This window comes from Pipistrellus hanaki (assembly GCF_964339955.1).
Source record: "Pipistrellus hanaki genome assembly, chromosome: Y".
In the NCBI taxonomy this organism is placed as follows: Eukaryota; Metazoa; Chordata; class Mammalia; order Chiroptera; family Vespertilionidae; genus Pipistrellus; species Pipistrellus hanaki.
Window position 1 is genome coordinate 4,479,236 of NC_140525.1, and position 72,089 is coordinate 4,551,324.

Sequence of the window (72,089 nt, forward strand, 5' to 3'; positions counted from 1 at the left end):
AGATAACAGATCAACCGAAGGATTTGTATACATGCATATAAATACAACCAATGGACATAAAACTCTGGGGAGGGTGGGTATGTATGCGAGGGAGGGAGGGGGGCAAAAAAAATCAATAAAATATATTAAAAATAAAAATAAAAATAAATAAATAAAAATAAAAAATTATCACATTGTATCAGGCTCTGCACTGCACTTTGGGCATAACTACAACTTCAGGAAAGCAACTGCGAAAAAAGAACCCAGAAGAAAACTGCTGTCAAATGACCAGAAGGTATCTTTAGTCCATCATGCCTCTATGATTCTGTCCTTCTGAGAAACTAACCTTGGAACAGAAACAGGTCTGGAGCTTTTTTTTTTTTTTTTTTTTCTTTTTAAATATTTTATTGATATTTTACAGAGAGGAAGGGAGAGAGATAGAAAGCTAGAAATGTCGATGAGAGAAACATTGACCAGCTGCCTCTTGCACACCCCCTACCGGAGCTGAGCCCACAACTAAGGTACATGCCCTTGACCAGAATCGAACTTGGGACCTTACAGTCTGCAGACCGATGCTCTACCACTGAGCCAAACCAGTTTCTGCATGTCTGGAGCTTTGACTGGCAAAGGATGTGCTTGATTTTTGTCCAAAAAATACTTCCAGTGTCACAGCTTGGGTCTAAGGATGAGATCTCCAACCAAAGAAACAGAGGCCAGGACTAGATTCCAGAATGTGCTCTGAAGCCGGAAAGCTGATTACTTGAAGGCCCTCTCACTTCCAGTCTCCATCTCTGCATGTTTTCTGTTATTGGCTCTTAGTCCTCAGGAAACTCATGCCTGTGAAAAGAATCTTTCTTTTATCTATCCCACTCCCCTTAAGCATGAATGACTTATCTATCTCTGTTAGAGATACCTCTTCTGGATACCAAAAAGGTGTTACTTGATAGGACAGCTTTCCTGAGTTAGTGGGAAAGGCTAACTCCCACCTCCTTTCTTGTCTTCTCATATAAATGAATTTACATGAGACCTTAACTGCATTGTAAAGTCAATCTTAGCACTTAAAGCATGCACTTTTATTGAAAAAGCAAAGCAAGTATGCAAACCTGTATGACTAGCTCATGAGGCACAGATGGGTTCTCAGGTAATCTCAAGAGTAGGGTCTGATGCATTATAGACTCTCCTGATTATAGGCTTCAAAATACCTCTGTTAAATATTTTGATACAGATAAATTCTCAAGGTCCCTTTTTTCATTTTGTTGTGATCTTCCCAGAAATTATGAGGAGTACCTGGCAACTTATCTTGCCAAGCATTGAGACTTCTGGCTTCTCTGCTTAGGGAACTGCCCTTTTTTTCCTCTCCCTTTCCCTCCTCTCTTTCTATATCCTCTCATTGGGGAGGTTTTTTTTAAACCATTTTCTCTGGTGTCCTTGGCTGGTGAAGAAAATGGTTTGTTAGTTTCAAACTGGCTGCAGATTGCCAACACTGTTTGCACTTATTTTAACTTTCCTGTCTCAGTTTTCCTATTCCTTCTGCTCTGGAATCCTGAAACATATCCCACCCACCCACCCATTCATCCCTTCACCTCTCCTCCCACTTCCTACTTCCCTGCCCAAGACTTTGAGGGGTTGATGAGTGAGGTTAATTCATTTTAGAGGCTTTAGTTTAAAAGCCCCTTCTGTTTACAAGGAGAGGTGTACCACCCTATTTAGACTAGGCTAAGTGTCTTCCCTGATAAGGGATTGGGGCACCTAGGATTTATGAGAAAGTATGACATAGAGTGAAATTCCAAGGCAAAGTGAAATAGTAAAGTTAAGGATGCCCATTCCCTTCAGTAATCAAACATGTTTTAAAAGAAAGAAGCCCCAGTGAGTGTCAGCAAACAGACCCCATGCAGTGGAACACCCTTGGCTCCATCCTTAATAAAGGGTATGCTCAGTGGGAGCAGATTGGAGCATTGGATCCTATTAGTTCAAGGCCATTGTGTAATAGGTTCTGGTCCTGAGGCCCTCCAGCCCCAGGGGCAGTTTGTCTTCCAGTGGTGAAACCTTTTAGGAAGTTCCTTCCCAGGGCACTACCTTTTCCAGTCCCTCTTGGCCATAGAAATAACATTGACCCTTTTATGTTCTTTGTATTCCAGGAATTGGGTGCTTTAGTCTGTGACTCATGGCTTAAAGCTGAGTCACTTGTTTCTATAGGATGGCTTTCTTGCTCTTTCTCTGTCCCATCTCAGTTGTTAAAAAACACTGAAAGTTATTTCTACCAGTTGTTCTGTGGGGTCTGGGGTCCCAAGGGATTTTGGTAACTTTTTCCAAATGCCTGAGGCTCTCTGATGGAGAAAATGTGTTCTCAAGTGTTGGGCCCTGAACAACTTAACAGTCTCCCTATTTATAATTTTCCTTAGAGATAACATGTTAAGGTTTGGATGATAATGAGCTCTGTTCCTGGTAGTTCAGATCTGTTTGGCAAGTTAGTGCTTACAGTTCTGCAAACCAGTGTCTATAGTTTTGAAAAGAAAGGATTTACAGGCAGCTGCTCTATGGAAGAGGATGAGCTGAGAAAGCTGCTGTTCTGCCTTTGTGAGAGGCAGGCAGTTTGAGAGGACTATGAAGAAGTGTCTCTGGGAATTTACCCATTCAAAGGTAAATAAAAATGGATACTCTATGTGATACAAAAGAAGGCATCTTTCAGATCTAAGACTGAAAACTATTGAGTTTGAGAAGATATTTCCCCTAAAAAATTGCATATGGATTTCATACAATAATAGGATGTATAGAAGGTACAACCTTGTTGATGGCTCATAAATATTGGAATAATCTATATGTTCCATCTTTTTTTATGATGGGTAAGATAGGAGAGTTACAGGGGGGAATCTCAAGGAACATGTCTGTGGCCAAGAATGTAGGCCTTCCCTTGCTTTAGATTTCTAACATATTACCACTTATTTGAAATTTATTTAGGTCCTGTAAGAAATAAGGCAAGCCCCCAAAATCAGGGATCCTGGTAGAACACAAAGCACTTGGGAGCCAGGCAGTAAGGTGATTATCTTTTCTCCTGCAGAAGGCTGTGCACACATGGTCTGGGAGCACCCATACATTGAGTATGCGGTCAGCCTGGCTTTTTCATCCTGATGCACGTTTTGATTGGAGCTCAGATGCACAGTTTTTTAAGATTGGCTAATTCAAGGGGAGGAATTGGCCTTTTCAGTTCAAGTTGATGGCCCCCAAGGGGCTGCAAGTCATGCAGCTAACATGGTGGTGTTATGCCCAGATTTGTGATCCCCAAAGACCACCAGGGAGTCAAGTCCGATGCAAAAGCAAAAGAGTCCTTTATTCAGGCTAGCCCGAGCTCACCCCCCACATACCAATGCAGTGGCAAGGTGGAGAAAGAGAGCAGGTTTCTCTAGAACAAAGGATTTATAGGGGTGGTGAGGTCACTGCTTTGGCTGACTCCGATTGGTTGGGTGAGGGCTAGGGTCCAGTTACATAGTGACATCGTTATACAAAATGGAGGGTGTAGCACAAGATGGAGTCAGGAGTTGGCCCTGCTCTGCCCCACAGTACAAATTGGAGTCAGGAGTTAGCCCTGTCCTGCCCTCTCATTCCCCCCTTGTCTTGGAACTTACTGGCCCAATCATGGGACCATCTGTATTTCTATTTTATTGCCTTCTGCTAGAGGCTTGTGCTGGGTAATTAGAACCATTATCTGGATACTCTTTATTCATTCTTTGATAAACTGAACCAGCCTGTTGATGATGCAGGGACCAAGCTCAGCAGTAGCAGCAGGATTGCAAGGGGCCCAATGAGGGCTGAGATAAGGGTAGTTAACCATGGGGACCAGTTGAATAAGGATTTATACCAGGATTGGGATCACTCCTTCTCTAACTTCCATTTCTTAGCCTTTTTCTTATAAGGGCCATAGATTCCTTTACTACTCCTGAATGGTCAATATAGAAATAGCATTCCCCTTCTAGTGTCATACATAGGCCCCCTTGGTAAGTCTAATCCTCTTTTGTTCTGGAGTATTACTTCAGATAAGGAAGTAAAGGGTTCTTGCAGATGAGTAATGGATTTCTCAATTCGTTCTCTAAGTCAATAGCTGCCTTTATTAGCCCATAATTTTTATCCTGTAATATAAGCAAGGATATGCCTGTTCCTGCTTTCTAGCCTCCTTGCACATCTAGCCTTACTTAGTTCTGGACTTTGTCACTGGCTAGCAAAAGTGTTCTTATAGTTACCAAGACCCTCAGTCCCACAGTTCCCATCAGTACTGTCCTCTCTGAAGTCCAGTTCCCCTCGTGCAGGCATCAAGTCTCCTCCTGGCCTGCTTGGAGCCCAGGCTGGGAATCTCACAGTGAGGCCATTGGTTGCCAGGATCCAGGTTGTTTTCTGTGCAGGAGCTGGGAGTGGTGTAGTCAGGTCTGGGTGCCATCTACTTCAACAGCCGTGGGCGTGCTCAGGATAATAGTGTAGTATCCCTTTCAGGTTGGGGTGAGTCCTTGGGCAGTGTACTTCTTTACCCACACAGAGTCTCCGGGCTGGAAGGGGTATACAGAGTCCACGGTGGGCATTAGCAGCGCATCTGGAACAAGCTTATGGGTGGCTCTCTGGGTAAACTGCAGAGCCTGTAAGGACTTGAGCAAGGGAATGGTTATGAATTCCAGCTTTCAGTTTCTCCCTGACCCTGGGAAGGATGGAGGGAGGTCTGCCATGCATGATCTCAAAAGTGGGGGGGGGAGGGAGAGACCCTTCTCAGTAGGAGGTACACCTGGCCCATAAAAGAGCAGAAGAGCAGGAGGTTGGTCCAGTTTTCACCATTTTTTAAGACATATTTAGTTAAACTTTTTAGAGTCCTGCTTGTGTTTGTCCTAAGGTTTGAGCTATATTCTTTGAGATAGCTTGGCTACAAAGATGGGGCTGCTATCTGCTCCTATGACTACTGGCAACCTGAATCTAGGTATAATCTCCTGGAGTAATTTTTTGATTACTATAGAGGCAGTTTCTGTCCTATGCTTCAATCTAATCTGAGAAGGTGTCTACAAAAACTAGTATGTACTTGTACCCTGATGCTGGTGGCTTAATCTCTGAAATCCACCTCCCAATACTCTCCTGGGGAATTCCCCTGGGACCTGAATTCCCAGGGGGGACCTTCTTACCTTGCTTAGCACTTACCTGTGCACAGACAGTACTTTTAGTGACTAGGCTTTTATCTTATCTAAGCTTGGTAGTATCTGCCTCACAGAAGTTCAGAAGTCTTGGTGACACCTAAGTGGGTAACCTGGTGTAACTGGGCAACTAACATTCGACCGAGAGCCTCTGGGACCAACAGTCTATCATTTGGTAGGGTCCACCAACCATCTGGTCCTTTGATGGCTTGCTTCTGTTCTGCCAATTCCTCCTCTTGTTTGGTGTAGGTCGGGGTCCATCATAGGTTAGGGTCCAGTAGAGTTACTAAGACTTGTAAAGGCCCCACTGGTTTTGGGGGCATTTTCTTAGCAATTTGGTCTGTGGCTCTATTTTCTCTGGCTTCAATTGTCTTCCCTTTCTGTTGTCCTTTGCAGTGCACTATTGCAACTGCCTTTGGGAGCCAGATGACCTCTGATAAGGCTAACATATCTTCCTTATTTTTAGTGTCCTTTCTGGCTGCAATTGGTGAGCCTCTATCCAGGGGGATGGCACAGTGTCCCCATCAAAGGGCCTCGATTAAGGCCAAACTTTCAGCTTTTTGTGCCATGGTTCCTCTATTCAGGAACCGTGCTCAAATGGTGAGGTCCAGGGTGACTGCTGCTGCCTCTATATATCAGATCCCATCCTGAACGTAACTACTCCCATCAGTGAACAGTACCTTATCTGGTGATGAAAGCGGGACATCTGTCAGGTCTGGGTGAGCTGTTTGTACTGCGTTAGTTACCTCTATGCAGTCATGAATGGGTTCCTCTGGATCATCTGGAAGCAGGCTGGCAGGGTTGATGGCCAGTGTCTTATGGAACCTGATGCAGGGCTGGTCCAGGAGAAGAGCTTGGCACTGGGTGATTTTGATATTTGACATCCATCTCTCTGGAGCACCTTGAAGGGAGGTCTCCATACCATGGGGGTGTTGTCAGGGCTAGCTCCTGGCCCAGAGTCTGCTTATCTGCCTCCTTCACCAGCAATGCTGTGGTGGCCACTGCCCAGAGGCATGCTGGCTACCCTGCTACCACAGGGTCCAGTCTCTTAGACAACAGGACTCTTCCAGGGACCTAGAGTCTGAGTGAGAACCCCTTTGGCAATACCCCTTACCTCACTCATGTAGAGGTGGAAGGGCTTCGTGACATCTGGCAAGGCTAGTGCAGGTGCTGAGACAAGAGCCTTCTTTAGCTCCTCAAAGTCCCATTGTTCCACTCTGGTCCAGTTCAGCGGCTGCGTTCCCCCAGTACGTGTTTTTTCCTAGGTCCACAGTCCTTCTTGATGTCCAAGGAAAACAGGCAGTTTGTCCGGTGGCTCCCTGCACTGATGTCTTCCTAGAGGTTACGGGTCCCATCAGCTCTGTCAAGACTGAATAGGCTGCCCCAGTGACCACAGGAAACTAACAGGTTTGCCCCCCACTTGTAAGGTTACTCTGGGGGCTTAATGGAAAGGAGCCTCAGTCCTGTCAGTCTTCTTTCTCTAAGTTAAAGACCTTTGAAGTCTGAGTCTCTCTTTTTGCTTCTCTAGCTAACCTGCCAGGACATTCTCTCTTTCAGTGCTCCTGCTTCCTATAATAGGCAAACTAATTACTTCCTTTTTGTTGCTGGCTTTTTCTTCCTTTCAACCTTTTCTCTGTTCCCTTTCTCATCACATGCACAATCTTCATAAAAACCTTTACTATTTCAAATTAGCCTTCAAACCTTTTTTCTATGTCCTTCAAAAATGTATAACCATGCCTCACACCTCCCATTATTTTAAAATATTTAGAAAAGGCAGAGGGAAGAGGGAGCAGACCCAGCACCCTATACCTAGGCCTCCAGCTGCTTGAAATTTAAATTGCCATATTCTTCCTACATATAAATATCTCAGTTTCTAATAAGCCTGAAAAGGGTAATGGGGGAATTTCTAGCTGTGCCTTTAAGCCCCCTAACAGAATATGATGAAAGTGTCCAAGGAGTCACTGGGGGTTCTTGGGTCTCATTGGGGGGTGGGGGGGTCACAAGGGAATTCCCTTCCTTGTTCCTACCACTGCTACTCAAAGCAACCCCTGGAGGGGATGGACACCAGGTGGGCGGAAGCAGGGAGCGTGGCACGGGTCCCAGGTGGCGAAGGAGGTGCTCCCACTAGGGCATTTTTATCTGACTGTCCTCTGGGAAACTCGCTTGCCTCCTGCCGACAAAGGTGGTATTGAGGGGGGGAGGGGGGTCCACCGGTGACCTCTATACTGTAATCAGACACCTTGACCTTTCTGAAAAGCTCCACTGCTTGAGTGTGTTTCTATTAATATTACTGATTTTAAAATTATAACTTGAGTTGACATACATACACACAACCAGGTGGCTCACAAAATATTTTCCTTTCCTTCTAAAGATTTTACAATAAACTGTAATCATTAATCACATCAAATTTAAATGGCCAATTGAGACACAGTTCTGAGACTGTTCCTCTACCACTGATCAAGACACCTGGGTGGCAGCAGGTGTCAGAAATAAGATTCATTTAGTTTTTGAGTTTGCTGGGCAGACTTGGTGACTTTGCAGACTCAAGCTTCCTTCTTGTAAATAGTTAACTTTAAAATTTGGTCTCTGCTTTTAACCTTCCTACACAAAGCAAAATTGTACTTGTCTTTCTGGAATCATGTCCATGAAGACACAGGCATCATCTACATTTATTATACAGTTTTCTGCAGGCCACTGTCAGGGCTGTGCATGGTGGCCAGTTTTTCTTTCTAGCCCAAGAACAGCCTAATTTCGTTGAAATTTATTTGTGTACAGGAGCAAGTTGTTTCACTGTAAACAGGCAGCTTAACCCTATATAACTGGGCTGAACATCTGCCTAAAAAGCCTTAATTTGTAAGTTTAACATGTGGCTTTAGGTCCTTCTAACCCAATAGGGTCTCTGCCATTCCTCAGTCAGACTCCTCCTCTCTTGGAGATACTCAGAGTCCTGAAGGCTCCCCAGTCCAGGGAAAGTGCCTTTCCTTTGCTGTTTGACTTTAAGCTGCCATTCTACAATAACCAGAGCTGTAGTTAGTGTTGTGCCCAAGTGTCATGAACCCCAAAGACTACCAGGAAGCTGAATCCAACGCAATTGCAGAAAGCCTGTATTTATTTCGGACTAGTCCAAGCTGGGTCCCACTTACACTGGCGAGGGCATGGCAGGAGAGAGAAAGAATTTAACATATCAATGGGTTTTATGGGGGAAGGGGGTGCCACTACCTTGGCTGACCTGATTGGTTGGGGCTAGAGTCCAGTTACCAGGAGCTAGCCCCGCCCTGCCCTGCCCTCTCATTCCCCCCTTGTCTTGAGACTTAACAGGTCCAATCATGGGACCATTTGCATTTCTGAAGGCTGCATAAAGTTCCTCCTTCCCGGCGCCCTGATCTGACATTTAGGGGGAGTCCACGAGATGTGTCCAGTGGAGACTCAAGACTACACAGCGGGGTCGGGAGTGTCCAGGGCACAAGTGAGTCTTTCCCCCCGAACTAGTGTATGGGGTGTGGGGACTCCTGCAGCCAGAGCGGCCACAAACAGAATTTCCAGTATCAGGCAGGTTGTAACTTGCACTTGAGGGGGTTGTCGTTGTCTTGGTCCCGGTCATGCTCTATTGGTGGGCGAAGTCCTGTGTGGTGGACCCAGGTCGCAATGCTGTCCACTTTGAGGGCGGTGGGCATCCTCAGCACCACGATGTATGGTCCTTTCCAACGAGGTTCAAGCTTCTCCCGGCTGTGTATTTTGACAAAGACCCAGTCTCCTGGCAGGTACTGGTGGGGCTTCTGGATCAGGCCAGCCTCGTAGATGGCCTGTAGGTGTGGCCAAATGTCTTCATGAGCCCTCTGGAGCCCTCTTTAAAAATGAAAAAAAGAAAAAAAAAAGATATTTCTTGGTTTTCAAATTCGGTTAGCAATTCTGCCTTAAAATTGGGGATGATAGGCGGGGGCTACCAAATATAATTTCATAGGGAGTGAAGCCTAGTGTATAGGGTGAATTTCTCACCCAGTAAAGAGCATAGGGAAGGAGAGCCACCCAGTCCCCGCCAGTCTCCATGGTTAGTTTAGAAAGGGTCTATTTTAATGTTCTGTTCATTCTTTCTACCTGTCCTGAGCTCTGGGGCCTATACGCACAATGTAATTTCCAATTTGCCCCATAGCCTTGGCTACTGCCTGTGAGATGAAAGCCAGGCCATTGTCCGATCCTATCATAGCTGGGAAACCGTACCTGGGTAGACTGTCCTCCAGTAGCTTCTTGGCGACCGTCTGGGCTGTTTCCTGCTTAGTTGGGTATGCTTCTGCCCATCCAGAAAAGGTATCTATAAAAACTAGAAGGTATTTATAGCCATACTTTCCCGGCCTTACCTCAGTGAAGTCAATCTCCCAGTGCACCCCGGGCTTTGTTCCTCTGAGCCGGGTTCCTTTTCCACTGGACCCGGCCCTTGCATTTATAAGCTGGCAAGTTTTACAGGCTGATACAATTTGATCTATTCTGGCGTCCAGCTGGTGAATTTTGATCTTAGCATGCCAGACCAAATCCCTTAGTTTCCAGGACCCTAGGTGAGTTGATTGGTGTATGTGTTTCAACATCGGGATCCCAAGCTGGTCTGGTAGCAGGAGCTTCCCGTCTGGAGCATCCATACCACCAGCCTCTGACTTCTTTGTTCGTGGGTTGGCTTTTGATTCACTCTAATTCTTCCTGGGAGTATCCGGGCTGATCTGGCAGGACTGGGTTCCCTGGGACTGGCAATTGCAGGGCCAGTGCAGGGACTGCAGTGAGGGCTACTTCCTTGGCCACCTGATCAGCCTTCTGGTCGCCCCTGGCTCCAGGATTGTTGGCTTTCTGGTGTTCTGGGCAGTGGATGATGGCTAAGCTGACTGAGAGCCATAAGGCAGCTAGCAAGTTGAGTATTTCTTGTTTATTTTTTATAGTCTTTCCTTCTGCAGTCAACAGCCCTCTCTCCTGATAGATTGCCCCATGGATGTGAGCTGTGGCAAACGCGTAGCTGCTATCTGTAAAGACATTGAGTCGTTTCTCGGCCCCTAGTGTCAATGCTTTTGTCAGAGCGATGAGTTCTGCCCACTGGGCTGACGTTCCAGATGGCAGAGCCTCTGCCCATAAGGTGTCAGTCTCAGTTACTACTGCCGCGCCCGCGTACCTGTGCCCATTTTTCAAGAAGCTGCTTCCATCGGCAAACCACGTGGTCTCTGCATCTGAGAGGGACTGGCCGTGCAGGCCCTTCCAGAGTCCATGCACCTGTTCCAAGATCTCGGCACAATCATGTAGCAAGGCATCTAGGTCGGGGTCAGGCAGGAGAGTTGCGGGGTTGAGGGCTGCACTGGGGCGGAACCGCACTCTGGGAGGATTTAGGAGAAGGCACTGGTAGTGAGTCATGCGTGCATTACTCATCCATCTATCAGGTGGCAGTTTTAGAATTCCCTCAACCGCATGGGGGGTTGTAATACAGATTTCTTGCCCTAGAGTTAGCTTGTCAGCATCCTTCACTAGGAGTGCTGTTGCCGCAATAATCCTCAAGCAGGGTGGCCAGCCGGCAGCCACTGGGTCTAGTTTCTTAGACAAGTAAGCTACTGGACGGCTCCAGGAGCCCAAGGCTTGAGTTAAAACCCCCTTCGCTACCCCTTTGCACTCATCTACAAAGAGGTAAAAGGGCTTTGTAATGTCTGGCAGTCCCAGAGCCGGGGCATCTAGGAGGGCCCTTTTCAGCTGATTAAAGGCAGCCTCCTCTTTCTCCATCCATTTAAATGTCTTCCCCTCTCTGGTAGCTTCGTACAGGGCCCTGGCAATCTCAGCAAAACCCGGAATCCAGAGATGGCAGTAGCCGGCCGACTCTAAGAATTCTGGCATCTGACAACCGCCACTGTCCGCCCTCCAAGATGTACCCCAGATAACTTACCCTCTCTCTGCATATCTGTGCCTTCTTCATTGATGCCCGATACCCCAAGGCCCCCAGGGTGACCAGCAAATCCTGGGTTCCTCATTCACAGTCCTCCGCCATGTCGGCAGCAATCAGGATGTCATCTACGTACTGTAGGAGAGTGAAGCCAGGGTGCTCCCTTCTGTACTCACCCAGGTCTTCGTGTAGTGCCTCATTAAAGATGGAGGGCGAATTCTTAAACCCCTGAGGCAGTCGTGTCCAGGTGAGTTGTCCGCTGTAGCCCTCCTCTGGATCATGCCACCCGAAGGCAAACAAGGGTTGGCTCCTGGGTGCTAGCGGCAGACTGAAGGAGGCGTCCTTTAAATCTAACACAGTATACCAGACTCTGGAGGGCACCAGGGAGCTCAAGAGAGTGTATGGATTGGGGACAATTGGGTGTATGTCCATGACTCTTTTATTACTTCCCGGAGGTCTTGCACTGGTTGGTAGTCATTTGTGTGAGGCTTCTTGACCGGCAGTAGGGGGTGTTCCAGGCAGATTGGCAGGGAACCAGCACCCCTAGACTCCGCAGACTCTGGATGTGTAGCTGAATTCCCTCCCGGGCCTCCTGAGACATGGGGTACTGTTTGATCCTTACCGGACCTTCTCCTGGCTTTAGCTCCACTAGGACTGGGGTCCTGTAAGCAGCTAGTCCTACCCCTCCTGTCTCTGCCCAGGCTGTGGGGAATTCTCGTAGCCATCTATCCATGTTACCCCCCGCTTGGGAGCGCCTCCTGGTGGAGACGGTACTCATCCTCTAGCCTCAGAGTCAGAACGTGGATGGGGTGGCCCTCGCCATCGGTGACCTGAGGACCCCCTTGTCTGAAAGTTATCTGAGCTCCAATCTTGGTCAGTAAGTCCCGTCCTAACAGTGGGTAGGGGCATTCTGGTATTACCATGAAGGAGTGGGTTACCCGGCCCATCCCTAAATCCACTGTTCTTCGGGTAGTCCATGAATACTGGTTCATACCAGTTGCCCCTTGCACCCAGGACCTTTTGCTAGTTAGTTTTCCTTGTGGAGTGCAGAGGACCGAATGCTGCGCTCCAGTGTCAACAAGGAAGTCCACAGGGGTCCCCTCCACTCCAAGAGTTACCCTGGGCTCGGGGAGGGGGTCCGAATCCTGACTCCCCTAATTACTTAGTTCATCAAGCCCCAAGACCTTTACTCGGTCTGTCTTGCTCCTCTTCCCACTGCCTCTCTTAGGACATTCTTGAGCCCAATGCCCTATCTTCTTGCAGTATGCACATTGATCCTTCTGCAGTTTCCCCTTCCCTTCCCAGGAGGTCTCCTTACCCTTCTTTCGATCGTTTGCAAGCTGTCAGAGGCGGAGGTCCCGTTTCTCAGGGGAGTCCATAGTGGTGGCCCACAGGATCCTAGCCAGGTCTCGGGTCTGCCTGCGAGCCTGTTTATCTTCAGGGGGCTCCCGGTTATTGTACACCTTTTCAGCCACCACCAACAAGTCCTGCAGACTCCTCTCTCCCAGTCTATCTATTCTTTGCAATTTTCTCCTAATTCTGCAGCAGACTGGTTTACAAAGGCTACAATAACAGTTGCCTTACTCTCAGGAGCCTCTGGATCCATGGGGGTATAGGTGCAGCATGCCTCCATAATCCACACTAAAAAAGCTGCTAGAGATTCATCTTTCTCCTGCTGTACGCTCCCTTCCTTAGCCAGATCAGTCAGCTTTCTAGCAGCTGTCTGGAGATTCCCCATTAGAGCCTGGCGGTAGACCCGGAGCCTCTCCTTACCTTCTGCTGTGCTGACATCCCATTCAGGCCTAGAGGGAGGAAAAGAGGTATCTATCTGAGCCTGGTTGGTTGTAGGATTCCCATCCACACCCAGAACCAGCTCCCGGGTCTCATTAAGGATCCTCTTCCTCTCCTCGGTGGTGAACAGGACCTGCAAGAGCTGCTGGCAGTTGTACCAGGTTGGCTGATGGGTAAAAATGATAGAATCCAACAGATTAATAAGCCCCGCTGACTTCTCAGAAAACTTAGGATTTGAGCTTTCCAATTATAGAGGTCGCTAGTGGCGAAAGGCTAGTAATGATGGGGCTGATCACCCCTCTCATTTGGGGGACCAGTGGCTCGCAGGGGTAAAGTCTTACCCTGTTTCCCCGAAAATAAGACAGTGTCTTATATTAATTTTTGCTCCCAAAGATGCACTAGGTCTTATTTTCAGGAGATGTTTTATTTTTCCATGAAGAAGAATACGGTACACATTTATTGTTAAATGAAAATAAAGGAAATTTATTACCTGTATACGGTACGGTAGTACGGTAGTTGTCAACACAAACCAGACAAACTGTGAATCCTCCAGCATCAAGAATTTACTCATTTATTCAATGACAATCATGTCATCATCTTCTGGAACATCATCATAACAATCCAATTCCTGAATTTCCTGGTGAATTTCTTGTGACTCCATTTCTTTCAGAATCAGTGGACCAAATCTCTCATGTTTAGCAATAGCACTGTCCTTTTTTAAATGAGTACTTCTTGTCAAGGTAGCCTACTCGCAGTGCATTTGCAATGCAACTGTCAGTGTTTTCTCCCATGAATTCTTCACCCAAGTAACAACTTCTTGCAGTTTAGGTTTCACAAAGTTTCTGAGTCAGAGCCCAGGGGGGCCTTATTTTCGGTAGGAGATGCCTTATATTTCACTCAGAAGGAAACCTGTAAGTAGTCTTATTTTCGGAGGATGTCTTATTTTCAGGGAAACACAGTAACAGTGGAGTCGGCAACGAAGACGAATTGTTCCCTCTGGGCTCTTTGTCTGGTATACAGCGGGCTTCCTGCTCTTCTCATGGTGTCTGCTTCCCTGTAAGGCAAAAATAGGTTCACGAAGGGCTTAAGCCAAAAGGGTGGGTTCTCCACAAGGTCCTGCCACATTATAATGTATGGGAGCTGATCGGGGTAACCCGTCTTGGGTTGAGAGACGACACTCCGAACCCAGCAAATGGTATGGAGATCGAATGTTCCCTCTGGTGGCCATCCAACATTGAAAGCTGGCCACTCACTTGAACAACAAGTCTGCCATTTCATCCTTCCAGACCCCCATACCAAAATTGTTAGCTCTTTCCTATACTTCCTGAAAATGATTAATCACAATGCTCAAAGGAGTAATCTGAGTGTGTCCCATAACATCCACATAGTGAGTCCACAGAGTAACACAGAAAATCATAACAGCCACCAAAAGAAGAACTCCCCACATCAACATTTTCAGTATTATAACAATTCAATACATTCAGATTTAAGTTTTTATTAAAAACTTAATTTACAAACAAGAGCAAACTTACAAAGAAGAGCAAACTGAAACCCTTACTTATACAAACATACAAACAAACAAAGAACACAGGAACAGACGGGGGGCCCCCAAGAACACCTTCCAACTCCGTGGAAGCGGCGCCTAAAACTAAACGACGGCCTCACACCGACTACCTCGTCCTGAAAGGGAATTCTATGTCCCCCCTAAAGGAGGATCAAAGCATCTTTTGATCTCTCAGGCCCGTGGCCTTCAATAGCGTGCCCACTAGATCTTTCAGGCACTTCCCACAGGGATCCCTTCACACAGTCCTACCTCGGCCAGACAGGCTTTCCGGATTTGGTGTTCCTCAGAGTCTTGAAGATTCCGAAAAGTCCCAGATGAGCCCCCAAATGTTGTGCCCAAGTGTCATGAACCCCAAAGACTACCAGGGAGCCGAATCCGATGCAATTGCAGAAAGCCTATATTTATTTCGGACTAGTTCAAACTCAGTCCCACTTACACCAGGGACATTGTGGCGGGAGAGAGAAAGAATTTAACATATCAATGGGTTTTATAGGGGGGTGGTGCCTCTACCTTGGCTGACCTGATTAGTTGGGTTAGGGCTAGGGTTCACTACACAAAATGGAGTTGGGAGCTGGCCCCACCCTTCCCTGCCCTCTCAGTTAGAAACAGCTCTGCATATTGCAAAGCACTCCTGTGGCAGTGGCTTGGGTATTAGGCCCCATGTTTTTCTGCCAGTTCCCTTTGTGGCATAGCAGCTATCAGGCCTCTCCCAAAGGAATGCACTAGAAGGGGATATCAGCCCCTCCTCTGCCAGCAGCAACAGGTACTGAACCCTTGGCAGCTCAGGCAATCTGCTTCCTCACCCCCTTCTTTTATCTTCACATGTGTCAAACACAAGGCCCGCGGGCCAAATCCAGCCCGCCAGACCTTGCAATGTGGCCCGCACCGCGCTGTCATCACTGCACTCCGCTGTCAGTTTATGACATTGTCAGTTTATGACTGTTCAGTAAACCATTCGGCCCGCGATTTAGGCTGGATTTTAGATTTCGGCCCCTTCTCTGATTGAGTTCGACACCCCTAATTCTAGTTCTTGGGGGATGAGTCTGCCTAGCAACCAGTTATTAATCACCAGGGCAGCTAGAAGTTGTGATTAGACACCAAATCCAGCAGAGCGGTCTGCAGCCAGTAAAAATAAACAAAACCCCATCTCTTCCAGCTTCACAATTAACTGCTGATATCCTCCTCCCCTTCTCTGCATTAACCATTTACTGCGTCTTTAGCAGGGGAAATAAGGCAAGTGGCCTGAGATCCTGTATAACCAGGCTTTTTACATTTAAGGATACTTTTTTTCTCATTCAAATCTGTAACCATTGGTTTCCCTCATAGACTTTTACTCTAAGCACCTAGACTCTCAAAGGATCTTAAATCCTCCTTTACCACTCTTGATTTCTCCAACCACCCTGTCCCATCCCCTAATCCAGTTGCTTGTCTCTGTTTTCAATTTTGAATCAGAGGAAGACAATTTCTACAGAAGGGGAAATAGAAACAGTGGGAGTTTCAGAGAAGACTACAGACTGCCGCTGTAGCAGTCCTCCCTTTTGAAGGCTGAGTGCTGACCTGTGGAAAAATGACTGTTAGTCAACCTGGAAAGATAGAGAGGAGGAAGATAAGGGTGTGTAGGGAGATTTCTTGCGAGCTGAAAGCCTGTATAGCCTCCTGAAAGAAAAGATCTTTAATCCAGTTATAGATGCTGTTAGAATTGAGGATCAATAGATGGTTAATAATAACTTACGCATTGGACTATGATGTCACAGGCAGGGACAGGGCCTGTAAATCTCTCTGCCCTGTCCTTGAAAGTTTCCAATTACCAAAAGAAATAACAAAGCCATAAATAAAAGTTCTTTGTTCCTTGAAATGTCACAAATTTATACATTTAAATTAACCTTAGGACTTTAAAATTTTAATTTAATGTAGCAAATTTATAAATCAGAGCAAATGAAACCCTTACTTATACAAACAGAGAGAGAAATATTTATTAGCTAAATGGGCTGATTTCCTCCACTGAGATAGAGAGCAAACATCTCTGAGAAAAATAACTCATCAGCGCTGCTTAAGACATTTGCAGACCATCACAAAAGATCTTCCCTATCTTCAACAATTTAAACAACAGAAAGATAACAAATACTCCCATACATCCATAGAATAAAACATAGAAATACAAACATAGACAAACAAAGGGACCCTAAGAACAGCCTTCCAACCCCATGGAAGCAAATCCGAAAGCTAGACGATGGCCTCACACCGACCCAGTGGGAGTGACCCGCCTTGTCTTAGATCATGGAGGGGATTCCACATCCCTCCCAGGAGGATCGGAACATCTTCCGAATCCTCCAGTCCATGATCTTTCAGCAATGCGTCCATCTAGACCGCACCGGGCACTACCAGTATGAGGGGATTCCACATCCCTCTAGAGATGAGTTCACACAAGAAAGACAGAAACACACAAATACACAGACACCTACCATGGCCAGTCAGGCTTTCCAGGTCTGGGGTCCTTCAGGGTATTTGGAATCCCAAACAAGCCCCCAAATGTTATGCCCAGATTTGTGATTCCCAAAGACCACCAGGGAGCCGAGTCTGATGCAAAAGCTAACCAGAGCTCACCCCCCACACACATACCATCGCAGTGGCAAGGTGGAAGAAGAGAGCAGGTCTCTCTAGTACAAAGGATATATAGGGGTGGTGAGGTCACTGCTTTGGCTGACCCCGATTGGGTGAGGGCTAGGGTCCAGTTACATAGTGACATAGTTATACAAAATGGAGGATGTAGCACAAGATGGAGTCAGGAGTTGGCCCTGCCCTGCCCCACAGTACAAATTGGAGTCAGGAGTTAGCCCTGTCCTGCCCTCTCAGTGGCTGCCAAGTCACACAGGCCAACATGTGGCTATTTAAACTGTTCTTTGACAGGAAAGATTATTTGTCTCTTCTCATATCTCCCATCTGGGTAGCTCTCACAGCACATCCTAAGGCACTCTGCAGACAGGCTCCTTTTGAAGAATTGCATCAAATGAGGGCCTACATAGCCAAGGCACTGAGATCTGAGTAGTAAATGGAAGGTTTATTCATTCTCTCATCTCTCAGAGGTGCTGGGTACTGATTGAATGGCATGTGCTGGCACTTCAATAGGCGTCAGTGGATCCTAGAGTTGAAAGAGTTTTAGCAGGAGGAGGACCTCCCAGTGTCCCTCACTTCTTGGACATAAAAGACTGGGCAAGCATTTGCGATTCATAATGAGTTAGGACATGTCTCCCTGTCACCCAGCGCCCCACTGACTGAGTAGTCACAAGGCCTAAGTGATGGGGGACGTGGGGGACACAGGGCCTTCCCTGCTCACTGGCCATCAGAGCCAGAGCCGCCCCTATCAGATGGCATTGCCATCTGGCCAGTATCACTGCCATTCTGAATTTTGCCCACACAGCCGCTTGGCTGTGGGTTGTTTTCTGAAACACTCATTGCCGTGTTCAGGTTATTTTGATAACTGCCATTTGTCTTGGTGTGTACCTAATACCCATTTTTTAAAAATCTGACACACCACACCGGTTGATACTATCTGAGCTCTGACACTTGGCTGTTTTCTCAGCTTGTTTCTAAGCGGAGGCGGTGCCCGCAGCCTGGGAGCAGAAGGTGAACCTGTCCTCTCAGGTCCCAGTGGGACCCTGTCCTCTGCCAGATGGAGGAGCTGCAGCTTTTGGCTGGGAGCATGGTCCTGCCCTTGGACTTCCCGCCATGCAGGGTGGGGACTGTGGCCCCGGCTGGCGAAGGCAAGGAATTGGGCGTGTGATGTGGGTTCTGCTCTGAAGCATCCACTGAGCCTGAGGGGCCTTCCTCCTGAGGACATGAGAAGGACATGGACAAGACACTTGCCACTTAGTACCCAAGTCAGGGTTGGAACAATTTACAGTAGGTTCTTGGGTTACATCAGAGATCCATTCCTACAGCGTGACTGTAATGTGATTTTCAGTAAAGCAATTTTTGCTGTTAAGTAGGAACCCACCTACATAAGCACCTATGTCACTCATGTGAAGCACATACACAGTAATGAAGTGAAACAGTGAAAAAAGAGAAACACCACATGACCTCACACATTGGTGGATGATAAAGATCATTATAAACTGATGAACCAAGAGACAGATATAGAGAAAGTAAAGCAACAGGCAGACTGTCAAATTACAGTGGGGCGGGTAGGGAGATCAGGGGGAGATAATAGATCAACCGAAGGACTTGTATAAATGCATATAAGTACAACCAATGGACATAAAACTATGGGGAGGGAGGGGATCTGTGAGAGGGAGGGAGAGGGGCAATAAAAAAATCAATAAAATATTTAAAAATAAATTTTAAAAAATCAATTAAAAATATAAAAAAAATAAAATTAAAATAAAAAATAAATAATAAATAATAAATAAATTAATTAAAAATAACAATTCCTGACCTTTACTTGTGGTAAATCCTAAATGATAAAGATGTAATATGCAAATTGATCATCATTATAACACACAAAATGGCTGCCCCCACATGGTCAAAGATGGCCTCCCCATGTGGACAGAAGATGGCTGCCACAGGATGACCAGCAGGAGAGGGCAGTTGGGGGAACCAAGCCTGCAGGGAAGGGCAGTTGGGGGTGCCTAGGTCACAGGGAAGAATAGTTAGGGTCAACCAGGCCAGTAGGGGAAGTCAGTTAATTCCGGCAGGGGAGCAGTTAGGTATCAATCAGGCTGGTAGGCAAAAAAGGTTGGGTCAATCAGGCAGGCAGGCAGGCAACCAAGCATTTGGGAGCTAGCAGTCCTGAATTGTGAGAGGGGTCCCAGATTAGAGAGGGTGCAGGCTGCACTGAGGGTTATACACCCCCCCCCCCATGCATGAATTTCGTACACTGGGCATCTAGTAAATAATAATAATAAAAAAAAAAAAAAAAAAAAAACATTAAGGAGAAACTGAAATGGTGGCATAAATAAACACCTAAATTGCTACCTCAGACAACAATTTCAAAACTATAACTAAAAGACAATCACCCAGAACCACGGGAAAGCTGGCTAAGTGGAAGTTCTACAACTAGAAGGAAAGAGAAAAGAGCATGGAGACATGCATAAGTGCAGAAAAGTACATGCATAAGTACAGAGGCGCTCGAATTGGGCTGGCAGCAGGCTACTGGGCATGCTTCTTTTTTCAACCCAAAGGGAGACAAGCTCCTGATTACTTTGAAATCCAGTTTCTGGGGAGATGCTGGGGACCCAAACTACTACAAGGAGAAGTTAGACTTTCTACCATCAGGACAAAAAGTGAGGGTGGCTTGCTTGAAGAGCCGCACACAGGAATCATTATTTACTGTGTGGGGGTGCAAGATGTAGGAATATGGAAACTCAAAGATGCAAAGATGGCTGACTGGCAGCCATCACTGTTTGCCATGCCCTAACCTAGTGACTCCCTGAGACACCCAAACAATCTACAAACCCATCCAAGCTCTTAACAGTGGCTTTTGCATATGGATGGCCTCCTCTATAACAGCTAAACCTAACAAACTGCAGCTTTGGTCAGACAGCTCCAAAACCTCCAAACTGCAAGCAAAGAGGAGAAAACTGTAGTTCTCGCTATAGCTCCTCCTGGGTGGCCTCAGACAGTAGCTGACCTGCACCCCATGGAGATCCAGAAGCCAGTGTACCTATTGGTCAGTGTGATACACCAGATTTCAACTCCTCACATCCATAAGTCACATTTGGGAGGCAAATTCAGTGAGCACCAAAGCCCCACTGAAACAAGGCCTGCACCATAAGCGTGTCTGCAGCGCAGCAGCTCTTCCATTATAGTCACAGTGGGTCCTCACAGCCAGTGGGTCTAGAGATCAATTCCTCCAAGTGCACCAACAGCAATCAAGGCTTAACTAAACCAAGACTTTGCACTCATCCCTCAAAAAGGTGTACCATGAGCATCCACCTCTGGTGATTGGGGAGGCTGAGCTACTGGCCCCTATAAGTCACCTACCACACAAAGCCACTTCATAAACAAAGGAAGCAGCAAAAATGCAGAGACACAAAAACATGTCACTAATGAAAGAAATGGAGGAAAGAAAATTACTGGACATAGAGTTCAAAACCACATTTATAAGGTTACTCAAGAATCTTCTAAAAACCACTGAGAAACTTGATGAAACCTAAGAGGAGCTTAGTGAGACCTTCAAGGATCTTAATGAGAATGCCAAAGGGAAAAAAATGGAAAGGGACCCGCCAGAAATTAAGCATACACTATCTAAAAGAAAGAAGAGACAGAAATTCAACTCTAGATCAAAGGACCCCAAGAATTAAACCAAAGATCTGAAATTTGAGGAAACAAAAAACACCCAATCAAAAAAACAAGAAAGAAAAAAGAATAAAAAATATGAAGATAGTGTGATAAGGCTCTGGGACAACTTTAAGCATACCAACTTCCAAATTATTGGGGTGCCAGAAGAAGAGAGAGAGCAAAATATCGAAAACTTATTAGAAGAAATAATGACAAAATTTTTCCTATCTGGTGCAACAAATAGGCTTACAATTTCAGGAAGCACACAGAACCCCAAACAAGAGGAATCCAAAGAGGACCACACCAAGACACATCATAATTAAAATGCCAAGGGCAAAAGACAAAGAGAGAATCTTGAAAGCAGCAAAAGAAAAACAGTTAGTTACCTACAAGGAGGACCCATAAAACTGTCAGCTGATTTCTCAACAGAAACTATGCAGGCCAGACGGGAGTGGGAAGAAATATTCAAAGTGGTGAACAGCAAGAACCTACAACCAAGATTACTCTACCCAGCAAAGCCATCATTCAGAATTGAAGGTTAGATAAAGAGCTTCACAGACAAGAAAAAGCTAAAGGAGTTCATCACCACCAAACCAAGATTATATGAAATGTTAAAGGTATTCTTTAAAAAGAGGAAGAAGAAAAAGCTAAAGGTAAAAATGATGAACAAGAAAGTGACAACAAATGTATATCTATAAACAAGTGAATCTAAAAATCGAGTGAATAAAAAATGATGAACAGAATGGACTGATTAATATAATAGAATCAGGAACATAGAAAGGGAGTGCTCTGACAATTATCAGAGAGTAGAGGATATGATGGGTGAGGGAAGAGATTGGACAAAAATCTTATACCTATGTATGAAGACAGTGGCAGGATGTAATGGCATGGGGTGGAGTGGGAAATAAAATGGAGGGGATCTATGGAAAGGGAGAGGAACACTTGTAATAATCTGGTCAATAAAGATTTATTTTAAAAATAAAAATAAAAAACATAAAGCACATATGTACATCTGTCAAAATGACAGAACTTTATTTTATAAGTAAACTAGAGACCTGGTACACAAAACTTGTGCATGGGTGTGAGTTGGAGGTGGTCCCCTCAGCCCAACCTGGACCCTCCTCAATCTGTGACTGCTCCAAGGATATCTGAAATTGGCAGTGAGACATCCCTCTCACAATCCGGAACTGCTAGCTCCTAACTGCTCACCTCCCTGCCTGCCTGATCACCCCTAACTGGCCCCTCTGCCAGCCTGGTCACCCTCCAACTGTCCCCCCTGCTGGCCTGGTTACTCACAACTGCTCCTCCCTTGCTATCCTAGTTACCCACAAGTCTGGTCTGATCCAACTGCCCCCCCACGCCCCTTCTACCTGTTCACCCCTCATTGCCCCCTCTGCTGACTTGATCCCCCTAACTGTCTCCCCTTCCTGCCTGGTCATCCCTCACTGCCCCCCTAATGGCCTGGTCACTAACTGCCCCCTGGCTGCCTGGTCTCTCCCAACTGCCCCCCCCCTATGATGACATAATCACCCCACACTGCCTTCTGATCAGTCATTTGTTCATCCTTCACTAATCCCCTTGCCAGCCTGGTTGCCCCATGCAGCCTACTGTTCAGTTGTTATGGTGAGGGCATCATGACCAATTTGCATATTACCCTTCGGTAACCCAGTGACTGCTTGATAATTCCCAGGCCCAGTAGCATGTCCTTGGGTGCAGTTCATCCCTCAGTCACAGGGGTTACAGGGAAAAGTGTCCTATCAGCTTGCTGGCTGAGAGGTTACAGGTCTCCACTTGCTGGTTCCCGGGTTGCCCTGGTCAGAATCTCCTTCAACAGCACAGAGCTGGTCTCTTCAGTGGAAGGCTCTGGCCTTCCTGGGAGTCAACCCAGGGCTCATTTTATTGCCGTTGGATTGCAAGAGGTATTGTGTCAGCAAAGGTGTGGCTGGCTGGTTTGTTGCAAATGTAATAGTTATGTCATGAGCTTTGCCTACAGCACAAATGAACATTTGTGTGAAGCATATATGCATGTTTTACAGGCATGTTTATGTGTGTATGTCTATGAACATAAATACATCCTACCTAATAAAAGAGTAATATAAAAATTAGCCATCACTCTGCTATACCAACAAGTCATGCCCACAAGTCAATCAGAGTGATTATGCAAATAAACCCATCCAAGATGTCTGGGGCCACAGAGAGCAGGACAGAGGCTTGGGTTTCCCAGGCAATGGAGGAAGCCAAGCTTTCCGCCAACCCTAACCAGTTTAAGCTTCCACTCAAGGCTACAAAGTTTCAATTATAGAAGGTAAACAAATCCAAACAGAAATGGCGCAGCCACGGAGCTGGAAAGAGCAGGAGGCTAAGGTTGCCCCCAGCAATGGAAGAAGCAAAGCTTTCAGTACAACCTGGCCAGCCCAGGCCTCTGCTTAAGGATACAAAGTTTCAATTATAGAAGGTACATAAACCCCAACAGAAATGTCTGCTGCCAAGGAGTGAGCAGGAGACTTAGCTCCATTCCAGGCTACAAAGTTTCAATTGTAGAAGGTAAATAAATTCCAGATACCAGGGCCTCCACTTGGGTCGCTAGGGGGTGTGGCCAACCTGAAAACCACCATAGGCTCCATGCCCCAAGGCAATTCCCACCCTGACCCAGGACATCCTTCAGGGCAAACCAGCTGGCCCTCACCCATGCACAAGGCCTCTATCCTATCTAATAAAAGAGTAATATGCATATTGACCATCACTTCAACACACAAGATGGCTGCCCCCATGTGGACACAAGATGGCCACCACAAGATGGCCAGCAGGGGAAGGCAGTTGGGAGGGACCAGGCCTGCAAGGGAGGGTAGTTGGAGGTGATCAATCCTGCAGGGGAGGGCAGTTAGGGTGACCAGGCCGGCAGAGGAGGGAAGTTGGGGACAAACAGGCTAGTAGAGGAGCAGTTAGGCATAATCAGGCTGGCAGCAGAGTGATTAGGAGGTGATCAGGCTGGCAGAAATTGTTATGGGCAATCAGGAAGGCAGGCAGACAAGCAGTTGGGAGCCAGCAGTCCTGGATTGTGAGAGAGATGTCCGACTGCCCATTCAGGCCCAATCCCATCATGAACGGGCATTCGGACATCCCTCTAGGGGTCTCAAATTTGAGGGGTGCAGGCTGGGCTGAGGGAACCCCTCACACTTCGTGCACAAATTTCGTGCACCAGGTCTCTAGTGTGTGTGTATAAGACAGAAATATATTATGCATATCAAAACAGCTATGAATTTGAAAAGATCAGTTAATTGTTGCAGCTTCCAAAAGCAAGTCATTCTTTCCTTGTTGTTGAATATTTTTCCACTAATTTTTAGAGAGTGTGGAGAGAGGAAAAGACAGAGAAGCACTGAAGGGAGAGAAGCACATTGATTGATTGCCTTCTGCATGAGCCCTGACTAGGACAGAAGAGTCTACAACCAAAGTAGGTGCCCTTGAACAGAATCAAATCCAGAAACCTTTAGTCTGTGAACTAATGGTCTATCCACTGAGCCAAATTGGCTAGGGCATTTTTTTCATGTTTCACAATATATTATTAATTTTAAAGGCTTTATTAATTAGTAAATTTGCAGCCTATGTTAGAAAGTTCTCTTTCTTTGTATGTGGTGCTTTTCTGGATTAAATAATCCATATAAAAGTATTGTTGCAACATAATATAAATATTTCCAAATAAAGCAGTGTATGAGAACTTGCATTGTTTTCTAAAATGTTTGTGTAAGTTTTCATTTTTGTTCCAAAATACAGCTTGTATGGACTTGTATGTGAGTCTGTATCTCAAGTCCTATTATGGGATGTGCCCACATGTGACCTAATAGTTCCCATGTGTGCTTGGACTCAAGACCTGGCAAAAACCTAATTGTACTTAACTCCTTTCACTGGTGCCCTGTTCCACTCCTGATGTTGGACTTTCACTTGGTCTGGGAAGAGCACAGAGGAAACCAGAGTTCCACGGTCCCTGGATTTCTAATTTATTGCGGGAGCTAGATTATACCTAGTTACCTTTATCCAAGTACCAAACCCTTATAATTTCACTAGAGGCCCAGTGCACAAAATTGGTGCATGAGGGGTTGTCCCTCAGCCCAGCCTGCACCCTCTCCAATCTGGGACACCTCAATGAATGTCCCATTGCCTGTTTAGGCCTTATCCTGGTAAGATTGGGCCAAACAGGCAGTCAGGCATCACTCTTGTTGTGGGGTCGAACCCTGGATTCAAAATAGGAGCCAAGAGCGCCGGCGGCTGTGTCCCTGGCCACCAATTCCACATACTACAGCATGTCAGCGCCCAAGGCAGAGCTGCTGATCAAGATAAAGGACCTGCAGGAGCAGCAGCAGCCTGAGGAGGACTCGGAGAGTGACCTGGACCACAACCTGTCTGTGAAGAAGGTAGGATAGCCTGGCTCTCCAGGGCGGTGAGGGCATAGGCCGGCAGGAGCTCTGCACCACGTGGCAGGCATTTGTGCCTGCTTCTTTGCAGGGCAGTGCGCTGGGGGCAGTCCTACTAAGCCCTAGGGTTAGTGCCCTGCTCTAAGATGGGGCGTTTCCACAGCTTCTTTGCCCAGTGTCATGAGACCCAGTGTCACACTAGCTGATGGGCACCGTTCCCTTACTTTTCTTTTTAAATATGTTTTTATTGGTTTTAGAAAGAGAGAAAAGGAGAGGAATAGAGAGATAGAAACATCAATTAGCTGCCTCCTGCGCAACCCCTACTGGGGATCAAATCTGTAACCCAGGCATGTGCCCTGACAAGGAATTGAATTGTGACTTCTTGGTTCATGGATCAAGGCTTAACCACTGAGCTACACCAGCCAGGCATATTTTATTTTTTTAAATAAATTTTTATTGTTCATATTATTACAAATGTTCCTTTCCCCCACCACCACCATTGCTCTCCTCCACCAGGTTCCCACCCCACCCTCTGCTCTTTCCCCACTCCCCATTGTCCTCATCCATAGGTGCACAGTTTATGTTCAGTCTCTTCCCACATCCCCATCTCCCCTTTTCCCCAAGAATCGTCAGTTCACTCCCCTTCCATACCTCGGATTCTATTATATTCACCAGTTAATATTGTTCATCAGATTTTTTTTTAATTTCCTTGGTTTTTAGATTCACTTGTTGATAGTTACGTATTTGTTGTTCATAATTTTTTTTTAACAGTTATTATTTTTCCCCCCCTAGGGTAACAAGTTTGTATTTTTTTAAATATATTTTATTGATTTTTTTTGCCCCCCTCCATCCCTCCCATACATACCTTCCCTCCCCCAGAGTTTTATGTCCATTGGTTGTACTTATATGGATGTACACAAGTCCTTCGGTTGATCTATTATCTCCCCCAGATCTTCCTCCCCTCCACACTGTAATTTGACAGTCTGCCTGTTGTTTTACTGTCTCTATATCTGTCTCTTGGTTCATCAATTTATAATGTTCTTTATCATCCACAAATGAGTGAGGTCATGTGGTGTTTCTCTTTCATTGACTGGGCAATTTCACTCAGCATGATGTTCTCCAATTCCATCCAGGTTGCTGCAAATGATGAGAATTCGTTCTTTTTTATGGCAGCATAGTATTCCATTGTGTAGATGTACCATGGTTTTTGGATCCAATCATCTGCTGACAGGCACCTAGGCTGTTTCCAAATTCTGGCTATTGTAGATTGTGCTGCTATGAACATAGGGGTGCATATATCCTTTCTGATTGGTGTTTCTAGTTTCTTGGGATATATTCCTAGAAGTGGGATTACTGGGTCAAATGGGAGTTCCATTTTCAGTTTTTTGAGGAAACTCCACACTGTTCTCCACAGTGGTTGCACCAGTCTGCATTCCCACCAGCAGTACATGAGGGTTCCTTTTTCTCCACAACCTCGCCAGCACTTGCTGTTTGTTGCTTTGTTGATGTTAGCCATTCTGACAGGTGTGAGATGGTACCGCATTGTCGTTTTGATTTGCATCTCTTGGATAATTAGTGATTTTGAGCGTGTTTTCATGTGCCTCTTGGCCTTCCTTCTGTCTTCTTTTGAAAATATTCTATTTAGGTCCCTTGCCCATTGTTTAATTGGATCATCCATCTTCCTTTAATTTAGTTGTATCAGCTGTCTGTAAATGTTGGAGATTAAACCTTTATCAGTGGTATTATTTGCAAATATATTCTCCCACACCGTAGGCCTTCTTGTTGTTTTGTTGATGGTTTCTTTTGCTGTAAAAAAAGCTTTTATTTTGATGTAGTCCCATTTGTTTATTTTCTCTTTAGCTTCCATTGCTCTAGGGGCAGTATCAGTGAAGAAGTTCTTTTGGCATACGTCTGAGATTTTGCTGCCTGTGGATGCTTCTAGTATTTTTATGGTTTCCCGTCTGATGTTTAAGTCCTGTATCCATTTTGAGTTTATTTTTGTGAATGGTGTAAGTTGGTGATCTAGTTTCATTCTTTTGCATGTGTCTGTCCAATTTTCCCAACACCATTTATTGAAGAGACTGTCTTGACTCCATTGTATTCATGCCTCCTTTGTCAAATATTAATTGAGCATATTGATTTGGGTTGATATCTGGGTTTTCAATTCTATTTCATTGATCTATATGTCTGTTCTTGTGCCAGTACCAGGCTGTTTTGAGAACCGTGGCTTTGTAATATAGTTTGAAGTCTGGTATTGAGATCCCTCCTACTTTACTCTTCTTTCTCAGGATTGCTGTGGCTATTCGGGGTCTTTTGTTGTTCCAAATGAACTTTTGGAGAGTTCTTTCTAGGTCAGTGAAGTATGCTGTTGGTATTTTAATAGGGAGTGCATTGAACCTATAGATTGCTTTAGGAAGTATGGACATTTTGATGATGTTGATTCTACCAATCCATGAACATGGTATGTTCTTCCATCTCCTTACATCTTCCTCTATCTCTTTTTTCAGTGTCGTGTAGTTTTCCGCAAATAGGTCCTTTACTTCCTTAGTTAAATTTATTCCTAGGTATCTTAATTTTTTTGGTGCGATGGTAAATGGAATTGCTTTTTTAGCCTCTGTTTCTGTAGTTTCACTGTTGGTGTATAGAAATGCCATGGATTTTTTGGCATTAATTTTGTATCCTGCTACATTGCCAAATTCATTTATTAAGTCAATTAGTTTTTTAATGGAGTCTTTTGGGTTTTTTTATGTACAATATCTTGTCATCTGCAAATAAGGATAACTTTACTTCTTCTTTTCCAATTTGGATGCCTTTTATTTCCTCCTCTTGTGTAATTGCAATGGCTAGTACTTCCAGTACTATGTCAAACAGGAGTGGCGAGAGTGGGCATCCCTGTCTTGTTCCTGTTCATAGAGGGAATGGTTTTAGTTTTTGCCCATTGAGTATAATGTTGGCTGTGGGTTTATCATAAATAGCTTTTATTATGTTGAGGTATGATCCTTGTATTCCCACCTTGTTAAGAGTTTTTATCAGGAAAGGGTGTTGGATTTTATCAAATGCTTTTTCTGCATCAATTGATATGACTATATGATTTTTATCTTTCAATTTGTTAATGTGATGTATCACGTTTATTGATTTGCGGATATTGTACCATCCTTGCATTCCTGGAATAAATCCAACTTGGTCATGGTGTATGATCTTTGTGATGTTCTTCTGGAGTCGATTTGCTAGAATTTTGTTGAGGATTTTGGCATCTATGTTCATGAGGGATATTGGCCTGTAATTCTCTTTCATTGAGTTGTCTTTATCAGGTTTAAGTATTAGGGTGATGCTGGCTTCATACAAGGAGTTTGGAAGTGTTCCTTCCTCTTGTATTTTTTGGAATAGTCTGAGGAGGATAGGTTTTAGTTCTTCCTTGAATGTTTGGTAAAACTCTCCTGTGAAGCCATCTGGCCCTGGGCTTTTGTTTGCTGGAAGCTTTTTGATGACTGTTTCTATTTCTTCCCAAGTCACTGGTCTATTGAGATTTTTAGATTCTTCCTGATCGAGTTTTGGAAGTTTGTATTTTTCTAGGAATACGTCCATTTCCTCCAGGTTGTTCAGTTTGTTGGAATAGAGTTGTTCGTAGTATTTAGTAACAATCCGTTGTATTTCAGTGGGGTCTGTTGTTATTTCACCTCTTTCATTTCTGATTTTGTTTATTTGGGTCCTCTCTCTTTGTTTCTTGGTTAGCCTGGCTAGAGGTCAACCTATCTTGTTTATCTTTTCAAAGAACCAGCTCTTGGTTTTGTTGATCTTGTGTATTGTTTCTTTGGTCTCTATGTCGTTTATCTGTGCTCTGATTTTTGTTATTTCCTTCCTTCTGCTTACACTGGGCTTTTCTTGTTGCTCTTTTTCTAACTCTTTGAGTTGTAGAGTTAGATCACTTGTTAGCCTTTTTTCTAGTTTTTTGCAATAGGCTTGTAAGGATATGAACTTCCCTCTCAAAACTGCTTTTGCTGTGTCCCATAGATTTTGGATTGTTGTGTTTTCATTGTCATTTGTTTCCAGGATGTTTTTAATTTCTTCCTTGATTTCTCTGGTAACCCAGTCCTTGTTTAATAGCATGCTATTTAGTCTCCATGTGTTTGATTTCTTTGGATTATTTTTATTGTAGTTAATTTCCAGTTTTATGCCATTATGATCTGAGAAGATGCTTGATATGATTTCTATCTTCTTGAATTTGAAGAGACTTTGCCTATGTCCCAAAATGTGGTCTATCTTTGAGAATGTCCCATGTGCACTTGAGAAGAATGTATATTCTGTGGCTTTGGGGCGGAATGGTCTGAAGATGTCAATTAATTCCATCTGGTCTAGTGAGTCATTTAGGATTGATATTTCTTTGCTGATTTTTTGTTTAGATGATTTGTCGAAGGGTGACTGTGGGGTATTAAAATCACCTACTATGATTGTATTGCTATTAATCTCTCCCTTAATGTCCTCCAGCAGTTTTTTTTTTTATGTATTTGGTTGCTCCTGTATTGGGTGCATATATATTTACCAGGGTTATTTCTTCTTCTTGGATTGTTCCCTTTAGTATTATGAAGTGGCCTTCATTATCTCTTGTTATGTCCTTCACTCTGAGATCTAATTTGTCAGATATAAGTATTGCTACCCCAGCTTTTCTTTCCTTTCCATTTGCCTGGAAAACTTTTTTCCATTCCTTCACCCTCAGTCTGTGTGCATCTTTTGTTCTGAGGTGGGTTTCTTGTAGACAACAGATGTATGGCCTTGTTTTCTTATCCAATCTGTTACCCTATGTCTTTTGATTGGAGCATTTAATCCATTTACATTTAAGGTTATTATTGATAGGTACTCATTTGACACCATTTTTATTCTATAACCGTGTTCCTTCTTCACTTCCTATTTCTTTATTTTTACAGTAGACCCTTTAGCATTTCTTGCATTGCTGGTTTGGTGGATATAAATTCCTTCAGTCTTTTTTTGTCTGTGAAGCTCCTGATTTCCCCTTCAATTTTGATTGATAGCCTTGCTGGGTACAGTATTCTTGGATTCAGACCCTTCCTTTGCATGACTTTGTATATTTCATCCCATTCCCTTCTGGCCTGATATGTTTCTGTTGAGAAATCAGTTGCTAGTCTGGTGGGGGTTCCTTTTATGTCACTTTTTGTCTCTCTCTGGCTGCTTTTAAGATTCTTACTTTGTCGTTGTTGTTAGCCAATTTAATTATAATGTGCCTTGGTGTCTGTCTTCTGGGATTTATTTTGCTCGGGACTCTGCGAGCATCTTGGATTGTGTGGGTTTTTTTCTTCTCTATCTCAGGAAAGTTTTCTGTCATTATTTCTTGAAATACTTTTTCCATGTCTACCTCAGTTTCTTTCCTTCTGGAACCCCAATTATTCGAATATTATTTTGTTTTGTATTGTCCCAAAGCTCCCATAGGGTCTCCTCCTGCTTTTTAATCTTTTTTTTTCTAGAAGCTGCTCTAGTTGGGTATTTTTTTTCCATCTTGTCTTCTAGCTCACTGATACGGTCCTCTGCTTCATCTAGTCTACTCTTGATGCTTTCTATTGAGTTCTTCATGGTGGTGATGTCATTTTTCATTTTTTCTTGGTTCTTCTTCAATTTCTCTTGGTTCTTCTTCAATTCCTCATGGCTCTTCTTCAATTCCTCATGGTTCTTCCTCATTTCTTCTTGGTTATTGTCAAATTTCTCTTCCATTCTTTTTAGCCATCCTATGATCATTATTCTGAATTCTTGCTCTGGTAGGCTGCTTGCCTCTGACTCCTTTACTTCCTTTTCTGGTGATGCCTGCTTTTCTTTCATGTGCGGGCTATTTCTTTGTCTCCCCATGGCCTCTCTTTTCAGGATGTCTGGTTATGTGGTGTTTCTTCCCCTACGTTGATTTAAAGGTACAAACTACAACACTACCAGGTACAACACAAGAGGCACTTAACAGGAATGTATTTACAATATTAATAACCTCCAACACAGGTGACCACTAGAGAAAGGCAAATTGGGGGATAGGAGAGAAGGAAGAAAGGTAAAAATAAAATAAAGAAAAATTTAAAAAAATAATAAATAAAATAAGTAATTAAGATAAAAAAAAAGAGGGATAAAGAGATAGAAAAAGAAGGATAAAGGTAATGACAAAATGAAGTTGGAAAACAGAAAAAAAGAAGAGAGAGAGAGAGAGAAAGAAAGAGAGAGAAGAAGGAAACTAAAGGAGAAATGGGAGACAAACTATATATCTGTGGAGAAAATTGCCATAGAACCACCACTGAACCCAGCCAATGCCAGTAACAATACTTGGAGATCAATACAAACTACAATATCCATTATTATTAGGTGAGGCTATGATATACAGAAGCAAAGAAATAAACAAAAACAGGATTTTTTTTTAAAAAAAAATACAAAGCAACAATAACAACACAGGTATAAGCATAACAATTTCACTTAAAAGCATAAAAATTCACAATAATCAACCTTCACACAAACAATGAGAAAAGGATAGAGGGGAGAACCTTTTTTTTTTTTTTTTTAACTAGTTAATATAGTGCAGAGAGTGATATTTATACACTTGGGTTAGGGGTTGGAACTTTGGTCTATAAGTATAGTGAGAGCTTTAGCAGGGGGTATGCAGAAAGAATAGAGGAAAAACTAAAGCAAGAAAGGGATAGGATAAACCGAAGACTAAAAGGGTAAAGTTTAGTAAGAGAGTGATGGTGTAAAGGTCAAGTTTATAAAGGGTTGAATGATGATATAGTAGAGATTAAAATAGAATGAAGGTTACTCCCAATGTAAAATAAAGAAAAAATAGAATGGTAGTGGAGAGGGGGAAAAAAAAAAGAAAAAAGAAATAAAAATTGCAAAATAGCAGTAGTAATAGTGATGATAGAGATTAAAAAATGTAATAATTGAAAAGGTAAAATCAAGTAAGGAAAAAAGAAAAAAAAATTCGTTTCTTAAGTAAAAGATGAAAAAAATGAAAATTAAATAAAAGATTAAAAACTGAAAATAAAATAAAGAATGGTAAAATTAGCATAAAAATGTCCAGTAGTGGTCATTCACTTCCTCTGTTATTGTATCTGGCACGCCTGATTCACGGAGCAGACAGACTTGCAGTTCCCAGCTTTCCACTGCACCTCAGTTTTGTAAGGTAATCCTTAATTTCAAGTAGACTATATCTTAGTTATTTGTGCCCATTTATTTTTGATTAATAAAAAGAAAAAAGAAGAAAAAGAAAAAGAAAAAGAAAAGAAAAAAGAAAAAGAAAGGAAAAAAGCAGTTTGTAATTCAATTCTTAGGTGTCAGTGTTTCCGGTTTGCCCTCCCAGTCCTTTTGGTTGCTCTGGCCTTCTTTCTCTATGGCTCTAGCTGGCAGAGTGCCAATTGGCTCCCAAACTATCTCTAAAGCTCTGATCCCTTCTTTCCAGGGAGGCAATTTCCCCTTGCAATTTCCCCGGATAAGCCCAACTGAGCAGTCCTTCCCTAGTTTTCAGAAGCAAGGGGGTGAAGGGGGTCAGGCGCCAAGGTTTCCAGATGATCCGCCCTTGTCGGGACAGCCGCGATTCTTAACAATCTGTCCCGTGTCCCCTGGCATTTTTTAAAAAAGTCCCAGATTACGCCAAACCCAGCTCTGGGTGTCCCAGGCAGAATTCTTGCTGCAGCCTTCTTTGGGCGCGCAGCTCAGCGCAGGCAGCAGCACTGCGCTGGCGGCTAGAGTGGGGGGAGGGGCCTTGCCGGAGCTCAGTGGCTACCTTCACTGCCTGCACCGCGGGACCCAGATCCCTCACATTTTCCCCGCAAACTCTGACCTTTCCGTGGGTGACTGAAGAACTCCCTTGAAACCAAGTGTTTGCGCCGATTGGGCTGTCTCAGCTACTCGATGGTCTTCGCCGCTGTGGGTTTTTTCAGGCTTCAGAGAAGCTCTTCCTTTCCTGGTAAGATGACGCAGCCTTCTCTCCAAGCCTGGAGTTCCGGGAGAGCCGCGGCGGCGGCCGCAGTGCTGGCCGGTTGATCAGGAAATCCTATCCAGCGGACCTTTCCTTATCCTCCTTGAGATTTCCACTGTCCCTCAGCTGCCAATCAACTTTCCCTGAGTGACTCAGACGCTGCTTTTTTCTGTTCTGGGACCGGAGTCAGAACAAATCCGTCTGTTCGGTCGCCATCTTCAAGCTCCGCCCTCATTTCATATAACCAACAAAGGGTCCACCCCAGGAACATACAAGGAATCCATGTTGGGAACCCACTCTGGAGGAGATCCACTGTTGTTCATAATTTTTATCTTTATTTACTTTCTCTTCTGAAAGAACCCCCTTCAGCAATTCATATAATTCTGGTTTGGTGTTGATGAACTCCTTTAGCTTTTTTTTTATTAGTGAAGCTCTTTATCTGGCCTTCGATTCTGAGTGATAGCTTTGCTGGATAGATTATCTTTGGCTGTAGGCTCTTACTATTCATCACCTTGAATATTTCTTGCCATTCCCGTCTGGCCTGCATGATTTCTGTTGAGAAATCAGATGACAATCGTATAGGTGCTCCTTTATAGGTAACTACCTTCTTTGCTCTTGCTGCTTTTAATATTCTCTTTGTCTTTTGCTCTTGGAATTTTAATTATGATTTGTCTTGGTGTGGTCCTCTTTGGATTCCTTTTGTTTGGAGTTCTGTGCACTTCCTGGACTTGTAAGTCTATTCTTTCACCAGGTGGGGGAAGTTTTCTGTCACTATTTCTTTCAGTATGTTTTCGATATCTTGCTCTCATCTTCTGGGACCCCCATAATTCTGATGTTGGTTCGCTTGAAGTTGTCCCAGAGGTTTCTTACATTATCTTCAATTTTCTGGATTCTCTTGCCTTCTAGCTTCTGTGGAGGAGTGTCTTCTGGCTCTTTATGTTCCAACTCTTTGACTTGATTCTTGTGATCTTCCATTCTGTTTTTTAGGACTCTGTATAATATTATTTATTTCAGTCAATGTATTTTTTATTTCTTATTGATCCCTTATCATTTTTTGTTGATTCCTCATTAATTCTAGTTGATCCCTTTTCATATCCTCATAGGTCTTATTCATCTTTTCTAGGAAATTCTTGAAAAACCTTATAAGCGTAGATTTGAACTCTATATCTAGTCGCTTTTTGTCCTCCATTTCTTTCCTTTGTGATCTATTTCATCGTGGCATTTTCACAGCTTTCCTGAGTTGGAAGCCTTAAAAGTCTCTGTGTTCTACTTGGATGGGGCGGGGTTTCAGGGTGGAGCCTGCAGCTTTGGCTTCCGTCAGCCCCGCCCTATGCAGGTCCTTCAGTTCTCGCTGCCAGCACCTCTGAGAGAAAGGTGCCCTCGATTTTCGCCTGCTACCAAACAGTCTATACTCTCTTCCAATGAGCCCGGTATTGGGGTTCAGTTCAGTTGGAAGTGGGATTGAAGGTGGCGTTCAGAGCAGTCTGGAGCTTTTGTCTCCTTCCCGCCAGGGCAGTCCCGTGGCACAGCCAACCGTCCCTTCTCTGCCTGCAATGTGCGCAGCGCCGGGACCTCCTTTCGCCGCTCCTCCGGGGTTCCACATTACAGCCCAGCTCCCTATGGATGAGCCTGGGTCCCCGGGGTCTGGCCTAGAACTGGGGTTCTGAGCAGTCCGAACTGGGGCCCAGCACAGTTGGAGTGTTTATCTCCTTTCTGCTGGGGAACGCCAGCCAGGCACTCAGCCGCCCTCCTCTCTGGCTCCATCCTCTCCGCGTGTGCTGCATGTCTCCGTACCTTAGGCTTTTCCAGCTCCTCCGCACTTCCTTCTGGTTTTCTCCTTGCTTCTCGTTGTAGAATTTCCAGTCAGTTGACTTTCCTGTAGTTCTGGATAGTGTTTATTTTATATTTTAGTTGTATTTTATTGAAATTGTTGTGTGTGGTTGCAGCTAGGTGTTTACCTGTCAGCCATCTTGGAATGACTCCAGCCAGGCATATTTTAAATTCAGCTGATATGTCTCTTTATCCTGATTAAAATCTGAGGAAATAATTGTCCACCCTTTAGAATATCAGGTTCACTTGTCTCTAAGCAGATGATCCCAACTCCAACAATGGGCTGGAAAGTGCTTGCTTAAGCAAATAACGTAGTTGGACCAACTCCAAGACACTCCCTCCCAAATCCCCCAACCCCATCAACTTGGGGATATGGCCATGGACAGAATCAAATAGAGCACCTTCCTTGGGAGTTTTCACAGGACAGGTGGGTGGCAGTCAGCACATAGACAAAAAACCATACTACATGAGACCAGCCCACATGCACTGCCAAGCCTGGCCTACAACCTATGTGTGTTGTTAAATTGTATTGAAACATGTGGTCTAGTGGCTCTCATAGAATAGCTGCAGAGCTGAGTCCTGGAAACAATATCCACATGTCCAATAAAGTCTGAAACACTTACTATTTGGCTCTTTCCAGAGCAAGTTTGCCAAATTATTATTATTATTAATTATTATTATTATTATTATTATTATTAGAGCCTGTTGCATGAAAATTTGTGCTGTCAGCCCAACCTGCCCCCTATCACAATCTGGGAGCCCTCAGGAGATGTCCCAGGTGGGCCTAAGCTTCAGTCTGGCTTCCCTCTGCAGGAGGTGAATGAGCCTATCAGGTGAATTAGCCATCACCGCCCCCATTACCCCATTGATCTGCCACAGCCCTTCTCAGCCCTCACAGCTGCCACAGCTTTATCTGGGGCATGTCCAGGAGATGTCCTGTCTATCCAGTCAAATTAGCATATTAACTTTTATTAGTATAGATTATTATTTGTTGTTGTTAATCCTCACCCAAAGATATTTTTCATTTGATTTAGAGAGAGTAGAAAGGGGAGAAAGAGAAACATTGATGTGAGAGATATATCAATTGGTTGTCTCCTATATGCACTCCAATCAGATCTGGGAACAAAACTACAACCCAGGTATGTGCCCTTGACTAGGATTCAAACCTGTGACACTTTAGTGCATGGGCTGACTATTGACCCACACTGGTGAGAGCTATATTTTTAACCTAATTTATTGGGATGACTGGTTCACAAAACCATATAGGTTTCTAGTATACAGCTCAATAAAACATCATCTGGATCATGTGTCCATCATCCCAAGCAAAGACTCTTTCTACCCTCTCTTTACCAACCTCTGCCCACCACTAAACCCCAACCTCCTTTCCCTCTGACCATCACCACACTGTCATCTGTGTATATATGTTATGCTAGAGGCCCAGTGCATGAATTCATGTACCATTGAGATCCCTTAGGCCTGGCCTGTGAGATAAATCCAAAACTAGCTCTCCAACATCCCCAGAGGGTTCCTAGATCGTGAGAAGGTGCAGGCTAGGCTGAGGGAACCTCATGGGTGCACGATTGGGACCAGGGAGGGGTGGGAGGTTGGCCAGCTCAGGAGGGGCCATGGGAGGGCTCCAGGGTAGGTCCAGCCAGTCTCGCTTAGTCCCAATAGACCGGACCAGCAGCAAGCTCACCTACTGGTCAGAGCATCTGTCCCCTGGTGGTCAGTGAACATCATAGCAACTGGTCACCCGTCTGCCCCTTGGTGGTCAGTATACATCATAGTGAGCAGTTGAGCAGCCTTAGCATATCTATAATAATAAAAGCATAATATGCTAATTAGATTGGACATCATTCCAACATCCTTCCAGACGAAGCTGGGTCCAGAGCGAAGCCCAGGTCCCAGCTCCCAGAGGGAAGCCAGTACCAGCAACTGGGGAAAGGACTACTCTTGCATGAATTTCATGCATGTGCCTCTCATCCTTTATACAGTAGGTCCTCAAGTTACATTTGAGATCCATTTTTAAAGTGAAATATAATATGATTTTCTCCATAAGTCAGAACCCACCTATATAAGCACCTTCGTTACTCATATGGAGCACATACACAGCTGTAATGAAGTGAAACAGTAAAAAAAATTTAAAAGAAGAAAGAAAACAATTCTTGACCTTTACTTGTGGTAAATAAATAATAAAAAACATAAGTCACATATGTACATACTTTGAAATGATGGAACTTTTTCTTTTTTTTTTATAAATAAATGGGGAATGGTGACTTAACCAATGAAACAATGTACATCAAGTCCAATGTAATCTGAGAAGAACTGCATGTAATAAAAGCTTAATATACTAAATGTTCAGTCATCCATTCAAATGTTCAATCCATCAAAGTGTAGTCCTAACTAATACAAGAGTAATATGCAAATTAACCATCACTCTGCTACACTCACAAGCCATGCCCACCATCCAATCAGGAGCAAGTATGCAAATTAACCCAACCAAGATGGCTGCAGCCATGGAGAGAGTAGGAAGCTTGGGTTTCTCCAGTAATGGAAGCCCAGGCCTCCACTCAGGGCTACAAAGGTTCAATTATAGAAGATAAATAAATCGCAACAAAAATGGTGGCAGCTATGGAGCTGGAGAGAGCAGGAGGCTTGAGTTTCCCTCAGTGATGGAGGAAGCCAAGTTCCTGCAGTTCTGGCCTGCCTTGATCTCCTCTGCTCAAGTATACAAAGTTTCAATTATAGAAGATAAATAAATCATCACAAAAATGGCTGTGGTCATGGAGCGAGCAAGAGGCTTGGCTCCGTTCCAGGCTACAAAGTTTCAACTATAGGAGATAAATATATCCCAGATACCAGAGCTTCCACTTGGATTGCTGGGGGGCATGGCCAGCCTGCAAACCACCAGAGGCCCCTCACCCAGACTGCCCCATGCCCCAAGAAAACCCACACCCTGATCCAGGACATCCTTTGGGACAAACCAGCTAGGCCTCACCTGTGCACTAAGCCTCTATCCTATCTAATCCTTGCTAGAAAAGAATAATATGCAGATTAACCATCACTCAAACACACAATATGGCTGCCCCCATGTGTCAAAGGTCCTGCCCCCATGTCAACATAAGATGGCCAGCAGTTGGGAGGGACCAGGCCTGCAGGGAGGGCAGTTGGGTGATCAAGACTGCAGGGTAGGCCAGTTAGTGTTTAACCAGGCTGGCAGAGGAGGAAAGTGGGGATGACCAAGTCTTTAGGAAGTGCAGTTGGGGAGGACCCAGGCCTGCAGGGGAGAACAGTTGGGGGGAACCAGGCTGTCAGGGGAGCAGTTAGACATCAATTTGGCATGGGAGTGGTCAGGGGATGATCAGGCTGGCAGGCAGAAGTGGTTAGGGGCAATCAGCAAGGCAGGCAGACAAGTAGTTGGGAGCCAGCAGTCCTCTATTGTGAGAGGGATGTCCAAGATTGGAAAGGGTGCAAAGTGGGCTGAGAGACACTCTCCCATCCCCATGCACGAATTTCATGCACCAGGTCTCTAGAATGCTAATAATATGCTAAGGCCACTAAACTGCTTATTATGATATGCAATAACCACTAAATGGCAGACACTTGGACCATAGGTTAGCTTGCTGCAGGTCAGGACTGAGCAAGAGGGCCGGACATTCCTTGGACGATTCCTGTGGTCCGTCCCCCTGGGTAATCTCCCATGTTCCTCCCCAACCCCAGTCATTTACCCATAGGGTCCCTCATCCTGGCATGTGCCCTGTCCCAATTTCAGACCCCTCGGGGGATGACAGAGGTCTGGTTTTGGCCCAACAGCAGCACGATCGGTCATTATAAATACAAACTGACCACCAGGAGGCAGACTCTCAACACAGGAGCTGTCCCCTGGTGGTCAGTGCACTTCCACAGGGAGAACACTGCTTAGATAGAATTCAGACTCATAGCTGGCACACCTGTAGTGGCGGGAGCCTCTTTTGCCTCTATGACAACACAAAGGATTTCTGATTGTCAGCTAAAAGAAGCAGGCCTAAGCTATCAATTGGACATCTCCCAAGGGTTTCTGGACTGCCAGAGGGCACAGGCCAGGCTGAGGGACCACCACCTGACTCCACAAGTGCATGGATTTCATGCACTGGGTCTCTAGACATTAGCATATTACACTTTGGTTGATTGAATGTCTGACTGGTTGGCTGGACACTTAGCATATTAATCTTTTATAATATAGGATAGAATAGTTTTTGGTTATTTACTTATTTCATTCAATGCTTAATGCTACCTTTTATTTATATTTTTTAATTCTCACCCAAGGATATTTTCCCATTGATTTTTAGCAAAAGTAGAGGAGAGAGGGAAAGAGAGAGAGAAACAACGATGGGAGAGAAACACATCCATTAGTTGCCTCCTGCACAAGCTCTGACCAGGGCCCAGGCTGGGGAGAAGCCTACAACCAAAGAATACTGGAACCCTTTGATTTACAGGTCAATGCTCTATCCACTGAGTCAAACTGCTGAGGGCTTAATGCCACTTTTTATTAGTGGGTAAAACAGAATAGTTTATGTTAATCTAGTTTACATTAGAAAATTAGTCCTCAATTTGCATTTTGGTCAAGTTGAAATCAATAGACTTTTAAGTTCATTGACATTCCTTTATTTGTCTTAAGTTTTCATTACTATACAGAGTACAATTTTTAAATAAATTATTTTAATGTATTTTTATTGATTTCAGAGAGGAAGGGAGAGGGAGAGAGAGATAAAAATATCAATGAGGAGAGAGAATCAGTGATCAGCTGCTGCCTACACGCCCCTACTAGGAATGGAGTCTGCAACCTGAGCATCTGTCCTGATCAGTAATCAAAATCATGGCCTCCTGGTTCATAGGATGATGCTCAATTACTGAGCCACAATGGCCAGGCCAAGAATACTCTTTAATCATGGAATTGAGTACTGGGCATAAGACTCGATTCCTTCAGTACAAGCAAGCCTTGAATTTGGGAATTTCCAAAGTATGAAACATAAAGATTCACACAGACCCTGAGAATTCCTATAGAAATTCATTTGTAGCCCAAAGGGACCCATTCATGCACAACCCAATAGGACTTAAGAAGATGAGCACAGGTTTATTTTATTTCTAAATTGTCAGTGATTTAATTGGGAATAATTATTCTTCCTCGTGATTTAACTGGGAATAATTATTCTTCCTCTTATAAATGCTGTTTATTTTTTTTATTTGTTAATCCTCACATAGAATATTTTTCCCATTGCTTTTCAACCAGACAGTTGAAAGAGGTGTGAGAGAGAGAAAAACATTGATGTGAGAGAGGTACATAGATAGGTTACCTTCCACATGCACCCCAATTGGGGGCAGGGAGCAAACTGCAACCCAGGTATGTGCCCTTGACCAAGAATTGAACCTGAGACCTTTTGGTGCACAGGCCAACATTCTAAGAAGCTGAGTAACACCAGCCAGGGATGTTCAATTATTTAATGATCACACAGGTAAAATGAACTTGCACCCAGTGGGGCTGACTTCTACAAGCCAAAATCCTGCAGTGCCCCCAGAGCACTGGATGGCCCAAAGTGTGTCCTCCTGATCCCATTTGCACGCCACCCTGTGCCCCGCAGCAGGAGCTCATCGACAGCATCGGCCGCAAGCTGCAGGTGCTGCGGGGCGCGCGGGAGAGCCTGCTGGAGGACATCCAGGCCAACTGCGCCTTCGGGGACGAGGTGGAGGCCATCGTCAAGGACGTGTGCAAGCCGAACGAGTTCGACAAGTTCCGCATGTTCATTGGGGACCTGGACAAGGTGGTGAACCTGCTGCTGTCCCTGTTGGGGCGCCTGGCCCGCGTGGAAAACGCCCTCAACAACCTGGACGACAGCGCGTCGATCGGGTAAGTACAACCAATAGAACCTAGAAATTGGGAGGGCAGGGGGGTTGGGGGGGTTGTAGGAGGATCTGCAGGGAGGTTCTTGGGGAGTTGATTGAATGCCTGATGTTGCAAGATGCTATGATGCTCTCCTGGTATAACATGGTAATGGCATGGTCCTCCGGGTATTAGACTGCACTGCCCGCCCAGCATCCCAAGGTCCATTGCAGAGATGCAGAGTGAGTGGGCCAGCCATTATCCCCTCAGCTATGCAGGGCTTAGATGACTCACCATCTCATTCCATCCCCTCATCCAGCACCACTCAGTGGCCAGGTGTGAGCATAGCTAGTAGTGAGTGAGAACCTCATGTCAGGCAGATGTGCTAATGCAGTAAAAAGGCTTTCAGAGGCAGATGTGATAATGCAATAAAATGCATGGTGTCAAGTTATAGAAGGTGCCTTTCTGATTCTAGGTAGAAAATGAATATGTGAAAAGAGTTGGGGGAAGTCCCACACCTGATCTCAGAAGCTTTGAGGCCAACTGCTTTGAGTCTGAACCGAATTTGTAGAATTAATTACAATCCACTTTTTTCTGTTTGGAACCCACCAGCTTTGCTTTGCCTCTTTTCATCCAAATGCATGGTCCTTTATTTCACAAGTGCCTGAGGCCATGGTGTCCCTGCGAGGTGGGTGGGGTACATCAACCCCAAGCCATCTACAAGCCAGAAGCAGGCTGTTTGCAGTTGAATGTCAGCTCCCTTTCCTTAAGCTTTTCTGTATGTCACCTTTTTTGCAAACTGCAGCCTCACTCTGGATGCCTGCATGCAGTCCTGCAAAACAGCAGGATGGCAGGGAGCGTGTGTCCAAAATCCCACAGAGGGAAAGTGTCCCTGACACCCCTGACTGACAGAAACATGATGCATTTGTCTCCTCCTTTCTTCTGTTCTTTACACTGGGATGGTGTAGAAGACAAGTTCATGCTCTGCAGACACAGAGGACAAGAGTAAAAGTCATGTTCTGGGAGTAAGTGGTCTGTGCCCCATAGCAGATGCTTGTAAGGGGAGAAGGAACCTCCCCACAGCATTGCATTTCTCTTCAAACTCCCTGCATCCTTGTCTACAACAACTCCAGGCTCTGTGTCCTGCTGTGAGGAGGGTTTAAAATTCTGCCCTGGATTTCTTTAGAATGTATCCCCTTTGCCACAATGTTGTCATGGGAAGGATGCTAACACAAGTCGGATGACTAAGTCTTTGGCACCTTTTTTTAATTGCTCGTTTATTAGGAAAGCAACAGACAAGGTGTGAAAGCCACAGCCAGCATAGCTAGGGTTCAGGATCTGGAGAAGGGCTATGCACAAGGCAATAGACAAGAATTGTGAATTTAGAAATCACATGGGACCAGGGGAATACCCTTCTCTAGCGGAAAGGCTTCACTGGGGCCCAAGCTTTTATTCAGTTTTAGAATACACATATTGCCCTTAATCAGGCAGGCAATCTAGTAGTAGATAGGCTATCTTAAAGATCTATAAATATTAGTAAAGACTGACTTTGAGACTATTTGGTCAGGTGGCTTGAGCCACCATAATCTCAACAATCAGTGCATAGCTTTTAGCTCTTGCTAAAGCTCAAGGCCCATCAGTCTTCCAAGTCCCCTGTTTGCACTTTTATAATAGTATAGACAATGAATAGCTTCCAGCAACAAGTGTTTTGTTTTTTTTGTTTTTTGTTTATGAGTGTGTGTATATATGTATATGTACATTATATATTTGAAATACAAATACACTGAGTGGCTAGATATGTGTTCAGAGATCATAATAATCTGGCTACTCGGGGTGTGTGTGTGTGTGTGTGTGTATGTATGTATGTATGTATATATATGGGTACCAAAAGTATTCTAGACTTTTGTTGGAGATCAACCACCTCTTTGTCCTGAGCTTTCTACCAGCCAATGCAAAGGGGAAAACTAATCAGGTTCACAAATTATAGTATCTTTGATATCAAATAAATGAGGTACTCAAGAGAAGTACATGCATAATAATCTGGCAACTCAATGTATTGTATATTTCTTATATAATAAAGAGCTATTATGCAAATTGTCATCACGCACTTATGCTATCATGCCGTAATGGCTCAGACTCTCAACACTGAGGAGAGAGGAATAGAAGCCAGTCAGGCTGTAGCTGAGGAGAGGGACAAGCCATCAACCCCACAGTCCCAAGTGCCAGCAGCTGCACATGTGCCTGTAGCCCAGGAGAGGGACAAGCCACCTACCCCTTGGTCTTTGCTGCCAGTGGCTGTACTTGCAGCATAAGAGAGGGACAATCCACACGTCCTAAGGTCCCAGCAGCTGCAGTTGCATCCCAGGTGCAGCCACCCACCCACATTCTCCTGTGGCTGTGGCTGGCCCAGGTGAAGCCAGAGGGAGGGAAGCACAGGTCCCAGGTACCTGCAATCAGCCAGAGGAGGGAATCCTGGATCCCAGGAGCAAAGCAGAAGCAGTTAGTGTTGATCAGGTGGATCAGATAGGAGCAATTAGGCAGGCAGGCAAAGGTAGTTAGGGGCAATCAAGCAGGCAAGCAGAGGGGTTAGGGACAATCAGGCAGGAAGGCAGGCAAGTAGTTAGGAGCAAGCAGTCCCAGATTGTGAGAGGCAGTCAAACTTCCCCTGAAGGGTACTGGATTGTAGAGGGTGCAAACCAGGCTGAGGAACATCCCTCCTGTGCACCCCTCGAGAGATATACAACTGCCCATTTAGGCCTGATCTTACCAGGCAGTCAGACATCTCTCTCACAATCCAGGATTGCTGGCTCCCAACTGCTCACCTACCTCATTGCCCCTAACTGCTTTGTCTGTCAGCCTGATCACACCCTAACCACTCCTTGACACGCTGTTTGCCCCTAACTGCCCTCCCCTGCAGGCATAGCCATCTCTAACTGACTCCCCTGAAGGCCTAGTCATCCCTAGCTGCACTTCCTTGAAGGCCTGGTCATCCCCAACTGCCCTGCCCTGTAGGCCTGCTCACCAGTCACTTCCCTCCTCTGCCAGCCTAGTCACTCTTAACTGCCCACCCTTTCAGGCTTCATTGCCCCATCTGCTCTCCTGTGCAGACCTGGTCCCTCCCAACTTTCCTTCCCAACTGGCCATCTTGTGGTGGCCAGATTGTGTCCACATGCAAGCAGCCATTTTGTGTGTTGGAGAGATAATCAATTTGCATATCTCCCACCCTGATCTGGGACACCAGACGGCTGCCACCTGTGCACCAGGCCTCTATCCTATCTAACAGAGTAATATGCTATTAACCATCACTCTGCTACACCCACAAGCTATGCCCACCAGCCAATCAAAGCAAGTATGCAAATTAAGACCAATCAAGTTGGCTATGGCCACAGAGACCAGGAGGGAGGCTTGGGTTTTTCTGGCAATGCAAGAAGCCAAGCTTTCCACCTTCCCTAGCTGGCCTAGGCCTCCACTCAAGGATACAAAGTTTCGATTATAGAAGATAAACAAATCCAAACGGAAATGGCAGCAGCCACAGAGCGAGCAGAAGGCTTGGCTCAGCTGCAGGCTACAAAGTTTCAATTATAGAAGATAAATAAATCCCAGAAAACAGGGCCTTCACTTGGGTTGCCAGGGAGTGTCACCAGCCTGCAAATCACCACAGGCCCCCCACTCAGGCCCCAAGGCAACCCCCACCCTGATCTGGGTCACCCTTCAGGGCAAACCAGACAGCCACCACCTGTGCACCAGGCCTCTATCCTATCTAATAAAAGAGTAATATGCAGATTGACCATCACTCCAACACACAAGATGGCTGCCCCCATGTGGTCGAAGATCCTGTCCCTATGTGGACACAAGGTGGCCACCACAAGATGGCCAGCAGGGGAAGGCAGTTGGGAGGCACCAGGCCTGCAAGGGAGGGCAGTTGGAGGCAATCAACCCTGCAGGAGAGGACAGTTAGGGGTGACCAGGCCGGCAGAGGGGGGAAATTGGGGACAAGCAGGATGGTAGGAGAGCAGTTAGACATCAATCAGGCTGGCATGGGAGTGGTTATGTGGTGATCAGGTTGGCAGAAATGGTTAGGGGCAATCAGGAGGGCAGGTAGGTGAGCAGCTGGGAGCCAGCAGTTGTGAGAGGGATATCCTAGATTGAAGAGGGTGTAGGCTGGGCTGGGGGACACCACCACCATCACCACCACCCCCTGTGTACAAATTTTGTGTACCGGGCCTTTAGTTACTCTAATATTAGATAGGCCTGGTGCACAGGTGGGGTCCGACTTGTATGCCCTGAATAGTGTCTTGGGTCAGGGTGAGGTTCCCTTGGGGCCTGGAGTGGCCTGAGTGAGGGGCCTGTGGTGGTTTGCATGTTGGCCACACACCCCAGTGACACAAGTGGAGGCCCTGGTATCTGGGATTTATTTACCTTCTACAATTGAAACTCTGTAGCCTTGAGGAAAGGCCAGGGGTGGCCAGGGTGAGCAGGTCACCTTGGCTGTCTCTGTTAGGAAGTCCAAGTCCATGTGCAGCACTGAAGGTGAAAGAGGCCTTCTAAAAGCATTGAAGGGGCTAAAGAGAGAAGCAAGGGTGGGCCTGCTGTAGCCACAAGTGCTTGCCAGTCACACTCAGAACTCAGTGCTGTTCCATAAGATCTGCATCACTCCAACCCCAGAATTTTTGTATTTCCAGGGTATCAGGGTGGCCACTGCTTCTGATCCTCACTGGCTTCTCTCTCTCTCTCTCTCTCTCTCTCTCTCTCTCTCTCTCTCTCTCTCTCTCTCTCTCTCTCCCCCCCCACAGCAATCGCTGCTCGAGAAGCAGCGGGTCCTCATCCAGCAGCACAAGGACGCCAAGGAGCTCAAGGAGAACCTGGACCGCCGGGAGCGCGTGGTGCTGGACATCCTGGCCAGCTACCTGAGTGACGAGAACCTGGCCGACTACGAGCACTTCGTCAAGATGAAGTCGGCCCTCATCATTGAGCAGCGGGAGCTGAAGGACAAGATCCACCTGGGTGAGGAGCAGCTCAAGTGCCTGGTGGACAGCCTGCAGCCCGACAGGAGCAAGTGAGGGCCTGCGGGCGGAGCCGGCCTGCCCCTCCCTGGCAGCGGACCCCAGCCCAGCCGGTGGCCCCCAGTGAGAACCCTCTCAGAGCGACGTGGCTGTTTGAAAAGCGATAACTCGTGTTTGTCTGGGGTGACACGTTGGGTGTTAGTTTCCCTTTGGATGCTGAGCAGAGTGGCTCCCCGTGGAGTGTTGTCCTTCACAAGGAGCCCCATGTGGCACGGGCCCCGGTGGCTGGCGAGCTTCTGCCCCGGAGCCCGCAGGCTGTCCCGTCCCGCATGCCAGGGCCCCTTGGCAGCGATCGCTCTGGCCTGCGTCCCCCGCTGCCACACCAGCCATTGGGCAGCGCTCAGCGAGTCCCCGGGGTGCACCAGAGGGGACACCCGGCTCACGTCTTCTCTTGTGATCCACGAGGGGTGTGGCCTGCCACGTTTATCCGTGTCCGACCAGTGCTGTTAGTGTTACTGTCGTTCATATAATGTGCTCTCTGACCCGGCACAAACCTGTGAAGATGATGATAGTGATAATTTATTAACATAGTTTCCAAGTGGTTAGAAACCAACTGTGAAATGCATAGCCTTTGTGTTGGGTCGCTCATTAAAAGTCGTGTGCATGCTTTCAAACCCACGCACCAAGCGGGCGGCTTCAGTCCGTCTCACCTGGCGGCAGGGTCAGGCATGTTCCTGCAATGTGAAATGCCTGGTCACAGGTGTGTGCGGTAGTCCTGTGCTTGCTAGGTGTTTCCCGAGACCAGTGGACCGTTCTTAGATCACTTTCTCCCCAGGCATTTGTGTCGTGTGCTTATGGTCATCCATGGGAAGTGGCTCCTTTCCTCGGTTTGCCTCTTGCAACCTGTCAGCATGCCCCGAAGGCCCATCCAGTTTCCTAAGAGCCCGCCTCCGGGCTTCCGGGGGTCCCACTCCAGCTTTGCCACAGAGTTGATCGGTTCCGGGCCCTTTTTATTGGTTGACACGATTCTGAAGAGTCTGTTCACTTAAAAAACAAATGCTGTTATGGTGTCAGTTTGCAGTTGCAAATCAAAAAATGATTTGCAAATCACATGTGACAAAGTAGCCCTCTCCGGAATATATAAATAACTACACAGTTCAACTGCAAGAAAACCAACAACCCAGATGAAACGTGGGCAAAGATTTCACCAAAGAGGACATGTGTGTGGCAAGGAAGTGCAAGAGAAAGATGATCAACCGCCGATGGTTGGATGGTAACTTATTTTTACCTAAATCACTGTGGAGCTGCTATCTCTCTCCTCGGATGCTCATCTGGTGCAATGTGTGGCTAATGGCAGAACCCCTTGACTGAGTTCACGTCAGGGTAACGTGGACATGTGTTGGGTGGAGGGGTTGTTTGAATCCCATTTCCCCTTATTCCTTATCAAGTTTTCCAGCAGGTGGGGAGACCTTTCTGTCAGAGCGCCTGCCACCTAACCAAACCACACACACCAGTGTCTTAGGACCATGGTCCATGCTTCCTGAGCCAGGAGCGGCAAGCCAGGCTCCCTGGCCGTGGTCTGGATGTCAGCTTGCGGCATGGAAGGGTCCACACGGGCCAGCTCAGGCACACAGGCAGTCACTGCTCATTTTGGCAACAACCAAGCCAAGAAGACATGCCTTTCCAGGCGTGTTCACTGCTGTCAGTTCAGCTGTGATGTGGGAATCTTGCCGCTTGCGGTGAGAAGTGGCCACGTCGGAGAAGGCCCAACTGGCTGCTCTTGGACCCCCGTGGTCCTCCCTCTGGGGGGACCACAGCCACTCCGTGTGTGTGTTTGCTTTTTAATTTAGACGAAGCTTTTACCTGTGATTCTTCCCCCTCCAATGCACTGTTGTGGCTGTTTTGATGCTATCTATGTCTGTAACTGTGAACCTGGAAACTGTGTGTGTCTGTGCCGGCCTTCTGATGTCTTTGCGGACTTCCTTCTCTGTGGGAATATGTAGTGTGATCCCCCCTTTTAGCGAAGCCCCCGTGCCCACACCGTCCTGTCCTGTCCCCGATTGCCTCTTCAGTGTCTGCTTGGCGGGACCCAAAGATCCGGGAGTCCGTGTACGTACCTTTGTATATAGTGACATCATTGCAGGTCAAACCGTCTGGTGCTAACGTCTGCCCTCTGCGCGCGTGGCTGTTGCGGGCGCTCTGTGAAGCTCTCGCCTCGCGTGGAATGCCCTGAATCGTGAGACTCCAGCCAGGCCATCGCCTGCAACTCACTGTGGAAATGTGTGCAGATTCATGCTCGACGCTGACCACTTACCTCTCAACAGATCATCCTGCCTGACTTTGATGAAATAAATAGTGTCTCTGAGTGCATGGAGCCTGAATTTGATTTACCTGTTTTATCACATTTTTAAAAAATATATTTTATTGATTTTTTTACAGAGAGGAGAGGAGAGGGAGAGAGAGTTAGAAACGTCGATGAGAGAGAAACATTGACCAGCTGCCTCTTGCCCGCAACCAATGTACATGCCCTTGACCAGAATCGAACCTGGGACCTTTCAGTCCACAGACCGATGCTCTACCACTGAGCCAAACTGGTTTCGGCTTATCACAACTTTTGTTTGCATTCTTTGTGCATCCTCACCCAGGGCTCTTGTTTCCATTGATTTGTGAAGCGAGTGGAAGGGAGGGAGAGAGAGAAACATAGATGTAAGAGAGATGCATTGATTGGTTGCCTCCCATTCATGCACTAACAGTGACTGGGATTTGAGCCTGCAACCCAGGTATGTGCCCTTGCCTGGGAATTGAACCATTACCTCCTGGTTCATAGGTTGACATGCAACCACGAAGCCATGTCAGCTGGGCGAGGATAGAATATTTTAAATGGGGGACAGTTCGCACAAATTGCATATTTTAAAGAGTTGACAGATACCACACAGCTGTAGGGCTATTTTGGCTTCAGCTAGACCTGAGTTCCTCTTCGTGCAGTTCTGAAGTGACCAGTTGGGACAGGAGGCTGTGACGCCTGTGCACCTGTGTGAGCCACTTCCCGTGGCCCCTAGATGGTATGTGCAGGTGATTGTCTGCACCTGTGTGAGCCACGTCCTGTGGCCATAGGTGATTAGGTACAGGGGGTTGTCTGAGCAAGTGCTTTACCCATGTCCCACTTCTGAAAAAAAAAAAAAAAAACCTATATATATAATTGATTTTTTACAGAGAGGAAGGGAGAGGTATAGAGAGAAACGTTGATTCAGCTGCCTCCTGCACACCCCCAACTGGGAATGTGCCCAAAACCAAGGTACATGCCCTTGACCAGAATTGAACCAGGAACCCTTCAGTCTGCAGGCTGACACTCTATCAGTTGAGCCAAACCAGTTTGGGCTCACTTTTTTTTTTTTTTTTAAGAAAAAGTTATATAATCATATTTTTTAAAAAAATACTTTTGATTTCAGAGAGGGGGAGAGAAAAATATCAATGATGAGAGAGAATCATGAATCAGCTGCCTCCTGCATGCCCCCCATGGGATGGAGTACACAACTCGGGCCTGTGTCCTGACCAGGAATCGTACCCTGACCTCCTGGTTCCTAGGTCCACGCCCAACCACGGAGCCACACATTTTTAAAACCTGCTTCTTGCTTAACATTGGGAACTCCCTCCTCATTATTCTTCGGCATTAGGTTGAATTTCTGTGTAAGAGTCCATTGTGAGGACACATGGTTCACTGACTGAGTCTGATGGGCTGCAGGGTGATTTCACTGGTCCCCGTTCCCTCAGGCAGGAAGTGCATGTGGGTGTCCGGTGCGCATCCTTGCACCTCCCCACTGGCTGGAAGCTCCTCCTCACGGGAATAAGCAGGGGGCTCCTGTGGAACTTGACTCCCACATGAAATTTGGTCCTAAGTGTGGGCCGGCGGACACCCCCTCCCATGTGCCTTTTGGCGGCCTCATTCCTCACAGCAGCCCCATCTGACACACTCCCACTTAACCAACCAGCTTCTCCAGTCAGGAGTGACCGTCCCTCCCACCGCATCCCCATGGGCCATTCACAGTGCCGTCACCGAGGTGCAGCTGGAAGATCATTGCCACAGCTCCGGGGTCTTTCCTGACGTGCTGGCTGTCACTGGGCTTTCCCAGCGACCCTCGCCTGTGCGGGCCACTGTTGCTGATGCCTGCGTGGGTGTGTTGTCATCGACTCTAGGTGGACTTTTTCAGGGGGAACTCTCTGGGCAGGTCCAGATACTGGGAACTCCAGAGGGGAGAGATTCTATGACTACCAGTGTGATGTGGTCTTACCAGTGGGATGTGGTCCTACCAGTGGGAGGGGGTCTTACCAGTGGGATGTGGCCCTACCAGTGGGAGGGGGTCTTACCAATGGAAGGGGGTCTTACCAGTGGGAGGGGGTCTTACCAGTGGGAGGGGGTCCTTCCAGTGTGATGTGGTCCTACCAGTGTGATGTGGTCTTACCAGTGTGATGTGGTCTTACCAGTGGGATGTGGTCCTACCAGTGGGAGGGGGTCTTACCAGTGGGAGGTGGTCCTACCAGTGGGAGGGGGTCTTACCAGTAGGAGGGGGTCTTACCAGTGGGATGTGGTCTTACCAGTGGGAGGGGGTCCTACCAGTGGGAGGGGGTCTTACCAGTGGGAGGTGGTCCTACCAGTGGGAGGAGGGTCTTACCAGTGGGAGGTGGTCTTACCAGTGGGAGGGGGTCTTGTAAGTTGGATGTGGTCTTACCAGTGGAATGTGGTCTTGCAAGTGGAATGTGGTCTCACAAATGGGATGAGCTCCTACAAATAGGATGTGGTTTAAGCCTAAAGGAATGCCTGTTGTGAAGTGGCCTAAAGGGCAGATCCAGAGGAGGGGTATTGATTTAATCAGACCTAGCAGTTATCTTTTTTAAGCGTACAGTCAAGTGTTACTGTGGACCTTCACAATGTTGTGCTACCATACCACTATCATCTCCAGAACTTTTTGGTCTCCCCAAATGGAAATTTTCCCAATTGAACACTATGTCCCCTCTGGCACCCATGGTTGCTTTCTGTCACTGAGTGTGGCTACTCTAGGGACCTCATAGAGGTGAAATGATACAGTACTTGTCTTTGTGTTGCTGGCTTTTTTCATTCAGTAGAATGTCTTCATAGTTTATCCATGCTATACTGAGTGTCATAATATCCTTTGTTTTCAAGGTTGAGTACCGTAATAGTCCTTGGTATGGGTAGACCATATGTTGCCTGTACACTCATCCAAGGTGAACATTTGGATTGGTTCTAGCCCTTGGCTGTTGTGGATAATGCTGCTATAAACATGGGTGTGAAAATACCTGCTTGAGTCCCTGCTTTCCCTTCTTGGAATATAAACCAGAAGAGGGATTGTTGAATCTTGGGATAATCCCACGTTTAATATTTGGACTCTATGCTGAGATATAATTCACAGATTATTCACCATTTTGAAGTGTACAATTCAGTAGATTTCTGTGTATTCACAAGATCATGCAACTGTCACCACTAATTCCAGAATGTTCTCAACACCTAAACAGGGATGCCTTTTTCTCAGTCTTTCTTGTCTATGTTTTGACTAACTTCTTGGATACTTTGGTATTTGTTCCACTCACTGTCAGTGGTTAATTGGCTGTGTCTTTTTTACATTTTGATGCTCACTGAATCTGTACAATTTAAAATGGTGAATTTCATAGTGTGTAAATTCCATCTCAATTAAGCTGTTTTAAAAACAAAAGATATGCAGCAATGGTAGAAATGTGCCCAGGAAGTAGGGAAACAATCTCCCATAAGACCCACCAGGAAGACAGATTCTGTTCTTTTCTTTCTTGCTTACTTTCTTTCTTTTTTTCAGAGAGGAAGGAAGAGGGAAAGATAGAAACATCAATGATGAGAGAGAATCATGGGCCAGCTACCTCTTGCATACTTCCTACTGGACGTGTGCCCTGAACCAAACCATAACCTCCTGATTAACAGTTCAACACTCAACCACTGAGCCACCCTGGCCTGGCAGCTTCTGTTTTTGATGATTTTCTGAGGTGGTCCCTTCCTTGAGAATTCATATGTAATTCATGGAATGGCTTTATTTTCCACTCAGCTCCATGTTTCAATGGCCTTTTTACAAACTTTTCTAAAAGAGTTTAAGATGATAGATAAGTACATATGTAGTTTGCCAATGGTACACAAGTGACCCCTAGAACTGTGATGAGGTGACCCCTAGATTAGTGGCCATCAACTGGTGGTCCATAAACCACTGGTGGTTGGTGAGGTCTAAACAGTTGGCAAATGCTGGTTTAAGGAAACTTTTGGAGCAGTGGTCACCAAACAGTGGTCCATGAACCGCTGGTGGTCCATAGTGTCTGAAAGGTTGGCAACTGCTGCTCCAGACCATCACAGCAGCATCATTCAAGGTAGCATTGGTCCTGTCAAGTGGTGAGAAGAGGGCAACTGAGCTGGGTGATGTGTGAAGGAAATGGCAAGCTTCTGGGGTGCATAACTACAGAGCAAGAGTTAGAACTAATCTCTAAATGTGACAATTTCTCCACCTTTCTCACAATGGGTCATGGAGCTTTGTAGATGAAGGGTTTAGAGTGAGCTGGGGTCACATACCTATGACATGAGGCCATAATGAATCAAAAGAGATTTTTATTTCAGGTTCCTGGTTGCAGGTGGGCTGAATCCAACAAAGGAATTGGTAGAGACTGAAGTGGGAGGCAAACTTTTATTAATCCTTGCAGGCTGCAATCCACTCTGCTAACATAAGGATCCAATTTGTTCTTTGCTTTTCCCGATGCTAGGTGACTTCTGGTTATGTAAGCTATGCAGTACTCAAGCCTGCATGCTTTCTGCAAGATATCTGTTAAGCACAATATGTTTTCTCTACCCTGTTTTATTTTCTTTAACCCTTTCAGTAGAGTTTCTATGAGAGTCATAAAGATGTATGCCTCATGATGATGGGACATGGGTTATACACATTTTCGGGTTATTTGTATGAAGTTCTGATTTAACAGGTTTTAAATAGTAAAAAAAAAAAAAAAAAAAAAATTAATGTAGATGTCACAATTTACACGAACACATTGCATGGACACTTTGGGTCTTCTGTTCCTTCTCTTCTAGTACATTTTCTGGGCATTCACCATCATACATGCCCCCTTGCTGTCTTTGGCCCACCCATTCTCTCTGCCTGGGGAAACCACCTCCCCCAGGAGTCACTAGTCACATGTAAGTAATTGAAAGACCTTGTTCCATTGGGTTGTTCAACTAGGGATCAGGGCTAGAGCACCAAAATGTTGTGAAGAATGTTCTGAGCTAAGGACACAGTGACTTGAGTCATTGTGTTTTGCTAACATCTCAGGACCGCTCACCCTTAGTGTGCCCCTGAGTGTTGGGCCCACCCCTGGATTCAGAATGAGGAGTGACTTCAACACCTTCATGAAGATTTATGTTCTTCCCAGTACTATTGTCATGAGTGTGCCTTGGGAAAGGTGGAAACCTTGCCTCATGCCCCTTAGCAGAAGACTGAGTGGCTGCTTAGTGTGTGCCAGCATGAACAGCATGTTGCCTTCCTCACACTTCAGCTTACCCCCTGGAACCACACATTCCTTAACCCTGAACTGCCACTCCAACTCTCATGGCCCAGACCCCAGCCCCCGTGCCTTCAGTTGTTTCAGAAAAAGTCCAGAAAGCTCACTCATCCTGATCATTTAATTCCAGCCAGCAGGCCATTAAAAATTTTTTAATTCCCCCGTAGGCTATTTTATCCATTGTCTTCTAGAGAGAAAGTGGGAGTGCAATGGAGGCAACAGAAGTGGGGAGAGAGAAACATCAAGGTGAGAGAAACTCATAGATTGGTTGCCTCCCACTTGCATCCCTCCTGGAACTGGGAAACTTGCAACTCAGATACATGCCCTTGACCAGGAATTCAACCCACAACACTCAGTCCAAAACTGAAGCTCTAATCTCTCTGAGCCTAACCAGAAAGGGCTTGTCAACATGCCATGTATCTATTTTTTTAATCTTTTTATGTGTACATATCTTACCATTGCCCCCCCTTCCCCTGACTCCCATACATGTCCTCACCTCCCAGCATTTTGCATTTATTGGTTGTACTTTTATGTATGCATACAAGTTCTTCGGTTGATCTCTTATCTCCCCCAGATGTCCCTAACCTTCCCTGTTTGTTGCCTCTGTATCTATCTTTCGGTTCATCAGTCTATAATGTTCTTTATTATCCATAAATGAGTGAGATCATGGGGTGTTTTTCTTTCATTGACTGGCTTATTTCACTCAGCATAATGTTCTCCAATTCCATCCAGGTTGCTGCAAATGGTAACCTTTTTTGTGGCAGCATAGTATTCCACTGTGTAGATGTACCATAATTTTCTGATCCAATCATCTGCTGATGGGCACTTAGGCTGTTTCCAAATGGTAGCTATGGTGAATTGTGCTTCTATGAACATAGGGGTGCATATATCCTTTCTGATTGGTGTTTCTAGCTTCTTGGGATATATTCCTAGAAGTGAGATTACTGGGTCAAATGGGAGTTCCATTTTCAGTTTTTTGAGGAAACTCCACACTGTTCTCCACAGTGGTTGAACCAGTCTGCATTCCCACCAGCAGTGCACAAGGGGTTCCTTTTTCTCCACATCCTTGCCAACACTTGTCATTTGTTGATTTGTTGATGATAGCCATTCTGACAGATGTGAGATGGTACCACATTGTTGTTTTGATTTGCATCTCTCAGATAGTAACTGTGAGCATGTTTTCATGTGTCTCTTGGCCTTCTTTCTGTCTTCTTTTAAAAAAAAAAAAAAAAAACTTTATTGTTCAGATTATTACAATTGTTCCTCTTTTTTCTCTCCATTGCTCCCCTCTACCAGGTTCCTACCTCACCCTCTGACCTTTCCCCACCCCCCACAATCCTCATCCATAGGTGTACAATTTTTGTTCAGTCTCTTCCCAAACCCCCCACACCTCTTTTCCCCAAGAATTGTCAGTCCACTCCCTTTCTATACCTCTGATTCTATTATGTTCATCAGATTTTTTAAATTCCCTTGGTTTTTAGATTCACTTGTTGATATTTATTTGTTGTTCATAATTTTTATCTTAATCTTGTTCTTCCTCTTCTTAAAGAATAGCTTTCAGAATTTCATTTAATTCTGGTTTGGCAATGATGAATTCCTTAAGCTTTTTTTTTTTTTTTTTTTTTTTTTTTTTTTTTGTGAAGCTCTTTATCTGGCCTTCAATTCTGAGTGATAGCTTTGCTGGGTAGAGTAATCTTGATTGTAGGTTCTTGCTATCCATCACTTTGAATATTTCTTTCCATTCCCATCTGGCCTGCATAGTTTCTGTTGAGAAATCAGCTAACAATCATATGTGTGCTCCTTTATAGGTAACTAACTGCTTTTCTCTTGCTGCTTTTAATATTCTCTCTTTGTCTTTTGCTATTGGAATTTTAATTATGATGTGTCTTGGTGTGTTCCTCTTTGGATTCCTTTTTTTTGGGGGGAGAGAGGGGTGAAGATGGGGGGGGGGGTGTTCTGTGTGCTTCCTGGACTTATAAGTCTAATTCTTTCACCAGGTGGGGAAAGTTTTCAGTCACTATTTCTCCCAAAAGGTTTTCTGTATCCTGCTTTCTCTCTTCTTCTGGGACCCCCATAATTCTGATGTTGGTTCGCTTGAAGTTGTCCCAGAGGCTTCTGATATTATCTTCAACTTTCTGGATTCTCTTCTTGCTTTTACAGAGAAGTGTCTCTGGCTCTTTGTGTTCCAAATCTTTGATTTGATTCTTGTGATCTTCCAGTCTGTTTTTAGGTCTCTGTATATTTTTTATTTCAGACAGTGTATGCTTTATTTCTAGTTGATCCCTTTTCATATCCTCAAAGGTCTCATTTATTTTATTGGCCTTTTCTAGAAAATTCTTGAAAAACATTATAACTGTAATTTTGAACTCTATGTCCATTCTTTTGCTTTCCTCCATTTTCTTCCTTTGTGGCCTGCCTCTTCTCTGCATTTTAGCTGCTTCTCTGAGTTGATGGAGTAGCTTTGTGTGCTCAGTGTCCTAACAGGGCCCAGTAGCAAAGCCTTTCCAGTTACCTGAAGTGGACAGTCTTGGTGCAGCCCTTTGTGGGCTGTGTGTGTACAGTCTTGTTGTTAAGCCTTGCTTGTTGTTATCACTGGGAGAGTTGATCTCCAAGCCAATTGGTTATGAGGATCAGCAGTATCTCAGCTTGGAGGGCTTTTGTGCTCAGCTTAGATGTGGTGGAGCCTTGGAGTGGTGCAGACAAGCTTTGGTTTTCCATCAGCCCCGCCTTAAGTGGGTCCTATTCGCCGAGTCCTGCAACACTGGCTGCTAGCACAAGCACCATTTAAGGAAAAGCTATTCTCGAGTTTTGCCTGCTCCCTGACCATCAATTTCTTCCCGAACCAGAGCTGGCTATCAGTGCCTTTGGGAGGTTTTGTTTTTTCTCCCGAATGAGAAAGCTAGCTACTGGGAGGGGTTCTGTGTGTCGCTTGGATGGGGCAGAGTCTCAGGGTGGTACAGACAAGCTTTGGTTTCCTGTCAGCCCCACCCTAAGAGGGTCCTGTTCCTGAGGCCCGCAGTAATGGCTGCTGGCCACGCTCACTTCTGAGAGAGTTTTACCCACTGTCTAACAGTCTAACCTTTTTCTGACTGGAGCTGGCTATTACTGCAATAGGGAAGTTTTGTTTTCCTCCCGAACAAGAAAGCTAGCTGCATGTTGGTGCCCGCACTTCCTGCACATGCACATAAGCCAGCAGCGTATTCAGTGGCCACTCTTTGCACGCTCACAGATCTTTGCACCTCCACAGCTCCTGAGGCTCAGCATCCTTTCTCTTCTCTTTCTAGATGGTATAGCTTCCACTCACCCAACCTTATGGTGGTTCAGGGTGATGTTTGCTCTGTTTTCCTGTTGTAATTTTAAAATTGTTGTGGTAGGCTGCATTTAGGTGTTTACCCTATGCCACCATCTTGTTTTCTCTCTCTCTGTCTTCTTTTGAAAAGATTCTATTTAGGTCCATTGTCCATTTTCTTATTGGATCATTAATCTTTCTTTTATTAAGTTATATAAGCTGCCTGTAGATGTTGGAGATTAGAAAAGTGGCTTTGTAATACAGCTTGAAGTCTGGTATTGAGATCCCTCCTACTTTATTCTTCTTTCTCAGGATTGTTGTGGCTTTTAGGGGTCTTTTTTTATTCCAGATGAATTTTTGGAGAGTTCTTTCTAGGCCTGTGGAATATGCCATTGATATTTTAATGGGGAGTGCATTGAATCTATAGATTGCTTTGGGTAGTGTTTTTAATGCTGTTGATTCTACCAATCCATGAACATGATATGTTCTTCCGTTTACATCTTCCTCTATCTCTTTTTACAGTATCCGGTAGTTTTCCACATTTAGGTATTTTACCTTCCTAGTTAAGTTTATTCCTAGGTATCTTAATTTTTTTGGTTCAAGGGTAAATGGGATTGCTTTTTTAATCTCTCTTTGTATAAGTTCACTATTGGTATATAGAACGGCCATAGATTTCTTGGCATTAATTTTTGAATCCTGTTACATTGCCAAATTCATTTATTAAGCCTATTAGTTTTTTGATGGAGTCTTTTGGGACTGAGGTGCCAATATGCAGTCCTCTGAAGAAGTTAATGACTGAAGCGCAGCAGATTGTGGAAAAGTAAAAAGTGAAAGCTACTTCTTCAACCATGTACCTGTTCATACTAGCATCTGTTAGCTGCCAGTCTTCTGCAAAGTCTTGTGCAGTTAAGTCCAAGGACTTTGAGTAAATATACAGCAGCAGCAAAAGAGACTTTCTTTCATTTAGTAGCTAAAAATGTTAACATGTCCATAGTTCTGATTTCTCTCTTATTGTTGTTTTGCCAACAATAAGAGAAAATGTTATTACTTAATAGCCAGAGTTTTGCTCTTAATGTTCAAGTTTTAAAATAATAACATGTATGTAGTTTAGTTTTGCATTGACACTGTTTACAATTGTTTTAAAAAAAATAAAAAGAAAAAAGAAAGAAGAAAGAAAGAAAGAAAGAAAGAAAGAAAGAAAGAAAGAAAGAAAGAAGAAAGAAAGAAAGTTAGTTTTCTACTATGATTTGTATTGCTGTTAATCTCTCCCTTGATATCCTCCAGGAGGTTTTGTGTTTTGTTTTGTTTTTTTATGTATTTGCTTGATTCTGTATTGGGTGCATATATGTTTACCAGAGTTATTTCTTCTTGTTGGATTGCTTCCTTTAGTATTATGAAATTGCCTTCCTTATCTCTTATATGTCCTTCACTATGAGAGCTAATTTATCAGATATAAGTATTGCTACCTCAGTTTTTTGTGTTTTGTTTGTTTTTGTTTTTTTTTCATTTCCATTAGCCTGGAAACTTTTTTCCATCCCTTCACCCTCAGTCTGTGTGCATCATTTTTCTGAGGTGGGTTTCTTCTAGACAGCAGATATATGGGTCTTGTTTTATTATTCAATCCATTACCCTATGTCTTTTGATTGGAGCATTTGATCCATTTACATTTAAATTATTATTGATATTGGGTCGGCAGCTAAGTAATTGCGGATTTTTAAAAGAAAATCAAAGACAATTTTTTCATGGAACTAAATAACTTTATTCTGTAATGTATTGCCCATTTTGATCAATGACCTTTTGCCATCTTTCAGGCAGCATCATAATCCCACGTTCAAAAAACTTCTGGTTTTTATTAGCAAAAAACTGAATCAGGTACGATTTGACATCATCATCATTATTGAAATTTTTACCATTCAAGGAGTTTTGTAAAGATCGAAACAAAAAGTAATCAGATGGTGCAAGGTCAGGACTATATGGTGGATGTGGCAAAACATCCCAACCAAGCTCCATTAATTTTTGCCGAGTGACCAAAGATGTGTGTGGCCTTGCATTGTCATGATGGAATACAACACCTTTTCTATTTGTCAATTCGGGCCACTTTTCTTCAACTGCATTGTTTAATTTTGTTAGTTGTTCAATGTAGACATCAGAATTGATCGTTCGGTTGGGTGGTAAGAGTTCAAAGTAGACAATTCCTTTGTAATCCCACCAAACTGATAACAAAACCTTCTTTTGATGAATATCAGCTTTTGATGTTGTTTGAGTTGGTTCACCTGGCCTGCTCCACGATCTTTTCCGCTTGATATTGTTGTAAACAACCCATTTTTCATCGCCAGTTATCAGTTGTTTTAAAAATGGATCATTTTCATTACGTTTCTTTAGCAAATCGCAGCTGCTAATGCGTTGTGTTAACTGTGATTCTTTAATTTCGTGAGGAACCCATGTATCGAGTTTTAAAACATAGCCAAGTTGTTTTAAGTGATTTTCAATGCATGTATGTGATACATGAAGCTTCTCTGCAATCTCACGTGTTGTACTGTGACAGTCCGAATTGATTATTGCTTTGATTAGGGCGTCATCAACTTCAACTGGACGACCAGAGCGTTTTTCATCTTTGAGTGAAAAATCACCAGAACGAAATTTGGCAAACCAATTTTGACACTGCCGTTCTTTTAAGGCTTCGTCACCATAAACAGCACATAACTTTTTATGAGCTTGCGATACGTTTTTCCCTTTGAGGAAATAAAAAAGCAAAATATGACGAAAATGTTCCTTTTGATTTTCCATTTTTCAACGAACGCCAAACGAAAACTACAAAACAGATCAAAAAACTTTTTTTACTTATTAACAGCTGAATAGCCAACTATCAAATAACAAAATGTGTTTTACATTTGTACTACGTCTGCAAACCTAAAAATTCAACTGAAGCCATATATGTGTGAAACCCGCAATTACTTAGTTGCCGACCCAATAGATACTTATTTGTCTCCATTTTTATTCTATACCCCCATGTTCCTTCTTTGCTTCCTTTTTTTTTTTTTTTTTAAAGGTCTTCTTTAAAAGAAAAGAAGACCCTTTAGCATTTCTTTCATTGCTGGTTTGGTGGTGGTAAATTCCCTTAGTCTTTTTTTGTCCTTGAAGCTCCTGATTTCTCCTTCAATTTTGATCAATAGCCATGCTGAGTACAGTATTATTGAATTTAGACCCTTTCTGTGCATAACTTTGTATATTTCATTCTATTTCCTTCTGGCCTGATGAGTTTCTGTTGATAAATCAGTCTGATGGGGTTTCCTTTGCATGTAACTTTCTGTCTCACTCTGGCAGGTTTTAAGATTCTTACTTTGTCGTTGGTGTTTGCCAATTTAATTATAATGTGCCTTGGCATTGGTCTTTTGGTATTCATTTTGCTTGGGACTCTGGGAGATTCTTGGATTTGTGTTGGTTTTTTCTTTCCTATATCAGGAAAGTTTTCTGTCATTATTTCTTGAAACAGGTTTTCTATTCCTTACTCAGTTTCCTTTCTTCTGGAACTCTTATTATGCGAATATTGTTTTGGTTTGTATTGTCCCAAAGTTCCCTTAGGCTCTCCTTCTTCTTTTTAATTTTTTTTTAGAAGCTGGTCTATTTGGGTATTTTTTTTTCCACCTTGTCTTCTAGCTCACTGATGTAGTCCTCTGCTTCTTCTATTCTATTCTTGATGCTTTCTATTGAGTTCTTTACAGTAGCAATGTCATTTTTCATTTTTTCTTGGTTCTTCATTTCCTCTTGGTTCTTACTTATATTGTCAAATTTGTCTTCCATTCTTTTTAGCCACCTTATGACCATTTCTAGGACTTGTTGCTCTAATAGGTTGCTTGCCTCTAATTCATTTACTTCCTTTTCTGGTAATGTCTGCTTTTCTTTCATATGCGGGCTGTTTCTTTGTCTCCCCATGTTCTCTTTTCTCTGGATGTCTGATTCTGTAGTTCTTTCTCTCCTGCATTTAAAGGCACAAAATACAACACAACCAGGTACAACACAAAAGGCACTGAACAGAAATGTATTCGTGTATTCATGATATTAATAACCTCCAATAAAGGTGACCACCAGAAAATGGGAAATTAGGGGTTAGGAGAAAAAGAAGAAAAATAGAAGGAAAGGAAAGAAAAGAAAACAAAAGAAGAGAAGAGAAGAGAAGAGAAGAGAAGAGAAGAGAAGAGAAGAGAAGAGAAGAGAAAAGGAGTGTCAACTAAAATTGGAAAATGGGGAGGAAAGTAAGAGAAATAAAAATGAGACTAAGAGAGAAATAGGAACAAACTACATATGAGGTGAAAATTTCAATATAACAACCACTAATTCCAGGAAATGCCAGCAACAAGTACCTGGAGATTAATATAAACTACAACACCAACTAATATCAAGTGAGACAAGGGAAAACAGTAGTAAGAAACAAACAAAAACAAAGCAAACAAAAAATACCAAGTCCCCCGCAAAAAAAAGAATAAGCAAAACAATCTCACAAAAAAGCATAAAAATTTGATATAATCAACATTCAAGCAAACAACAACAAAAGGACAGAGAGAAAAACAAGTTTTTAATAGTGAAGACAGTGAAGAGAGAGGTGTGTATGCACTGGAGCAGGGGATTGAAAATTAGTTAAGTAGGGTGCAATTTTAGCAGGAGGTAAACAGAAAGAACAGGGTAAATCTAAAGTAGAAAAGGGTTAAGATAAACAGGACACTAAAAGGGAAAAGGTTGGGAAGAGAGTGATGGCAATAAATAGGGTAAAACAATAGGGTAAAACAATGCTAAAGGAAAGATGAAAATAGAACACTAATCCCAAAGTAAAAAAAAAAGAGAAAATAAAATGACATTTTATAAGAAAAAGTAAAAAAGCAGCAACGATGCTGATTGAAAATAAAAAATGTAATAATTAAAAAGGTAAAATCAAGTGAGGAAAAAGAAAAATAATTGTTTCTTAAGTAAAAGATGCAAAAAACTAAAATAAAATTTTTAAATTTTAAAATATGTGTAGTAGTGAAGGTCATTCACTTCCTCTATTATTCTATCACACCTATTTCTCAGTCCAGACAGTATTGCAGTTCCCTGCATTCCACTACTTCTCAGTGTTGTAAGCCAGTCCTGATTTTTAAGTAGGCAGTGTTTTAATTTCATATATTCCTTTACTTTTGAATAAATAAAAATAATTTTTAAAAAGTAAGTTTGTGATTCAGTCCCTAGGTGGCAGTGTTTCTGGATTTACTTTGGCTACTCTAGCCTTCTTTTTCTGTGGCACTCAATATTAGTTTGTGGAGGTGGGCTGCCTCCCTGCTCCAATCCTCAGTTTCCAGAAAAAACAACTTCCCCCTGCAGTATCCCAGTGTATGCCAAACTTGGTGATCCTTGCTTAGTAATCAGAAGCAAGGAAATGAAGAGGACAAAGCCCAGGTGTGTGAAAGATGGATTTGTGCACAAGTTTAAGCAGCCTGCACACCTTTCAAATTCTTATGCTCTCCCTCTGTGTCGAATCAAAATGGGTTGCTTTTTAGAGATCCCTTCTGTTAGCAGCCTTGAGAACCCCCATCCACATTTATAGATCACACCAGACCCAACAGCTGGGAACTTTTTTAGGCACAGACTTCCCTGGTTTTCCAGGTCCCTGCACATGTGAGCATTTATCTCTCCTGAAGCTGGGACCAGAGACCTCTCACCTTATCCCCAGCATAATCTGACTTTTCCATGGTGGAGTGAAGAGTTCCCTTGAATCTGAGTGTTTGTGCCAATTGGGGGCTGGTGTTCTGGGGCTCACAGGTGTTCCATGTTGTGTCTTTGCCTGTTTATTAATTAACCATCAGCCTCCGGTAATCTTATTTTGAACCCAGGGTTCGACTCCACAACATTCCATGGTCACCACAGTTGTGGATTTTCAGGCTCCAAATACGATTCACTTTGCCTTGTAAGATGGAGCAGTTTTCCATCTGAGCCTATAGTTCCGGGAGAGAACCCAGCCACAGTGCTGGCTGCCCAGTCTGGGAACCCCATCTGGCAGTCCTTAACCTTCCCTTCTCCTAGAGTTTAGTTGTCCCTTAGCTTGCCAACAAACACTCCCTGAGTAATCCTCAGCTGCTCCTTCTATCTGCTCCAGGACAAGGATAGGAACAGATCTGTCTATTCTACCACCATTTTCTCCTCTCTACATTTTAATTTTTTATTTTATTTTTTAATTTCTCTTTATGGTTGAAAGTATTACAGATGTCCTCTTTCCCTGTCTCATTAACTCCCTCCACCCTGCACCCACCCCAGGCATCCATGGGTTATGCATATATATTATTTGGTTAATCTCATCCCATCCCCCCAATCCCCATTCTCTTCTATGCTCCCATGTCTCTGGATCTATTTTGTTCATCAATTTGTTTGTTTTTTAATCTTTATGGTTGAAAGATTACATGTGTCCTCCTTTTCACCCATCAACCTCCTCCAGCACATTCTGTCCCACACCCCAAGGCTTCACCACCCTATTGTCTGTGTTCATTGGTTCTGCATATGCATACAAGGTCCGAGTTAATTACCTCCCACCCATACATTTTCCCTTGCCTTTCTTCCAAGACTCTGCCTTCTATCCATGCTTCCATGTCTCTGGATCCACTCCTCAGCTTAGTTTATTTTATTCATTAGATTCCACATTAGAGTGAGATCATGGGATCCCTGTCTTTCTCTGACTGACATCTTTTGCTTAGCATGATACTTTCCAGGTCCCTTCCTGCTGCATCAAGGGGTAGGAGATCCTTCTTTTGGATAGGTGCCTACTATTCCATTGTGTAATAAAAAACTGCTAAATGTTGGAGAAGGTGTGGAGAAATTGCAACCTGAATATATAGCTGGTGAGAATGTAAAAAACTCCTGACAGGCAGTTTCTACATCCTTTGCAAAGACACAGCCTCTAGGGGAGGCAGCTTAGCACTTTGATCAAAGTTAAACACACATACAGTGACAGCATGACCCATGCATGGGTTTCACTCCTACCCATCTACACTCCAGAAATGAGAACATACACCCATGTAGTTTTAGACACAAATGTTCACAGAAACGAAATTTGTAAGAGCCAAAACTTAAAATGGACCTAAATGTCCCCAAACTGACCAAGGGATAAACAAACTTGTGCCCTCTGTCCACAGGCCCACCATCTTTTTTGGGTTAATTTGCATACTCACTCCTGATTGGCTGTGGGCATTGCAGAAGTATGGTCAATTTTTCTATTAGTATAGATAATCAAGGTTATATACACTTACTGTGTGAAAATGAGAGTTTCTGGGATTCTCACAGCTTCCTCTCAAACTCCCACTAAAAACAACCAACCTGACCTTCTATGTAATGGCCCTAACACCTCTCCAAATATACATGCAATTTTCCCAAATGTGCAAAAGGAGAATAGTGGAAGGAATCCCTCTACCATTACCAGACTCAGCAAGTCTGCCATATTCATTTTCCCCTCTCCTTTCTCCCCTTCTTTTCATCTATTTCTCTTTCTCAGATCTCTGAAGCAAACCCCAGACATCACAATTCTTCACCCTTATACACTTTAAAGCTAATCTCTAAAAATTGGAAATTACCTTGCATTTCCAAAACCATAGTATGCCTTTAAAGTTAACAACTTTTTGATGTTATTCGCAAGTGCTTCTTAGGATTTTTAAAGCATGGGAAATAATTGTACATCCCTAGCTGGTTCAGCTCAGTGGATAGAGCATCAGCCTACGAACTGAAAAGTCCTGAATTCAATTCTGATCATGGGCACATGCCTGGGTTTAGGGCTCAATGCTCAATGGGGGCATGCAGGAGGCAGCCTACCAATGATTCTCTCTATCTTCTTCTTCGTTCCTCTTTAAAATAAATATACTTTTTAAATAATTATACAATTTTATTGCATAAGATGTTCACTCTGCCTCAAGTCTCACTTTAAACCACTCCCTCTTCAACACCTTTGTTATTTTCAGAAAAAACTTGGTTTGCTGAAGAAAATGAGCCAATTGTCCTGTTTTTGAAATTGCTACCTACCTCTTAAAGCTTAATTATATTCCCTGTCAGCATAGATCTTATTTCTACAAATCTAGGCAATTGCTCTCAGAACCACACCCTATAGGTATACCCTGTGTGAAAAAATATTTCTCTCCCATGCTTCATGGGTGGTCCAACTCACTCCCTGGTTAAATTGTAAGCCCCCTTCTCCCCTACTAACATTCTCCTCTCATTACATTCCCAAATCATGTTTATAAACATGTCAGGAGAGACAACAACTTCAGCTCTCTCAATTCTTTCAGCTAATATTAACTGGAAGTCTTTCATGTGAAAAGTGACTCTAAAACATCTAGTCAAGAATTTGGAGACATAACATACACCTGACCCACACCCTCTGTTCCATTGCTCACAGCTCCTCAGAAGTTTCAAGGAACTCAATTAAAACTCAATCATTGCCGAAACCGGTTTGGCTCAATGGATAGAGCGTCGGCTTGGGGACTGAAGGGTCCTGGGTTCAATTCCAGTCAAGAGCATGTACCTTTCTTGTGGGCATATCCCCAGTAGTTCAAGAGGCAGCTGATTGATGACTCTCTCTCATCGATGTTTCTAACTCTCTATCTCTCTCCCTTCCTCTCTACAAAATCAATAAAATATATTTTTTTAAAAACTCAACCATTAACTGGGGAAGGTCTTTAATGGATTTCAATTGAGATGGACTAATTTCAAGGTGAGAGCTACAGGAGAGAAATCCAAGAGCTGACATGAAATCATCTTTTCCAAGAGTACTTAAGTCTCTTAGAGCAGTGTCTGACAAAATTCCCCCCTGGGTTAAAGTCTACCAGCTATTTAAACATGTGTTCCAAAGGCATTGCCTGCGGACCCTGGGATATTCAATGGATCCTTTGGTAGAAGCATTCTTTAGGAAATGTACCCTCTCTGCTTGCTATGATTTGCACAATGTCCTTAGAACTGGGAAGAAGTCACATCCTCTGCATTGAGTAAGAGACCCCAGTTCTCATCCCAGGAACTGAAAGGAGCCTCTGGGTCCCCTGGGAGGTTCAGGGCTGGCCTTGGGCCAAGTCTTATCCATTCTCCTTGTAGCTGTGAATGGTTCCTAAGTATACACATTTCCCTCCATGAAATCTGTCCCCAAAGTAGGCCCTGTTAATAGAACGATGGGACATATAAGTTTGCAACAGGAAGTGTGTTATTTAAGTAAGTCAAACCTCTGGTTATTTGGAAAAGGAAGCTCTTGGGAAACTTGCTTCTGATGAGGACCAGTTTCTGAAACCTGATGCCCTGAGTAGGGCAGTGGGCCTGCCTCCTGCTGGTTATGCTGAGAATGCCAGAACCTCTGGGACTGTGGAAAGCTGTCTCTTGACCCTTCTTTGCCATTACTGTCAACAGTGAGCAAGTGGACAGGTCATAAATGTTCCACTGCCACTCATCTCAGCCCTGCTGCACCTGCCACTGCTACTTCTACCGCCACTGCCTGGCTTCTCACTAAGTAGTGCTCCTGCTGTGGGAGTGCACCAACCACCAGGGGCAGCTCCTATGTTGAGCATCTGCCCCCTGGTGGTCAGTGCTTGTCATAGCGAATGGCCAACCATTTGTTCCAGTCATTCCAGACATTCTGGTCGTTCAGTCATAATGGTCACTTATATAATATCTAATAAAAGAGTAGTATTCAAATTAACCATCACTCTGCTACACCCACAAGCCATGCCTATCAGCAATGCCCACAGCCAATCAGAGCAAGTAAGCAAATGAATCCCAATCAATCAACATGGCTGCAGCCACAGAGAGCAGGAAGGAGGCTTGGGTTTCCCCAGCAATGGAGGAAGTCAAGCTTTCCACACACCCTGGCAGGCCCAATCAAAGGTACAAAGTTTCAATTATAGAAGATACATAAATTCCAACAGAAATGGTGACAGTCACTGAGCTGTAAAAGCTCATCAATGTTTCTAACTTTCTATCCCTCTCTCTTTCTCTCTGTAAAAAATCAATAAAATATATATTTTTAAAATATGGCTGCCCCCATATGGTCAAAGATCCTGCCCCTATGTGAACACAGATGGCCACCAAAAGGTGGCCATCAGGGGAAGGCAGTTGGGAGGCACCAGGCCTGCAGGGGAGAGAGGTTGAGGAGGAGGTGGTCCAGGACTGCAAAGGAGGGAAGTTGGGGGGCGGGGGGTAAAGGGCAGTGAGGGGGGACCAGGCCTACTAGGGAGAGAAGTTAGGGTGACCTGGGCCCGCAGAAAGGGTAGTTGGAGGGGACCAGACCAACAGGTGAAAGCAGTTAGGGGCAATGAGGCTGGCAGGGAAGGCATTTAGGGGCAATTGGGCTGTAGGGGAGGGCAGTTATGGGTGACCAGGCCAGCAGAGGAGGGAAGTTGGGCAAAGAGACTGGAGGGGAGCAGTTAGCATCAAACAGGCTGGCAGGGGAGCGGTTAGGGGGTGATCAGGTTGGCAGGCAGAAATGGTTAGGGGCAATCAGGAAGGCTGGCAGGAGAGCAGTTGGGATTTTGAGAGGAATGTCTGACTGCCCGTTTAGGCCCAATCCCCAAATAGGCAGTTGGACATCACTCAAGGAGTCCCAGATTGGAGAGTGCAAGCTGGGGTGTGGGACAAACCCCTCCCTGTGCGTGAGTTTTGTGCACTAGGCCTCTAGAATAAATATATAAGTATATATATGGTGTTCCAAGGAATAAGTCTAAAAGGTGTAAGACTCACACTAAGAAGAAAAACCTATTGAAAGTTATGAAAGACAAGTTAATCTATAGTGAAGATCTTTCTTATATGTGGAATCTTAAAAATATCTAAATAAGTTTAAAAATCAATCTCATATATAAAGAGAACGTATTGGTGCTTATCAGAGGCAGGAATTTGCAGGTGGAGATGGAGCTATGGTGGAATAAATGGGTGAACTGTTTGTTCCTTTTTTTTATAGACTATATTCATGAATGACATGATGTAAGATTGTAAATTGGCAATTCTACTATGATTAATACAATTCCAACCAAGACCTCAGAAGAGTTTTGTGTTCATTTGGAGTGGGTTAGTTTTGTCCGTCAAGCTGTGACTCAGTGTCCAGATCCTTCCCACTTGTAGTCACATGTGCTCAATAGGTAGATGTCAAGTTTTCTCAATCTATATGCATCTAGTTAGAAGTGAAAGGAGTATGAAGCATTACTCTTGGGCACCTTAGAATCTGTCCTGGAAGTCATTTGTAGATTTCTGCTCACTTAACAGGAACATGTCCTAGCTATGTGCTGGACAACTTTGTCAACTAATGTGTCTAGGATGAGCTGGCGAGCACAGTTGTGGGGCACAGGAGCCTCTCCCGCTTTCATGGCAGCACTAACGTTGTCCAACTGTTGACAGTGAGTCATCCCCTGAGGGCTTCTGGACTGCAAGAGGGTATAGGCTAGGCTGAGGCACCCCCCTGAGTGCACTAATTTTTTGCACTGGGCCTCTAGTATATATCTTACCTAATAAAAGAGAAAAATGCTAATTGACCATACCTTTGCTACCCCCACAGCCAATCAGCACTAGTATGCAAATTAACCCAACAAAGATGGTGGTTAATTTGCGTACATAGGCACAGAGTGAAGTGAAGCCTGCTATGAGGGGAAGGGTGGCGGTGGAGGGAGCTACTCGAGTGATGTTTCAGACAGAAATGAGGATGAGGACATGCCAGCTCCGGGTGGTCCAGAGTTGCTGGCTCTGGGCAACCCAGGAGCAAGAACGTGCTGGCTCCCAGATGGCTGGGGTGCAGGGACTTAATGACTCTGGGCAGCCAGGGAGGGGGACATGCCGGCACTCAGGTGGCTGGAAGTGAAGCCAGGGGCCTTTTCTTGCATTAATATCATGCAATGGGCCTCTAGTCTATAATAAAATATAACATGCTAATTAGACTGGACATCTTTCCAGATGACCTTCTAGACAAAGCTGGGACTGCAGATGAAGCCTAGGTGCAAGGTGTCAGAGAGAATACTGGGTCTTGGATGCCATAGGGAAGCCAGTACTGGGTGCCACAGCTGGTGGAAGGAATGCCTATTCGAATTTCATGCACCGGACCTCTAATCCTACCTAATAATAAAGTAACATGCAAATTAACCATCACTCGGCTACACAATCCACACCTACAACCAATCAAAGTGACTTTGCAAATTAACCAACAAAGATGGCAGTTAGTTTGCATATGCAGAGGGAAGGAAGAGTGAAGACTGAAGACCGCATAGAAGGAACAGGGAGGGAAAGCAAAAAGATAGGCAACTGTGGCTATTGGAGGAAGAGCACTGGTAGTGCATGCAGGGCGGGTCAGGACGAGGCACACAGCAGTGATGGCAGGAACAGTGAAGGCAGCAGGAGTGGCAGGTCAGGTAGGCATGCAGCAGCAGTGAGTGAGGCTCTGAGGCTCCAGAGGAGGTGGCAGCAAGTGCGTAGTATTGGCGTGTATGGTGAGGTGTGCAGCAATGGTAGCAACATGCAAGGCCGTAGAGACAGTGGTGGTGGTGGCAGCGGGCCCACCCCACCCTGCCCTGACCACCAAAGCGGGAGAAGTGGCAAGAGGAAACCCCACCAGAAGTCTTGCAGGAATACTCCTGCAACAGGTCGCTAGTATATAATACTAGAGGCTCAGTGCACGAAATTTGCGCTCGGGAGGCGGGGGAAGGAGGGGAGTCAGCTCAGCCTTTACTCTCTTCAATCTGGGACCCCTTGAGGAATCTCTGACTGCCTGTTTAGGCCCAAACCCGGTAGGATTGGGCCTAAATAGGCATTTGGACATCTCTCACAATCCAGGACTGCTGGTTCCCAACTGCTTGCCTGCTTGCCTTCCTGATTGTCCCTAACCACTTCTTCCTGTCAGCCTGATCACCCCTAACCACTCCCTGCCAGCCTGGGTCACTCCCAACTGCCTTCCCTACAGGCCTGGTTGCCCCCAACTTCCTTCCTCTGCTGGCTTGGTCAACCCTAACTGCCCTCCCCTGCAGGCCTGGTTTCTCCCAACTGCCCTCCCCTGCTGGCCATCTTGTGACCACATGGGGGCAGGATCTTTGGCTACATGGGACAGCCATCTTGTGTGTTCTAGTGGTGGTCAATGTACATATTACTCTTTTATTAGATCGGATAGCGGCCTAGAGCAGATGGTTTGCCCTGAGGGTGTCCTGGATCAGGGAGGGGGTTGCCTTGGGATGTGGGGGAGCCTTCGTGAGGGACCTATGGTGGTTTGCAGGCCGGCCACGCCCCCTGGCAACCCAAGTGGAGGCCCTGGTATGTGGGGTTTATTTACCTTCTACAATTGAAACTTTGAGGCTGGAGCTGAGCCAAGTCTTCTGCTTGCTCTGTTGCTGCCACCATTTCTGTTTGGATTAGTTTACCCTCTATAATTGAAACTTTGTAGCCTTAAGCAGAGTTCTGGGTGGGCAAGGGCAAGGGGAAAGCTGGCTTTCTCTATTGCCGGAAACCCTGGCCTCCTGCTCTTTCCAGCTCCGTGGCTGCCGCCATTTCTGTTTGGACTTATGTAACTTTGTAGCCTTTAGTGGAGGCCTAGGCCAGCTAAGGCAAGGAGAAATCTTGGCTTCCTCCTTTGCTAGGGAAACCCAAGCCTCCCTCCTGCTCTCTGTGGTGGTAGCAATCTTGGGTAGGTTTATTTGCATATTTGCTCCCTATTTGGCTGGTGGGTATGACTTGTGGGTGTAGCAGAGTGGTGATTAATTTGCATATTACTCTTTTATTAGATAGGATGTATATCTCTAATAAAAGATAAACATAAATTGTACCTACAATCTATGCCCTCCAGCCAATCAGGGTGAATATGCAAATTAATCCAACCAAGATGGTAGTTAATTTGCATATCCAGGCCAGAGTGAAGACAGCATAGAAAGAAACCAAGAGCTGCAAAAGGGAGTGAAGCTGCAGAGAAGCAAGCAAGAGGGGCAAGCTGAGAAGAGAAGGAAGCAGGTGGGACAAGGAGAAGGGAGAGAAGCCAGTGGGGCTGCCGAGAAGGGAGGGAAGCAGGCAGGGCAATAGAGACTGCAGCAGGAAGCAAGGGGCCTCTAGTATAATATAATCATAGTTTTGCAGGATAATACTATTGGAGTAAAGTGGTTAATCATACTGGCTTAATGGTCAACAAGAGTGGTTTACACTGTAGATTCCCACAAGTATGAGAAGAAACTCCCCTGGCTACAGCTACTCTGTTTTTTGAGGGGTTTGTTGTTGTTTTTGTTGTTGTTGTTAGTTTTGTGGGAGTAGTGTTTCTACTTATATGGTGGAGTTGCCCATTATCCTACTATGTAGCCCAGCAGACCTCACCCCAGCTGAACAGGGAGGTTGTTGAGCGTTGTTTGCTCCCCTATTGGCTCAGGGCAGAGGTATTTATCTTTGGTTGAAGGTTGCCTTTAGTTGGTATTATCTCCAGAGAGTAGAGCCTGGCAAGCATCAAATTTTACAGTTAGGAAATCTGCACCCCTACTTACATTAATAACTAGTAGGATTGGGTGAGGGATACCTGTGATAACTACCTAAAGGCTCAGAGAATTAGAAATAAGGGGTAATCAGTCTTTTCACTGTTAACTTGAGGGGATCTGGATGTTGATGCTTTTCCTGATCTTAGGACCATCTTCCCTTAATTCGAGTATAATGAGTCCAACCTTCCTCTGAGGTACGAATGGCGATTTTAGTTAAAAGTAGCACCTTATAAGATCCTTCCTAGGCTGGCTCAAGCTTCTCTTCTTTCCAGATCTTGATCAGCATGAGATCACTGGGTAAGTAAGGATGTACTGGAATTCAAGAGGTGGGGTTTGGGCAAGTAGTCTCTGTAACCTGATGGAGGGAAGAGGAGAGGCCCAACACATAGTTTTTAAAAAATTGATCCTTGATTTTCATGGTTGGCAGGTCAGAAATTGGACCTAAATAAGGTAATCCATAAAGTATCCCCTAAGGGAATATCCCAATGTCTTTATAAAAATATATTTTATTGATTTTTTACAGAGAGGAAGGGAGAGGGATAGAGAGTTAGAAACATCGATGAGAGAGAAACATCCAATCAGCTTCCTCCTGCATGCCCCTACTGGGGATGTGCCCACAACAAGGTACATGCCCTTGATCAGAATCGAACCGGGGACCCTTTAGTTTGCAGGCCGATGCTCTATCCACTGAGCCAAACAAGTTAGGCAATCCCAATGTTTTTATAGGGAAGCAAGTATTCTAATTGAGAAATTTTGTCCAGGGAAGCTTGATTTCTAGGATTAATTTGGTGATGTGTCTTTTCAGAGTTTGGTTTATTCTTCTTACTTTATCTGAGGAGGGTGAGTGTCAGAGTGTGCCGAATTCCCATTTTATCCCCAAGCATTTCATTAGTTCCTTATAATAGTGGCCATAAAATGGCTTCTATTATTCAAATACTAGAGGCCCAGTGCATGAAATTTGTGCTGGGCTGAGAGACTCCCTGGGGAGGGTGTCTCTCAGCCCAGCCTGCACCCTCTCCAATCTGGGACCCCT

The 72,089-nt window shown here is 44.7% G+C and overlaps 1 protein-coding gene across 1 annotated transcript; it reads left to right on the plus strand.

Annotated features, from left to right (window-relative positions):
• Window positions 1–16,675: 16,675 nt before the first annotated feature.
• On the plus strand, window positions 16,676–47,344 carry LOC311615861 (protein Shroom2-like; the record flags this gene model as incomplete). Its single annotated transcript, XM_084871294.1, has 5 exons — window positions 16,676–16,882; window positions 24,919–25,083; window positions 40,486–40,751; window positions 42,009–42,024; window positions 45,518–47,344. 5 exons carry the CDS (start codon window positions 16,676–16,678, stop codon window positions 45,782–45,784), a joined length of 921 nt encoding a protein of 306 aa, XP_084727420.1. The 3' UTR covers window positions 45,785–47,344.
• Between the last annotated feature and the right edge of the window lie 24,745 nt (window positions 47,345–72,089).